Below are 72,089 nucleotides of genomic sequence, written 5' to 3' on the forward strand. Positions count from 1 at the left end.
TGTCTTCATCCTGTTTTGGAAGCTCAGCTTGCTGTTTTCAGAGGCCCTCCATTGGCGCCCTCTTCTGTGCTGCTCCCAGCACCTGTCGGCAAGCAGATCACGCCTCCTCCTAACACTGGGTCAGGTGCAGCTCTCCTCTGCTGTGGGCGGGCGGGTCGCTGCCCCTCCGGATGCCACAGTCAGATGTTGCAGACTGGCCGGGTAGGAGGGCGGGTCGTGCCCCCTCCCAGCACCTCGGTCAGGGGCTCTGTTCCTGCCCAAGAGGCGGGGGCCGCTCTCCCTCTACCTGCGCCACCGGTAGCTCCGCTGCTCTGTGCGGCTGCGCGCTCCGCCCTGGTCGGCGCTCTGCGGGTGGGCTTGGGGAAGACCAAGGGACAGCCTTGTCCCTGCTCCGAGCCAAAACCCAGCTCCTTGTTTGTCTTTGTGGAGCAAGTTCTCTGAGGCACCAGGATGAAAGGATCCTATCTGCCCCAGGCTGTAGGCCAGTCTCAGTCTGGCCTTTGAGGCTGCTAAGCCCTTCGGTGCGGATGCAGGTTTCGCTCCCGCCCCCGCCTGGGTGCTTAGTGCCGGAGGATATAGCGATATGGCGGCTGTGCCTGAGCCCCGCCTCTCTTCCCCCGAAAAGTTTCCACAGGTTTTCAGAGATGGGGGTATGCACCCTTCCCCCGAGAGCACATCAACCTTGCTGTTTTATGGAGGGCACAGGTTGTTCTGCCCTGTGCACCCACAGCCACGGTGGGCAGCCCCTTGCGTTCCCCCGGGGCTGCCTCAGTGCAGCCACTTCCGTCCTCCGCCCGGCTTGTGCAGCCTGGCCCTGCCTGCCGCTGCCGGCCCATCTCAGGCTGGGTGTCGGGGGGACGCTCTGTGCCCGTTTAACTTAGTTCTGTCAGTCTAGGGCTGCTCTGTACAGATCCGAGCCTCGGCGGATCCCCCTCCGTCCCGCTGGCCTCTCAGTTGGAGAGGGGAGACCCAGCGAGCGAGCGCCAGTCCTCTTTTGCCGCTCCCTCCCCACGGGACCCGTCCCGCGCTGCTTTGCTTTTTGCTCTTTCTTTTTTCCTTTTCTCCTGCCAGATTTTTGGTGTCTTTATCTTTTGAAGAGGCCGATGTTCTGTCAGAGTTCCGCAGGTTCTCTGGTTGGCTGAGTGGGTCCGTAGATGTGGGTCTTGTATCTGTGGGAGAGGGTGAGCCACGAGCGTCCCTCTACTCCTCCATCTTCTCCGTCCTCCGTCTCTTATTTTATAATTTAAGTGAAATCTAACATTTACTCCTGTTTGATGAAGAATTTGGTAGGTCTTTGGTCCCAGTTCCTGGATGGCAACCCCTAAAGCCTTGAAATTTCCCAAGATAGGAGTGTCTTTTCTATTCATGGTGGACCCTTGGATGGCTTGTGTTCATGAGATGACTCAGGATGGGGACTGGCCAGCCAGAGACACCAACCATGTGATTAGAGAAGTGGGGCTTTGAGCTTTGTGACAAATGAGTGACCACCAGGAGAGGAATGGGCTCAATGTTTAGGGCTAAGTAAAGCTTTGAGTTACAGTTAGGGTTTGGGTTAGCCATGTCGGTAGTGACCCAGTAAATCATGTCTTTGTAATAAGGCCTCCAGTAAAGACTTGGGGCAACAAAGCTCAGAGTTCCTGTGAGCTTCCTGGTTGGTAACACTCTTGGAGGACTGTCACACTCAGATGCCATGAGGGCAACCCTGAGCCCTTCCCACTGGATTGCTCTCCACAGCAGCTCACCTGATGAGATCTAAGGGCTGCTTCTTGTCTATGCTTCGAGGAGGAGCCCATTCCCTGTACAGAAGGCCCTGTTAGCTGGGGTAGCTGATGTCCTCTGATGGAGGCTGAAGTTGCACTGGGAAGCAGAAGCAAACAGGTGAGCATCACTGTCACCACGTTTTCACATGTTCTGTTATTAAAATGTGGTGCTAACACTTCGTGTTCATTTGTAAATAAGGGGCCCTCACTTGCCAGGAGGGATGGAGGTACCATATAATTTTTCATAATTCTCACCCAGGGTTAATACTAACCCCTTGAGGGTCATTTGCAAACGTGGGTGGAAAGGAACGCTTGGATGTTACAGTCCTGGGACCACCGTGGGTACCTGTTGAGAGCCTTGCAGATGCTTAATGTACTACAAGCGGGCCAGTCTTCCACAGCCAAAAAACTAGGCCACCCAAGTGCCCAAACTGCTGCAGTGGAGGGACACCTGACGGTGCAGCCCCCTCCTTGGACCCCCAGAGGTACCTGGACTCTGGCTGGTTAGGGGCAGGGTCAATTCTAAAACCCAGGCTTTTTTGTCCCCACAATTCAGTAATTATTCGGTGACAGCACATGGAATATAAACAAAGAAACTTGACATGATGATATGTATTTAGCTTACTCAAGAAACAAAATTTAAATCCAGTCATTCTCCTTCCCACCTGACCTACTTTCCTTTTTCCTGTACTAGAACCAGATTATTACCCACCCAGCCTTAACATGGGTCCTGACTCCACTTGCCTCCCTCCCAAACACCACATGAGATGATTCCTCAGCCTGGATCTGGGACCAGCAATTACTAGAGGCGTTAGTGGAAAAGAACTGGTTGTGCGAAGATGCCAACTAAACACTGTAGAATCCTGGTGTCCCACATTAGTAATCATGACAGCTGTTTGCCAGTGTCCCCAAAGTTCATTTCAGACTCTCACTGCTAATTTTGCAGGGACATAAATATAAAACAGGTGGACTGCTGGGCTGGACTGCTATATTGAGTCTCTGATCCAGGAAGCTCAGTGTCTGCTCCCTGCACCCAGCTCCCTGTTCTGTTCATGCATGTGCATAAAGCAGCTGTTTAGTGTCCATTTTAATATCTTAAACAGTGCATTTCAGTATTGTCTTCATCCACAAATACGTGTACCACACAGTAGTAACGATCAATCTCAGTCTTTGCTTTCTTTGGTCTTAGAGAGTCAGATAAATGGATAGCAAAGATAACAAAGTCATAGAGTGCTATAATATAATATTTCCTTTATTTCAATGACAGGATTTATTTAAAGAGCTTAGATATAACATCCTTGCATTTATGGCATCATTAAGCATCTGAGGCTGTTACATTTTAAAAACTCCATTTCATGCGAGATGTTATCAGTTAGAGAAGTGCTCCTGAATTTGAGGGGTTGCTGTCATCTCAGAGGAGTCCCTAAAAATTGTCAACACTCTGCAGTACTGCCATCATGACAAGAACCCAGACAGATGAAATTTGGAAAGCCCTGTGGCTTCCTAGTGCACAGACAGAAAATGGTATTTCAGAGGGAAAAAGCCTGAATTACAGAAAATGATAAATGAAATGATCTAACATGCATTTCCCTTACAAAGAACTAATACTTCTTTGGTTGATAATAACATCTGTCAATAATTATGAAAAGAGCTGACAGATGCATAGTACTTACTATTAGCCAGGGCTGTTCTAACATTGACACAGATTCATTAATCCCCATAGCAACTCTACGAGGTGGGTACTATTATTATCCCCATTTTATTGATGAGGAACTTGATAAACACAGAGGCTAAATGACTTTTACAAGGTCGACAGCGAGAAACCTGCACAGGTGTTCCAGCCTGAGTCTTCGCTCATGGCCACTTCTCTTTTTTTTTTTTTGGTGGTGGGGAGATAATAAGGTAATTCTGGTGGGGGGTGGGGAGGTAATTAGGGTTTTTGGTTTATTTTAGAGGAGGTGTTGGGGGCTGAACCCAGGACCTTATGCGTGCTAAGGATGCACCCCATCACTTGAGCTGTACCCTCCCTTCTCGAGTCTATGCTCTTAGCTGCTAATCCGCACTGCCCCACATGGTAACTCTGGGGGAACTACAGTTCATTCATTCACTCGTTAAACTCAGCCTTCCCAGTGCCTAGGATTCAGCAGTGAACAAAAGAACATGGTTCTTGCCCTAAGTGAGCGTCTCGCCTCCTGACATATTGTCTTCATTTTACCCAGGAAGAAACAAGGTCAAGAATATTAGCCTTTTCCTGTTAACACCGGAGGATATATGAGGTGCTTTATTTCATTTCTGCCATTTGACTTACACAATGGGGAAGGAAAGCTGCCTTGCAGATCCCAGAGCTCACAAGCCTGTTAATCCCGAAAATTTTTTTTAACACTATCCCTTACTTGATACTTGATCTGAGAAAGGATGAAGTAAACCTAAAAAGATTTTAAGAGAGTGTGTGGTTTATACAGGGTAACCAACCAGCCACCGTTTACTATCCTAACAGGAATCTGTAGGCATATTTCTTTTCTTTCCCTTTTTTTCCTTTTTATAGGCAGCTTTTAAAAACCAAACCAAAGCAACCAAGCCAAATCACTGATAATTCAACAGCAGGTACTAAATCACCCCCAAGACAGCAGCTAAACTCGGTTTAGACTTACAATGCAGCTTCTAGTGGCTGGATTGAAGAATGTATCTCTATCCTGAATATAAAAGTCATTCACGCAGCTCTTCTCAAATAGGGCAATGAAAAACTCTTGCTCCGGCTTGATGATACTTTCATCCACATGGAGGACTTTCATAAAACAGCTGAAATTATCAAAGGCTGAGGACCGGGTTTTCAGATCATTGGGCTTCAGAGGCAACTTTATGTGCAGTATCTCAGCATATGTACAGAGCACCTCCCACAGGGTGTGTACTTTTGCAAATACAAGCTTGTCATCCAAACCTATATTGGGAGAATGAAAAGACAAACAAGGAAACTAACTATTTTCACATTTTTAGTACACAGATTTTTCTTACGTTGCTGGAAGTTAAAGCACTTGTGCAAATACACACACATATGACACTGGTAAAAGTGAAGATATAATAAGAGTAGATTTGCAAACCATCATACATTTTTGCCTTAAAGATAATTTATTTGTTGAAATTACTGAAAAGTTATTTAAAATCCTTACAGTCCATTCAGAAAATAACCAATGTTTTTGGTGAAGAAAAGCAAACTTGTTAATTTTTAGTCCAAATTAGTAACTAAAAATAGAAACACCAAAATATTCTTTGCAGTGGTATTGTAATGACAATTTTTTAAATTTCTGAAACCTAGGACTAATTACATATCTGTTCAATATAGTGTTAAATGGACATTAAAAGGTATTTAAAAGAATTATGTTTATTGATATGGAATATATAATAAAAGGAAAAACCAAAAAAAATGAAATAATAATTTTCCTTTTTGGAAGGGAAAAATATCTACATTTGAACAAAAAAAGTTTAGAAGGATTTTAAGATTCTTTATGTATAATTAAGGTACAGATGATTTTTAATTCCACTGTTCTTTCATTTTCAATTTTGGTGGGTAAATTTTTATAATAAAAAATCTTTAAAAAGGTTCTTGCATAATTAATAGATATATTTATGAGTACATTCTCTGGCTATTAGAAAAGATCTCCTAGCTTTGGATCAGAAACATACATTCCATAATGCAGATCCTGACTGACTCGCCTCCCAGCCCACAGTGAAGGTACAGCTAGGGTGACATGTTTCAAGTACCATTCCAGGTAACACGCAGGCTCCCAGCCAATGGCTGCAAAGGGACTGACACTGATCTGGTTGCTCCCAGCTGCAGACCATCATAGATGAGGTTAGATTCATAGGCTCATGCTTTCTCTGTCAAAAGAAACCAGAAAATGTTAGGCTTTTACTTTCACCAAGGGAACAAGAAGTTGTTTGATTTTTTTAATGCAAAAATAACAACAAACCAATTTGAACCTGATGAAAAGACATTTGCTCAAAACAGCACAGTAGCAATGAAGGTGCTCTGGCAGGCAGAGATTTGTTGGATTCCTGTGAGTGCTGGACTCCTCACATGGAATTCCCTTGGCACTCCAGAAGGCCTGTGGTTGTCCCCATGTGTTTGTGGCCATATATGGCGCACAAAAGTCTCTGGCTTTGCCACAATTTCAAAGCTTTTTTGGCTTATGAAAAGTTTTGGACTCAAATGGAGTTTTCTTGAGTCCACTCACTGATGTCATTCACCAGAGTTATAGTCCAGATCTGACATTCTAGACTCTTAAAATCTTGCAGACATTCAAATGTTTCAGGTTTGGATGTGTATTTACCTCTGCAGGCCTGGACCAAATTCGATAAAGCCACCCGGACAAGTTCAGCAAAATGCAAAGAAATTTTTCTCTCTGCAAGTCTGAAATGTCTGTGAAGCTATAAAAACTTCTGCATCTACAAAAATAGAGACCGTATCTATCCATAATGCATGGCCATTTAAAAAAAAAACTGTATTAACTGCTATTAAATTCTATCTGGATTTTGCCAAATTGTGTCCTAAACTGTAAGGAAAGTATATAAATGTAGAGAATTTTTGACCTTTTAAGAGAAAAAGGAACCCTCCTACTCAGTTGTTGGGAATGTAAATTGGTGCAGCCACTATGGAGGACAGTATAGAGGTTCCTTAAAAAACTAAAAATAGATTTCCGTGTGATACAGCAGTCCCATTCATGGGTATATGTCTGGAGAAAAATATAATTCAGAAAGACACATGCACCCTAATGTTCACAGCAGCACTATTTACAATAGCCAAGACACTGAAACAACCCAAATGTTCACTGACAGATGACTGGATAATGAAGGTGTGGTATATTATATAAATATGTATATATACATACACACACACACACACACACACACACACACACACACAATGGAATACTGCTCACCCATAAAAGATAAAATAATGCCATTTGCAATAACATGGATGGACCTACAGGGTATTATGCTAAATGAAATAACTCAGAGAAAGAAAAACAATTATTCTATGTATTAACTTATATGTATATCTAAAAAATAAAACAAATTAATGAGTATAATAAAACAGAAATATACTCACAGGTACACAGAACAGACTGGTGGTTACCAATGGGGAGAAGGAGGACAGGGGAGGCAGGAAGGGAGTAGGGGATTGAGAGGTAAAAAGTAATATGTATAAAATGGATAGGTTACAGGGCTGCATCATACAGCACAGGGAAATATAGCCATTATTTTATGGTGACTTTAAATGGAATATAATCTATAAAAATGTTGAGCCTCTGTGTTGTACACCTGAAACTACTAGGATGTAAATCAACTACTCAATTACAAAATTTTTAATCAAAGTTTTCTTTTCATATTATTTGCAATAATTTACAAGCCAGCACTGTCAATAGAAACATAGTGGAAGTCACAATTTCCAATAATCCCATTTAGAAAATAAAAAGGAACAACTGAAATTAATTCCAGTAGTAATTATATTTATCTCAAAATAGCCAGTATACTATAATTTCAAAAGTGTGATTAACACTTTTAAAACTTATTAATAAATATTTTACATTATTTTTGTTGTATGAAGTCTTGAAAATCTATTATGTATTTTCCACTTATAAAACATCTCAATTCACAATAGCCACATGTGGCTGGTGGCTACCATACTAGACAGAGCAGATTACACCATTCACACTTCTGATAAATTACCTGCTCTTACTTATTTAAAAAACTTGCAGAAGAGGCTTTAGATATTCCCTATATCAAACAAAGCAACCTTGACAGGTGGGGAGTATCTTCATTATAAGGTGAAAAATAAAGGTAAGAGAGCCACGGTTACATGTATGTTAATTTAACAATAACTTCTTAATTCATTCAGGACTTTACAGTCTTTCTTCATATGCCAAGGATTCACTGTCACTGTGCAATGTTTTTCAGTATTATCATCTTTGGAATTGAGAGGATTCTGATGACCCTGCTTTGTGCATCTGTACATAAAAGAAAATAACAAAACAGAGAAAAAGACCTTATTAAAGATAATTTAGGGGGGAGGGTATAGCTCAAGTGAAAGATCATATTCTTAGCATGCACAAGGGCCTGGGTTCAATCCCCAGTACTTCTTCTAAAAATAAAATGAATTAAAAAAATCTAATTACCACCCCCCCTGCAAAAAATTAATTAATTACTTTAATTAAAAGTTAAAAAATGATAATTTAGTGCAGGCTTATCAGGCTACAAGATCTACAATGAATGCCCGTCCCCCCATTAATTTAGAAGAAGTCTCACAGTATTTCCCAACATTAATGCTAAAATATAATTCAGAATACTTTCTGATGGTCAGCATGATTTTAACTGAAAAGTAGATAATTACCTCCCTGGTGTCAAAGCTCTGTCAGAGATGGGCACAGAAAATTTAGTAAAAATGATTTTGCAATTACCTTTGAAAGAAATGCTGAGAAATGATCTTTTCTGTTGGATATTAGCCTGCTTTTATATTCTGCCGTAGGCATACGTGTTTACAAACCAGGCAGGAACTGGAACATATTTTACACATGCTTTAGAAACTGATTTGAATTTTGCTCTCTACCTGCAAGGCTATTTCTTAGGTAATAACATAAGCTGGCCACTGTACTAAATTTTGTTTCCGTTTGCTTAATCCTCACAACTCTGTAAGCTGCTATTATTACCCCCATATAACAGATAAAGAGCTTGGGGCAGAAAATAATTTGGGTAACTTGGTAAATGGTGGAGCTGGGTAAGACTGCAGCCAGCCTGACACTCAAGTCCATTCTTCTCACCAATGTCTGATACTGCTACCTACATTCAGCAATGACCGTTGATTTCATATTTAAGTGTGTCATTTCTAAAAGTGCAAAGCTATATTAGTACTCCTGTGTAAATTAGTCTTTTGAGATGTGATAGCCAAAAAAACAAAAAGATATAATATCAGGGTACCACTGAGGGGAGGGCAAACTGCATATGGACAGACACAAGGGGACTTTTTAGGACACAGTTGCACAACTCTAGAAATAGCTAAAATGGCTGACTTGAACAATTATAATGTGTGAATTTTATGGCCTGTAAATTACACCTTAATACAGCTATTAAATTAAGAAACTGGGATACCAAATTAAGACTAAAACACATATATATCACACAAAGAACAACAGGCAAATACCATTATTTACTGCGCCATTTTCCTTCATGCAGCTTCCTTTCCTCACTCGTTCCTGAAAGGATGATTCAGTTTTAAAATAGTCTTTTAATTTATTCAGCAAATAATTTTTGACTGCCTACTATACACCCAGGACTAGTCTAGGCACTTGGAATAGATCAATAAACAAAACAAAAGTCCTGTCCTCACGGAGCTTGGTTGGAGTCTAGCTGGGGTGGGGGGTGGAGATGACAATTCACACAACAGAGCAGCAGAGGAGGTGGTATGTTAGGAAAGAGGAACCATGGAAAAAAGAAAAAAAGGCAAGGTAAATAGGGTTGAGAGTATGGGATAAGGGTGATGTTGTAATAATACAAGAGCAGGCCACACTGAGGACTGAGGTTAGGACTAGGACTAGGAGGTGAGAAGTCCTAGGTGGAAGGAATAACCATCACCAAGGCCAGCTTGCACTTCGCATGTTCCAGGATGGGGGCACGGCTGGATCTGTGGAGAAGGGTCAGTACAGATCCTGTACGGCCTTGGAGGACGTTGTATTGACTGTGGCTTTTACCCGAAGTGAAATGTGGAGGCACTGCAGAAGGACGACACAATCTAACTTAGGTTTTCAAAGCTCACTTGAGTGCCGGGTGAGAATAGTCAAAATGGGTCAGAGATTAAAAGAGGGAAGACATTGAGAAGGGCTGTGCAGGAGGAGAGGACAGTGGCTCAGGGCAGGGAAGCAGCAGTGGAGGCAGGAGCCATGGTGAGAAGTGGCTGGGTTCTGGATATGTTTTAAAGGCAGTGTTAAACCAGATCTATTGACAGAATTCTTGTGGTATGTCAGTGAAAGTCAGAATAACTCCAAGATTTTTGACCCAAGCAGCTGGAAGGATTAAGTTTCCACTAACTGAATGGGGGAGGCTGCAGAAAGAACCAGTTTGGGGGGTAGGAGGACCAAGAGCTCAGTTTTTACACATGTTGGTTTTAAGATATCAGAGTTCCAAGTGAAGATGTCAAATCAGCAGAAGATTGAAAGAGTCCAGAGTTGGAGAGAAAAAGTCTAGCGGGAGACAGAAATGTGGGAATCATGGGTCACACAGGTGGAACAGGAAGACATGAAACCCAGGTACTCAAACATTAAGATAACCTGGCATTAACCATAGAAGTTATCCTTGAGGGCCTGCCTACTAGGTGTGGATATCAGTCCTATTTCTCGAACACTCGAGTTTTAAAACGGAACTTACGAATAAATTCGTGCAAGACACTGCCTCCAGTGGGTGGGTTCAGAGCTGGAGTGGGAGAATGGGATGGTGCACGCTACTCCCTACGGCAGAATGTGTGTGTGTGTGTGTGTGTGTACGTACGCATGTGTGTGTGTGTGCAGGGGGATGAGTTACACCTGGCTTAAGAAAAAGAGCTAGTAAGTCTAGAAGCCAAAAGATGAAAGAACATCCAGATCTGGTAGAGGGAACAGGGGAAACACTGTGTACTGTAAGACATATCCCCATAATGCCATTTCCCACCATCCTTTCATAAGCAACACAGTTGGAAAGGGGGGAATTATGTAGACACGTGTGATGTACACAAACTTTCTGACTATGTAACACTGAATATCTACATATGTAGCAAGTTAATGATATTTATATCTGCTTCAAGTTTAATAACAAGTTCACAACAGAGGGAAAATAAAATATTGAGGACTGGTAGAAGTATCATAGAAGGCCTTTCAATGCTCAGAATGGAAGCAAAAGCAGCTTCACAGCACAAATAATGTCATTAAGGGTCAAGAATGTTTATATTTCCTTAAGAAATTCAGAGTTACAACTTCCTGCTTTAAAGAATTAACTTTAATACAGATGCCATACTATAAGCAACGTCTATACTGGTGCTTTCTTAAAGCTATTTTTAGTTCCTGCTTGTTCTGATGTACACCAGAAACTCTGCAAAGAAAACCTTCTATTCAAAGGCTTAAAGGAATAAAAAAAGAAATAACACTGCATTCTTTTAAGTGTTCTCTGTACTGAGAGTCACTTGCAAATGCAGCACCCTGCCACAGGTCTACATTTTTAACAATAAATTCCTTTGCGCAATTTTTCAATCGCTATGTGACTTTGTGTCAGTCTCTCACTCAGAAGCAGAATGGAGTACCAGAAAATGACACGTCATGTCTAAAACTACAGATCTGGGAGATGAACGGACACCAGGAAACAGCTAAGTGGGAGGGTAAGGTTTACCTTTAAAGTTACCATAAATGCAGTTACACCTGCTGCCTGATTCCCCTATGAAGCGAAGAACTAGTCTTTTCCAGAAAAGCTCTCATTCTGAGAACTGTCTTCTTTAAAATATTTGGCTATTCTCTTTTAAGGTTCTTTCACTTTTAAGTCTTTCCCCAACTCTAATCCCATAACAAGTGTTAAAATTATCCAATAGCCTTTTGTTACAGAACATACTCTGAAAAGCTGAGGTTTCCCAGGGTTTGGATCCCAGAAATCTGCTACCAGATAATCCTAAAACCTTCCTTCCATAACTGACTCTTCTGCCAATTCCCAGCTGCGGGCAAATTTGGCTTCTCAGACCAGGTAACTTTCTAATTCTGCCTACGAACACTCTACTGCCAGTAAAGGAAATCTCAGACAGGAAGCAAACAAAGCCCCTAGTGAGGCTTGCCTCCTTCAAACAATCAAGATGTCATCACCAAGCAAATATTTAAACCTACTGCAAAACTTCTGAAGACATCTTACAAGCAATATAGTTTCTATAGATGCATAATATTTGCTCTGGAATAGTGATTTCCAATGGAGGGAACAAAGGACCACATGACCCAAGCAATTTTTTAAAACTGCACATAACCGTCCCTCTTCACGTGAGGATTCAGGCAAGCCCGTCTCACAGGTCTAGGTGTAACAGAATGACAGCACCTCTAGGAGTAGGGTGGAAAGCAGCGACGTAGACTTTTAGTGAAAGGGGGTGATGTAACAGGCCCCATCGCCCACTTACCTCCCACCACAGGACAATCATCTCAGATCGAGAACAAACACTTTGGGAAACAAAGGTTCATTATGTTTTTGTGGTTTTCTGGTAGAAATAATGCCCTGAGTCATGTGAAGTTGTGGCTGCAAAATTGAACAGGGGACCAGACATTTTCACATTCAGGACACAAATAGCCCACGGGTGGCCACTATATCTGCCCTCCCCTTTGCCTGTTCACCCCAAAAGCTGCAGGACTCTCCTGCTTGCAATGACACCTACCACTTCTCACAAATTCCTGCCAAGTTCACGTCAGCAGCCGGTTGTGTCAAAGTCACCATGTGTACTGCTCTGAAGTCCCTCCATTACTTTATATCCCTTCTATATTCTCTGTTGTCTCCCTAGCTACACCTGCATTCAGAAGCTGGTTACCGCACTAACATTGCCTCTGTAATCAGTCCAGGATATAGGAAGTAGAGATTCAACTGTAACCAGTCCCAGAATACTTGTCATGCCACTCTAGTTTTCCAACAAAATACTCTGGTATCCCTCAGCTCACCCAAAGAACCACCGCATTACTTAGAGGTTGTAAAAGTAGAGGGCTTTCTCTACTGGAAAACACTGTGGCCTGTGGTAGAGATGTGATTTCAGTTTTTACAACTACTTACAGGCAAAAAGACATGTTCCGCTAAGTTTCTTCAAGCGTTTGGAATTTAAACTTTCATTAGATACAGAGCCGGTGGACTAACCGTAATCTATGAACATATGGTCATATTACCAAATAATGTTCATGTCTGCCTTACAGACATGTAAGAACTTGAATTACACCTGCATCCTTTTGGCCTTTAGAATTGGATATGAAGCATCCTGTGAGAAAAAACCTATCCAGTCACAGAACACCTTACAGAAAACATCACATTAATGCCACTGAATACATTAGTATAGTCCATGTATGGTTAAGTTACATCTCCAATTTCTCAGAGCTGGATAGGAGATGTCTAGAAAAGCTGGAAAAGCCCAATTACCAAAACATCTCAAAAGTTAAAGCAGACTCCTTCACCTCCCAAAGTGGAGGGCGGAGAGGACATTGCCAACCACCCTGTCCTCCCCCAGGACGTGGCATGTGGGGAAGCAGGCAGCGGAGGTGGAGAGGTGATGAAAGCAAGAGTGGAACTGCTCTGGTCCTAGAACAACAGAGCTGTAAAAAGCTCGGCTTCAGTTCAACACGCTCCCTCTCCCACTTTCCCTCCCACCTACATGAAAAACAGAGCACAGTCTGGCACTTTCTGCCCATGACAGTGACTACTGGCAGGAAAGGGACCAGGATAAAAGCATGTCCTATAAAAAATCAGTCTGATTTTAAAGACTATGTTAAAAACAATGAACAGCACTGTCAGAGTCGGACACTTGTAAGGCGCTCAAATAGGGAGGAGGATGTTGAGGATCCATATCCCACACTTCCACGTCTTTTATCACTCCTATTTCTGACCTTTCCTTTGCCACTTTTTGTAGCACTGCCATCACTGGCAGGCAAAGGGGCAGCAATGTGACTTGGCCATTTATCCGATGGGGCTACATTTCCCAGCACTGGAATGAAAAGGCACTGGAAGAGGAGCAGCTGGAAGATGTGAACCGCGGTCCTGGCCTGTGCCAAACACTAAGCAGGCTACCCTGGGTTTGGCTCTTATTGTGTCTGGGCTTCCGGCTGTTTACTTATAAAAGAAGGTTTTGTCATTGCACAAATATATCCAATATGAAATGTAACGCAAAAGTCAAGCATAATGACATCTCACCTGCTTGCCTCAGGGAACTGTACAAGCACTGAACGCTATGTGAATGTAAACACAGAGTTAAGGAAACTGTTGAGGTAAAGCGCTAAACTGAACATGGAGATAAAGTTTTATGGATTTTCTTGGCTTTCTTTTTTAATTGCAACACTGAATTGATAGTTATTAGCTATACTCCACACCACCACCCCTGCGAATATATAAAGTAGGTAAGCACTGCCTGGATGCCTGCTATTGCCTGATGCTAAGCAGGGTGAAGGGTATAAAGGAGGCTGAACACGGGAGTCTTCTCCAGTTACCAGCTAAGTGAGGAGACACACTGGAGACCACCCGGGAGTGGTACCAAGTCAGTACTCAAAGCCAAGATTACAGGCTACCGATCATGAACAGTGCAGGAATACAAAGAGGAGCTAGAAGTATTTGGAGTAAATAGGGAAGACTCTATGAAGGGGATGGGGCTCCAACTAGTTCTCAGGGCAATTCTAAGCTGTTTTAACTTAGGACTGGATAGGAAAAGCCTGGTGACTCCTGGTTTTTAATAAGGCACAGGTTACCCTAGGAGGCTAGGTCGCATAATGATTGGAACACATAAGGGAAGGCCAAGATGATGGAGGGTCGTGACTAACTGGCTGAGATCTGGTTGTGGTAAGTCTTTGACTTGACTATAGATGTTGGAGGGTCAAAACTGTAGGTTGACTGAAAGGGGGTGAGAGAATATCCAAGAATTCAACAGAAGGAAAAATTCATGTATCAGGGATGAAAGCTGTTCATCAGAGCATCAGCAATCAGAATAGACACTTGAAATCAAAAACATACAGTTCCAGAAGCTGACAAAATGTGGAGGGTGGTGAGAGAAAGGTGAATCAAAGACCATTCCAAGCCTTTGGTTATTCAAGACCAGAAGAATGATTATCCCACTGAATAAGTGGAGACGCTGCAAGAAAAAAGATATGAAATCAGCTTTAGACATATTGAATCTGACATATGAGCTAAGAGTAGGTATTCTCTAAGAAGCTCAAAATTCAAAACTGAAGCACAGATCTAGAGTACAGGCTTAAGATGCAGATGGACAAGACATGATAAATCTCCTAAAAGAAAACATAGGCAAAACATTATCTGACATAAATCTTAGGAACATTCTCCTAGGGCAATCTACCCAGGCAATGGAAATAAGAGAAAAAAACAAACAAATGGGATGCAATTTAACTCATAAGTTTCTTCACAGCAAAGGCAACCATAAGTAAAACAAAACAACAACCTATGAATTGGAGAAAATATTTCCAAATGATACGACTAACAAAGGCTTAATTTTCAGAATATATAAACAGCTGATACAACTTAGTAACAAAAAAACAAACAACTTAATCCAAAAATAGGCAGAAGACCTAAACAAGCATTTCTCCAATGAAGACACAAATGGCCAATAGACACATGAAAAAATGGTCAGTATCACTAATAAACAGAGAAATGCAAATCAATTCTTCAATGAGGTATCAGCTCACACCAATCAGAATGGCCATAGCTCAGAAGTTTATGAATGATAAATGCTAGAGAGGCTGTAGAGGGAAGGGAACCCTCTTATACTGCTGGTGGGAATCCAGTTTGGTGTAGTCATTATGGAAAGCATGGAAATCCCTCAAAAAGTAAAAGTAGACTTATCCTATGACCCAGCAATCCCACTTCTGGGTATATAACTGGAAGGAACTCCAATGTGAAAAGATACCTGCACCCCAGTATTCATAGCACTACTGTATACAATAGCCGAGACATGGAGTCAAGCTAAATGTAGCAACAGATGACTGGATAAAGATGTTGTGGTATATTTATACACTGGAATACTACTCTACCATGAAAAGGACAAAATAAAACCATTTGCAGCAACATGGATGGAGCCAGAGATCTTCATTCTAAGTGAAAGCAGCCAGAAACATAAAAATACCAAATGATACCGACTCATATGTGCAATCTAAAAAAAGAGAGAAAAAGACACTGTGAACTCATCTACAAAACGGAAATAGACTTGCAGGCTTAGTAAACAATCTTAAGGTTACCAGGGAAAGGGGATGGGAAGGGCTAAATTTGGGAGTTTGAGATTTACAAATGTTAGCCACTATATATAAAAATAGATTTTAAATAAAGTTTCTTCTTTATAGCACAGAAGCCTATGTTCATTATCCAGCAATAACCTATAATGAAAAACCGGTACAGCCACCAACTGAGGAAGCAAGAGAAGAAAGGAGAGTTAGTTATGCTGTGCTAGAACCCACTTCTAAAATCCTTGTCAGCCACTGAGGCTGCCCCGAGTACACTGAGCCAGCCTTCCAGGGACAGGCTGACATGACATGTGTCCTGCAAACCTGGGGCAGCAGATGCCGTCCCCGGGTCTGGCCCTGGGGGAGATGGGAGCAAGTACACCTGGTCCCTCTGGGGCGGCACCCCTTCCCGCAGCCCCAGCCTCCTGACTGAACCACGCCTGCCTCTCAGGAACCCACTGACTTGAAAACAAGTGATCCACGAACCTGGGGCAGCGGCATGGAGAAGGGCAGCGACCTGGCAAGCTGGTCGATTTGCCCCCATCTCCCCCACGGCCTGCCCAGGGCTCGGCCTCTGCTGCTCCAGGCACGTTCCGCAGGTCAGCCTGCTCCCGGGAGTAAGGCGCGGTGTGGTCGTAGGCAGTGGCGGGTTATGAGGTCTGCCCATGGGAGCCCCGTGGATTTGCTTCAATCTCCCCAGCGCATAGCCTGAGCTTGGCCTCTGCTGCCCCAGTTTCACGGAACTCAGGTTACAGGTCCGCCTGCTCCTGGAAGGTGGGTGCTGTGCTGTCAGGGAATGGCGGCGGCTGCGATGGCGGGATTGGGGCTGCCCTGTGAGAGAGCGGGGTTTGCGACCATTTCCCACTGCTGCTGCAGCCATCCCAGCACACTGATCGCACCGCGCCCACCTCCCAGGAGCAGCCTGACCTGTAACCTCAGTACCACGAACCTGGGGCTTTAGAGGCCGCCCCCAAGGTCAGGCCGTGGGGAAGATGGGAGCAAATCCAGGGGCTCTCATGGGGCAGCCCCCATTCCATCCGAGGCCCCGTGCCCGAAACTGCACCCGCCTCCCAGGAGAAGGCCATGGTCTGAGGGCCAGGCGGAGATGCTCCGGAGCCGTCCGGCGCCCTCCCGCCTCCCGGGGCTGTGCCTGCTCTCCTAAACACGGGTATAAGCGGCGGCAAAAACGCGGGGTTCAGGAACTACTAATAGCGGAATTACCACGAACCACAGCGGCGGCTGGGACCCGCCTCAGGGTCCTAACGGGACGCGCGGCCGGGACCTCACCTCCGCACCCCTCCCTGGGCGCCTCCCCAGCCGCACAGCCCAGGCGTCACCCGCCGGCTCCCCGAGCAGCGCGCCCCCACCAGCGCCCCCTTAACTGCCCGGCAGCGGCAGCCGAGACGACGGCAAGCGGCGGCCCAGACCCCAGGCCGTGTTCCTCTTCCAGGAGCTGGTCCAGGAGCAACCGGCTGCCGCCAGCTTCCACGCATTCTGGGCGGGTTCCGGCGTCCGCGCGTCTGTCTGTCTGCGCGTGCACGCCCCTCCTCCTCCCTCCTGCAGCGCAAACTGCTCGGATGGGTCTCCTGCTTTACCGGCCCTGGCCACTGGGGCCGGGAGGATCCAGGTGGGGCCCCTCCTGCTTGTCCCGCCGGGTCTCCATCCCCAGAGCCTTCACCCCGCCACCGACTGGGTCCTGGCATTGAACTAGAACCACGACTGTCCTGGGCCAGGCCACACCCCGCCAGCCCCACTTCCCCTGATCACCTTCCCCTCCCTGTTACTACCCTCCCACCCCTGGCCAGGCCCAGTTTCCCAGCAGACCTTAAAGAAAGGGCTTCTTCTCCTCACACCGAGGTCCCTGCCCTGACACTCCATCCTGCTAGGTCCTAACCTATGGCCCCTACACCCACAAGCTTACCCCTCATGCCTCACCACAGGACCCCAACATCCTGAAATTTTCCCCCTCACCTCTCAGCCAGGTCAGTTCCACTCTGAGCTGGCCCCACACCCCTCAACCTGTACCCCCTCACCATGGGGTCCCCTTCACTCTGATTGCACCCCTACTCTGAGCTGACTACCTCAACCCTCACCCGGTGGTTGGGGTGGGGAAATCCGGGCTCCAGTAATGATGACTACTGCCACCAGTGGGGGATCCATACTAGTGTGCGCCTTCATAGTTAATGTCTGAGTCTACAGGGCGAGGCAGGCTGGGCTGAAGGCGGTTCCAATTCCCGCCCTGGCACCCTGATCCCCGCACCCTGTGCCTCAACTGACCCGATGGGTCAGGGTGATCCCAGGCTGCCAGCCACTGGCCTGTGGGCCTTGGGTGGTTGATGGTCCTGATTGTGGTCTGGACTCCTAGGGCGGAGGCACTGGGCACGCAGACCTTTGGGGTGGGGGAGTTCAGAGGGTGCACCTGAGCCCAGGGGTAGACAGCAGATGGTGGGCTGTGTGCATGGGGCTGTGTTCGTGGCCTGGGCTCAGCCCAGTTGGGTGCAGGGACCTTGTTCATTCACACCAGGCCAGAGGGAAGAGGGACGGGAGCTTTTAAAGCATCAAAGTTCTGAAGCCAAGGCTGGAGAGCAAAGTAGGAAGGTGCACTGGCCAGGCCACGATGGATCCCGCCACGACGCTGGTCCCTTGCATCAGGGGAGACTGGCAGTTGACTGGCCAATGAGACATCCCCTGCTTTGTTATAGTTTACAAGCAATTGAAGGGATTTTGACAGGTAATTTTTATTCAATAACTGTCACTTTCTCTGCGGGAGATCAGGTCCAAAGTCATGGTGAATCTGGCAGGGATCCTGCCTGAACCCCAGCCTGGGACAATGGAGGACCCACCCAGGAATCATCCTCAGCTCTCACCAAAAGGCACTGTAATAGAGAAGAACAAATCTGACTCCATATTGGTTCTGTTCCTTTTCCTTTAACCCTCTGCTCTGTTTTCTAGGCTTAGTCTTGCTAGCTCTGTACCTTTTGTAAAACAATGTTGCCTTTAGCCTGAAATAAACAGGAGAGCCTATTCTTAAAACTCTGACCTTTAAGGATATTAACACTTTTGCACTCCTATAAAGATAACAAGTTGCAGAATAGAAATTTGTTTTGTTGCAGGTTTTACAAGAACACCATGATCTGACCCACGTGTTCAGCTGCAAAGGATTCCAAGAACAAAGAAATCCTCCACCAAGAAGTTTGCAATAACCAACTGCAGCCCCTCCTCTTTTTAGTAGAAAAGGAGCCTGAAGTCTGACTTGGGGAAGATGGTTCTCCAAGATAGTAGTCTGCCATTATCTTGGTCTGCAGCTGTCTATGTAGACCAGGTCATAGTGCCTCTGTAAAACCTCTAACAGAACAAAAGTTTTTTTCTATTCTGCAACTTGTTGTCTTTATATAAGAGCAAAAGTTTTAATATCCTTAAAGATCAGAGCCTTGAAAATAGGCTCTCCTGTATATTTCAGGCTAAAAGCAACATTGTTTTACAAAAGGTGCAGAGCTAGCAAGACTAAGCCTAGAAAAGAGGGTACAGGGGTAAAGCCAAAAGAACAGATCTTCTATGGAGTCAGATTTTTTTCTTTTCTACTATAGTATATTCTATTTTTGTTTAAAGTTTATAAGAATAAAGTTTAGCCTTTTCCCATTTTAAATTGTGCAATTTTAAGGAGCATTAAGTGCATTCACAATGCTGTGAAACCAACACCACTTGCTTCAGACTATTTCCTTCCTCAAAGTAAAAGCTTGTATCCAAAGTGCTCCCCACATCCTACCTCCTCCAGCCCATGACAAGTCCTAATCCCCTTTCTCTCTCTATGTCTTTACCTATCCTGGAGGTTCCCTATCAATGAAATCATATAAAAGGTGGCTTTTTTTTTTTTTTTGTCTGCCGACATATCTTAAGTAGGGACCGGTGAATTTTTTGTTTGTTTGTTTGTTTTTACGTGAATTAGCATTTTTGTATTTTGAGAGGAAAATCCAGATGGATTAAAGATGAGATGTACCAAATGAAGCCCTTTTAGTAACTCTGTGCATAATCTCGGGGTAGGCACTGCTGTTCTAAGTGTGAAACCAGAGCCAAAAGTGAGATGTTTAGCTCTTCTTGTGACAAAATAAAACCAAACAAAAGCAGAAAACAAAGGCCAAGAAAGACAGCTGGAAAGACAAACCACAGCCTGGAAAAAGGTTTCCTCATGACCCAAGGTTGGAGAAAAGCTTCATATCCCTGTGATCCAAAAACATCTTGAAGCCCAGTGTTCTGAAAAGGAACAAAACACACACAGGCATTTCCAACGAGAGGCAGTGCAGGTGGCCGGTGTCTGCTAGAGATGCTCGACCTCTCAGGTGAGGACACAGGCAGACGGACAGACTGCAGAGACAGCATTGGCCACCATCACCCTGGCAGGTCTTTAGCTCGGTGACAACCAGCCCTGGTGACAACGTGAGCAGGCAGAGGCCCCAGAAGATCCCCTGGAGGGAAGAGCAAATGGACGCTCCTCTCTGGCAGAACAAGGTGCAGGATACATCAAAATGCCACAGGAACATCCCTTCCCTAGCAGTGCTGGTCCTTAGAGAAGATCCCACCAAAGTTCTTGCACAATTTTCAAAGATAATTTTTCTTCAGTAACATGAATTCAAAATAATCAATATGCCATCAAGGAATTTTGAGAAGAGACCTGCCCTGGGCCCAAACAATACACACACATAAATACACACATAAACACATAAATATATACACACATACATACAGGAAAAGAGACTTACAGAGTGAAACAAAGAAAAGCAGGGGGAGACAGAGAAACAGAGAGAGAGACAAGACAGAGAGGAGGAACACTGGAGCTGGTAATGAGTGAAACTCATGCACATTTTCACAAGTCAGTGTACATGTCAGAACCTGGTCCTAAAGTCCATCCACCCTCCAGGGGAGGGTATGCGAATCACACAAGGGCGTGGGAACAGAAGGCAAAAAATAGGAATCCATTGTGGTGCAGCCCACCACAGAGGCCAAGATGGGACCCTGAGCCTGTATGTCAACATGAGAGAATGACCTAGGAGGTTGCATGCCAGAGCAGACGATGTCAGAGTTGTATTTAATTTCAGTCTCATGACTGGGAGCTGGGAAGCAAGCAGCAAGGAAAGTGACTTTCTCCAGACCCCAGGGCAGACCCCAGCCTGTGTGGCATGTGCTTTGCGCTCCGCCAGCCCTCTGTGGGGTCCTTCCTTTGCTGAGTCTGTGCATGAGCTCCCTGTGATGCCAGCCTGTGGGGGTGACAGATGCAGTAGGTGTTTCTAGGTCTAGAGATAGGATGGCTTCTCTAGGAATCAGGGACCAGAATGATACCCACTGTGCCAATGGGGAACTGGGGAGACCCTGAGAATCACGTGGCTTTTCCATGGTGGTAAAACTGCTGAGTGGGGGGAGCCAGGTCTGAACCCAGCTGTGTCTTCAGAGCTGCGGCACTGGCTGCATCCAGGCCTCCCCAGGGCTATGGGGGGGGGCTGAGTTGATGTCACTGTGTGTGGACATGGCATGGAGTGAGAAATGAGAGATCGGCAGCCCAGAAAGGTCCTTGGGGAGCTTTGTGTCAGGAGGAAGTTTGGATAAGTGGACCCCAGGAAGTGACTTCACTTCCCTGGCAATAGAGCCCAAAAGAACTTGGAACCGAAGTCACCAGGCACCCACTCTGTAGAGAAGTCCCTACTCAGCTCACTTGATTGGAGACAGAGGCATGTTCTGCTGCATCACAATATCCCGAGGCCGCAGACCCTGGAAAGCCTGCAGCCAGGGGCTGTACCAACGCTGCTGGCGCTGGGTCAGTTCTCACCCAAGGCACCTCTGGCCTTTTGGCCCGAGAGACCCAAAGGTAACACAGGGAGGCCCAGGGCAGACCCGCCCAGGCCGGGGCACCACTCATATCCCACCAAGGTAGCCACACGGCCCTGTCCTGGCTGGTGGAGACAGAGTAGTCATGTTGGGGATGGGTTTCTTTCTCAAGCAAATGCAGGTCAGAGGCCTGGGGGGCCGGTCACATCCACAGCCCAGGTCAAAGGTGGCTGGCTGGGATGTGGAGAGCCGGGGAAGGGTTCTGCTGCCCGAGGTGGGGCCCATGCTCTCTGGGTATGTCTTTTCCCTCCCGGGAGTCTGAGCTGAACATGGTCCCAGTCTCATCTGGCAGCAGAGGTTCGAGTGGACAGAATCAGGAGTGTTCCTGGCCGGGCAGGGCTCTGAGACTTCCAGGCCGGGTCAGCTGCTGGTCACTGTCTTTGCAGAGCCAGATACCACATACTGAACAGAAGCTGATGAATAAGAACACCAACGCCCCCTCCCCAAGGGAAGGGCTGTTGTGCCACTCTTCTGAGGGCCAGCGGAGGCTCCAGGTGGGTCTGGATATGGAGGGGTCCCCACCACCATGGCCCAGTAATCAGTGGGGCAGGCCTCCGACCCAGACATCACCCAGGGCTCCCCCCAGGGACCTGCCCGGGGCTAACAGGTTGCTCAGCACACCCGGCTCTGACCTGGAGCACCGTGCCCACCTCGCTGCAAGCCAGGTGGAGGGCCAGGAGCCCCCGAAGCAAAGCCCGAAGGTCAGAAAGGTGGGGCTGGTGCATGTGTGTAGGTGAGGGAGGGGCGAGGGCTGGGCCACACAGGGAGGTGTCCCCAGAGGCTACTGTTGGGACCAGAGCAAACAATGGCCTCAGACCACCTGTCTGGAAAAATTCAGTCACAGAACACATCCTGTGGGCACTTTCTGGGTGGGAGCTGTCTGGAAAGCTCTGGGAAGGTTTCTGTCCTTGAAGAGGCACATGGAAAGGGAGGCAGGTGGGTAAAATTTTCCTCTCTCACAGCATGAGCTGTTCCACAAGACTTAAAACTCTCTCCACATCCAAAAGTTACAGAGCAGGCAGGGGGAGGGAAAGATGTCAGAGACCAAAAAAAGGACGATCTGGATCCAGCAGGAGACCCCGAGCTCCCTCCTGCCGCTCCTGCTGCTCCTCCTGAACCTGCATCTGCACCTGGACTGCTGGGCAACGGAGAACCAGTTCAGGCATCACCATCCCCTGGGGCAGAGCCCCCTCTGCACCCACCCACACCTTCTTCTCCAAAATCCCAGCATCAGTCCCCTCCCCCTCCCCCTCCCAAACTTGACGTCCCTTCTGCTGGAGATGTTTTTGTTTGGTTTTCTTTAGTTTCCTTTGTTTGTTTCACGTCATTTATGGCATCATTTATTTTGCTTTTTAGAGTTTCATTAATAAAATATAGACTTTTCCGCTTTTAAATTGTGCAATTCAGGAGCATTAAGGGCATTCACAATGTTGTGCGACCATCACTACCATCTAGTTTCACACTATTTCTTTCCTCAAATTGAAACCATGGATCCAGAGTGCACTCCCCTCCCTCCTCACCCAGCCCCTGACAACCCCAAGTCCTCTTTCTCTCTGTGTGTCTTTACCTCTCATGGGTTTCCCTGTCAATGAAACTTTAAAAAAGGTGTTTTTTTTGTCCCTGCCCACATGTTTTAAGCTGGGGCTGGTGATTTTTTGTTGTTTTCACTTGAAGCATCATTTTTATTATTTTAAGGGGATATCCAGGGGGATTAAAGATGTGATGTACAAAATGAAGCCCTTTTAGTAACTCTGTGCATAATCTCAGGGTAGACACTGCTGTTCCCCCTGTGACACCACAGCCAGAAGACAGAAGGGAGATACTTAGCTCTTCCTGTGGCCAAAAAACAAACAAACAAACAAACAAGCAAATCAAAAAAATTAGCAAAAGCCTTGAAAAACTGCTTGAAAGACAAACCACAACGTGGAAAAAGCTTTCCTCATAACCCAAGTTTGGAGGAAGATTTCCCATCCCTGTAGTCCAAAATCCTTTTGAAACCCAGTGTTCTAAACAGAAACAGAACAGACATAGGCAGTTCCAATGAGAGGCAATGCTGGTGGCCAGTGTGTGTTAGAGATGCTTGACCTCTCTGGTGAGAACACAGGCAGAAGGAAACACTGCAGAGACAGCACCGGTCACCACCACACTGTCGGGGCTTTAGTCAGGTGGCAACCAGCCCTGGTGACAATGTAAGCAGTCAGAGGCTCCGGCAGATACCCTGGAGGGAAGAGTGAAGGGACGCTACTCTTCAGGAGAACAGGGGGCAGGATGCATCAAAGGGCCACAAATGCAGCTCTTCCCCAGAAGTTCTGATCCTTAGAGTTCATCCCATTAAAATCCTTACACACTTATTCAAAAATGCCTTTTCAAGGGTGTTCATCTCAGCACTGGTTTAAACAGTCGGAATTAAAGCAAAACTAATGTTGATGGAGAGGGGATGGGTTCCACTCGTTCTGGTTCATGTGGATGAATGAATGCTGTGCAGTTGGAAAAGTGGGTGCCTGGTCTCAACCCAATGTCAAGGGAGGCCTCAGGGTGGAAGTATGTAGACCCACTGTCTGCATCTAGGGTCCCATCTGCACTACCACATATGTGTGAAATCAATATAGATGGAAATTGATCTGATTGTGAGTGTGTGAGAGACAGAGATGGAGAGAGACATATTGAGAGACCCAGAGACTGAGACATAAGCACCAAATCATTCATGACAGTCACCTCTGTGGGAGGGAATTACAAATCTCTTCTCTTTTAGGCAATATTTCAATTTTTTGTAATGTGTCTATATTACTCTACTAATTCTAGAAGGATTAAAATCCTATGTTAATGTTACCCATTCATTACTCATCTATGGAGTAATTAAATTACATTAATCCTATTTTTAAAAGAATTTAAAGCCTTCTCAGGACTCAGTTCCATGTCAGCTCCGTGGCAACAGAGGTTCTCCATGAGGTCGTGTCTCTTCTGAATCAGCATCCAATGGAGGTGAGGAAGAAGTCCCAGACTTGGACACTGAAGACTACAATAGATTAGAGATTCTGTTGAGAGAAATTAAGACCTACATTCACAGAGAATAATCCCATATTCATTGAGCAGAAGGCTTCATTCTACTAAGATGACTATAGTCCACGAATAGATCTAAGGATTCAAAAATGCCTACCCAAATCACAGGTGGTGTTTTGCAGGACTTCACAATCAATCTAAAATTCACGTGGAAAATCCAGGGGCTCAGAATACATGACTGAATCTTGAAAAAGAAGAACAAAGTTCGAGGAATGGAAAGTCAGATGGAACCCACAGTTAATACAAAAGCACTTTAAGCTGAAGATACCTGAGATTCAATAGATGTAGAAGAAAACCTGTCATGGACGCCAATTCTCTCCTCTCCCTTTGCCCTATTAAGTGATGTTGATAAAAAAGCCTTTAACTTTCACCATTTAACATGGTAGTTACTTTTCTGGTTGGCTCCTGCATGTGTATAAATAAACCGTTTCTCTCGTTCATCTCCTCTTTACTTCTGTGGGCTTTTTGGGAGGGACTCTGGGTGATGGGGACCTGCTCTTTTCTCACCTTCTTTAGTTATATCTCTTGTCCATGGTGAAGTGATTAAAAAAAAGAAAAGCTCATTGGTTTTGGGCCAGATTTGGAACATGTATACCTTTGGAGACCCCCTGGAGGAACAAGGGGGTTCAATACTGCTGGGAGTATTTACTCGTCCAAATGTCTAACAAGACCAATTTGCAAGGTGTTTTTTTTTTTTTTTTTTTTTAAGATTCTTACCCTAAAACAAATACCCTATCTAAACCTCTTGGATGATCAAATAGAAAGAAAAAAGGAGAATCATGTCTGGCCTAAGAACACTTCCTTAACAAAACGGAAGGACAAAATCAGACGCAGAGCAAAAATTAAAATCCATTTATACCATCAACCCTCCCACTCTTTTGTGCACTGTCCTCATGTTATCTGCCAGATGGCGCCCTGGAGAAGGCCCTTGGCCTGGAACTCGTGCTCATTTTCAGAGCTCGGCCAAGCGGGAGGTTGGTCCCCAGGGTCTGAGAGGGGCTATTTGTGAAATCTTCTCTGCTGAGACCCAGCGGACTGAAGGGAACTGTGTGCTCTGAGGGAGAGAGAGCACACCGAGCCTCTGTGGAGGCATCTCTGAGATCATCCCAAAGGCACACAGCTCTAACTCTGGACACGGGAATTTTTGATTGGCATCTTAGTTGGAAATCTCCTCCTGGATAGAAAGAAGCAGATTCAAGATGTTGCAATTGGATGGGCAGGTCGGCCTCTCGAATTTGTCAATGAGGAGGACACGGAATTCTCTGCAGAGGTAGGAACACCCATCCCTGCTCTGCTGACTTCATCTACAGAGAAACAGAGACGCGGCTCTACGGGGAAGTCAACACCCACCAACCCTTCTTACCGACGTCAACGGGCCCAATTTATTCTCCTGTCAGGTCTCTGCATAAAAACTGCGACTCAGCTCCAAATATCACATACCCATCACCCTGAAACACTCTGTGTCTGTGTCCAACTCGAGCATTAAGGCTTGTGACCGTTACTGTCAAATTGTGTTCCCTTTCAGCCCGTCTCCGCCATCATCCCAGCCCAACCTCGGTGTCTCTCTCCAGGTCAGCAGCACTCTTCCCAGTGCCTTCCCATCAGCTTACCTTGCCCTGCTTCCATTGCTTATTCCCCATACGTTACCCAGAACGGTCTTATTAAAGTATGAATCAGATCAAGTCCTTCTGCTTTGCAAAATACTCTCGTGATTTTCCATTGTATTCAGAAGGATATCCAGAGTCCCTACCAAGGCCCTGTGTGATCCGGTCCCTCACCCGCCTCTGCAGCCTCAGTTCTCACCGTTCTGCTCCAGCCCATCTTCACCGCCCAGATGGTCCCCACCAGGACAGCTGTGTTTGTAATTCCAAGTCTCGTACTTACACTTCTCCCGGCCTGGGAGGCTTTTCTTGCCTGTTACCTATGTGGCTTATTCTTTTGCTTCATTCAGGACTTTGTTCAAATTATTTTACCCTCAGAGAGGACTTATCTGACCACATTATTTAAAATAGCACGCACATATGTCCTATTCAATCATTTTCTCTCCTAATATGCTTTATGTTTCTTTGCGGCAATTATTAGTACCTGGCAGTACATCATATATTTATTTGCTTACTGGTTTATTGTCTGTCTTTCTTACTAGACCTATATTCACGGAATCTGAAATAAATGTTTTAAGCAGTAACTTTCAAACCACCTTTTAATGAATGATTTTATAAGATGAGAATTTCAGAGGTTTCCACTGGTTGCTTAGGGGAAATAAGTTCAAGGATTCAGGTTGAACTAGGTTATTAAGGACCTGAGAGTTGGTTATTTATTTTATACATAGTAGTGTGTATCTGTTAATCCCAAACTCCTAATCTAGCAAAAGACTGAGCTGATTACTATTTTTAAAAGACTTTTTTTTTTTTTTAAACTTGGGTTGTTTGAGATCTCTTTTCTTCTTTGTTCTTTTTCTTTTTTTAAAAAGAATTTTTCTTGTTACTTTTTTACATTGAGTTACTGCAAATTGAACCCAGCACGTACTCTAGCCTTTGAACTATGCCATCCCCTCCAATGACAATTATTTTTATACTTTGACAATACCATATTGATTTAAGATTTTTTGTTCCACTTTCCCTTCATAGAGTTTATAACTGAGGGAGAGAGTCAGAGGAAGCCCTGGGCCATCCCTTCCTTCTCAGTGGGTCACTACACAGCAGAAGAGCTTGGCTGTCTCCAGGCCCAGCTCACCTTTCTGCTCTGAGGGCCGACTCAGGCCACTTCTCTATACAGAGGAGTGTTAGAAGCAGCAGAAAGCCAACTAGCGAGCAACAATGACAAAACTGACCCACCAACATTTGGACATCATCTGCTCTGAAACAAACCTCTAAAATCTCTTCTTCCTATTAGTAGATGGTTTTCAAAAATATTCCCAAGGAGCTGAATCTCACTTCATTATTCTGGATTTCTTGGAACTTCTATGACTTTAACTGCAGGCTTGATTTTCTGCAGAACGTCTGCAGGGAAGCCAGGCAGAACACGTGAACAGACCCTGCAGGCCACAGCTGAGGCCTTCGGTCAAAACAACCTTGTTGTGCAGAGAATACGTTCATGGGACCATTTTCATGACTGCTGTAATTAGTTCTCATCCAAGTGTCCCACCGACAATGTTTCTAGGTAGAATGTGGCCTGACGCAGATGAGTAGTGGGGATGTGTGATGCAGATGGAAGACAGACTGGAAGGAGAGATGGGAAATATTTCTTCGGGCTTCAGTTTGGAAGATTTCTGATTATCATATAGACATTAAACTGGGTCAGGCTGAAGTGCCGTTTGCTCTAAGATGGGGTGATGTACACGTATCCCTACAACTTCTAAAAAATATGTTGAAGCTGGACGTGACAGCCTAGGGGACAGACAGCTTAGAGTGACACCTCCGTTCCAGGATGCCTATGATCTCGGGCTCACAAAGAGGAAAAGAATACACATATTTTGCCTGTGCAGTTCTGTGTGAAATTATTTTGACCCTTGCCGGATGGTGTAAGATCAGAGATCATGTAGTCTTTCTTACATTGCAAAGGCGACAATTCTTGATGAGTCAGCAGACTTTTTCCAATGGCCCGGGGTCTGTGCCAGACATTAGCTGTCTAGACAAGTACCACACAGCCCCCATCCCTCAAGGAGATCACAGTGTGTCGTGGAAGAGACAAATTTAAATAGGTTTTCAAAACAATGCGGTAAGAGTCACTTGGCATCATGTATACTGTATGTTCAGAGGGGCTCTTGCACTGCCTGGGGCAGGGTTCTAGAAGGTAGGGAAGGTGTCAGAGAGGAAATGCTTTCTGCACTGACATTTGAAGGATTCCAGCAAATCTCTAGGCCAGGAGAGTGCGTGGTGGGGACGGGATTCTCGGCAGCTTGCGTGTCTCGTGCAGAGGTCTGGTCGTGTCTAAGAGCACTTCGCACTTAGGGAAGGAAGGTCAGTGAGGCTAGAGGCTGTGGGGAACTAATGGAAGCTGAGGCTGAAAAAAAGCAGCAACTAGGTGATGAGAAGTTGTGACGTTAAATCAGGGAGCGTGGACTTCCTCACATACGCAGCGGGGAATTCTTTGGGGTTTTAAGGAGGAGAGTGACACAGATTAGTCATTAAAAGTGAGCAAAGTGGATTGTTCACTCTAAAGAACAACACTGGGGAGACTAGCAAGGGGTGTGAATTAATGCAGTGGGGAGCGAGGGGCGGGGACTTAGTTGGGGGGCATTAAGGAATAGAATTGTAGTACTGATGGGGGTGAGGGAGTGGAAAAGTAAAGGAAAACTCCCAGATGTATGGCTCGGAAATCAGATGGGATAGTGATGCCATTGTTTGAAGAAGTAAATCTAGTTGTGAGCGAGTGTAAATCCAAACATACAGAGCTTGAGATTTTATGGGCTAATCAGGTGGGAATGTCTACTTGTCAATTATAAGTATATTTCTGGGACTGAACTGAGATGTCCATGCTGGAAAAGATTTGACAGTTAATCAGTGGACTGAGAGCAGTCGAAGCCATGGGAATAAATGCCACCCACTGACAGTTTACCAAAGAAAAGGGAAGGAGGGCACTTCTGCTTCAGAAAATATGGCAGATCAGAAACTTGAAGACCCACTCACTGAAGACACATAAAAACATAGGACACAATGCCGCCAATCTTTTCCTGTATTTTTACAGGCACCTTTATTGTGGTATGATTACTGTACAGTAAAATACACATATTTCACATGTAGTATTTGATGAATTTGATAAATGTCTACACCCAGAAAACCATCACCACAATCAAGATAGCTAACATTTCCATCACTCCCCAAGAGGGGCATTTTTTGAATTCCCATATTTATCCCTTCCCATCCCCTTCTCTCCCTTGTAACCAAAAGTTTGTTTCTCTAACTCTGTGGGTCTGTTTCTCTTTTGTAGCTAAGTTCATTTGTGTCATTTTTAGATTCCACATTTAAGTGATATCATATGGCATTTTTCTCTTTTTCTGGCTTACTTCACTTAGAATGACTATCTCTACGTCCATCCATGCTGCTGCAAATGACATTTGGTTTTTTCATGGCTGCATAGTGTTCCATTGTATAAATATACTACTACTTCTTTATCCAGTCAGCTGTCGATGGACATTTGGGTTGTTGCCATGTCCTGGCTAATATAAATAGTGCTGCTGTGAGCATAGAAGTGCTTGTGACTTTTTGAATTAGAGTTTTCTTCTGACATATGCCTGGGAGTGGGAAGGCTGGATCATGAGTTAAGTCAATTTTCAGTTTTTAAAGGAACCTCCACACTGTCTTCTCTAGTGACAGTGCAGCCCATTTTGTGAAAGCAGAGCCATGCTCAGAAAGAAACGGGTATTTCTAGGGGCCAGACATGAAGTGCAGTGTGTGTGGCCTGTTCAAGAATCTGAGGGCAGTCTGCCAGGGCTGGAGGAGAGTTACAAGGGAAGTGTGGTACAGGTAGGATTCAGACCACGTGGGGACCTGACAGGCTGTGATAAGGAGCCTGGACTTACAGTCATCCCTTGGTAACCATGGGGCACTGGTTCCAGGACTCCCCCCCCCGATGTCAACATCCATGGATGCTGACGCCTCTTGTATAAAATGACATAGGACTTGCATGGAAATCATGTACATCCTCCCATGTACTTTTTTTTTAATATATATTCAAACTTTTTTTATTGAGTTATAGTCATTTTACAATGGTGTATCAAATTCCAGCATACAGCACAAGTTTTCAGTTATACATGAATATACACATATATTTGTTGTCACTTTCTCTTTCACTGTGTCCTCCTGTGTACTTTAAATTATCTCTAGATTACACATGGTATCTAATACAACATGAATGCTATGTAAGTAGTTGCCAGTGTATGGCAAATTCAAGTGTTGCTTTTTGAAACTTTCTGTTTTTTTCCCAAATATTTTCAATCCACAGTTAGTTGAATCTGCTGGATAGGGAGCCCCTAGATACGGAGAACCCCCAAGCTCCTCCTTCCCACCTCCTAAATTTCCACTGCAAACACTGAAGTGGTCCAAACATAGAAGAGCGCCATCTACCTGCTGGAAATCCTGAGGAATTCCTTCAGCTTATGTAGTGCAGGAGAGAAGGCTTAGGGCCACTAGTGGGAAAGGAGGGCCTGCCTGGAGAGGAAAGATGAAGGACCGCAGTGGAAGCCATCTTGTACCCTTACTGGAGCTAGCTGATAGCAGTGATGGACGATGAGGAACTGGGGACACGTCGCGTGGATGGCGATCCTGGCCGCCATGTGCAGGGTTCACATAGCTGGGACCCAGTTTGCAAGATCAAAATAACAAGGGGGGAGAGGGGCTGCCTCAGCCCCGGGATCCTGACAACGGCCACAGCGCCGTGACCCCAGCTAATGCGGCTCCCCTAGTAAGACAGAAAAATGAATCTATGAGCCAAGATATTGCAGATTCCACCACAGCCACACGGATAACTAGATCTCTAACCTGACAAAATGTAACCATCAAAAATAGGAATCTTTCCTTTTCTCTTCCTTTGGACCTTTGGACAGGGAGCCACACATCTCTGACGGGAACCACCTTTAATCCGATAGAGAGCTCACTTTTTCAGGAATAAGCATGGGGAAAAAGAGTGGGGTGATGGTTTAAAGTGGAAGTCAAAGCGGAAGCCCATCTGAGAAATGGTAAAAACATGCTTCTCAATGAATTCGAGATGTGGCAAAAAGAAGGAGGAAGGTTAAGGAAATCTGTATTAATATCCATTCACCATACAAGACTAGACAGCCATAAAAAGACAGCACCTCAAATTAAGAAATTTTTTCTTTTTTTTTTTTGCTAATGAAAAACAATGCCTTATTTTAAAACAAGGCTTGGGCCATCAACAACACGCTGAGGGTTGTTGATCAGGAGAACATAAATCTGCATATAGATATGTAAGTGTTCCAAGTCCACCGCTAGAAAAAAATTAGTCAATCATGTGTCCAGTTGATTGGGAAATCCCGATAAGTAAATAACTGAAAAGTGAGAAAGACATGGGATTAAATAGTGGTAGTGAGCAATGAAATCCAAGGTGTTTATACCTATATTTTCTTTGTTAATATAACAAATTTAAAACAACTGTCTAAAAAGTAGTAACTGGAGCACACACACACACACAATTTGGAACATCAGAGAGGTAAAATATGCTAAATTTATCATTATTGAGGAACAGGATCTAATAGATTATTTCACTTTTGAGACTTTTATAGGAATACTGGTTCAATTACATATAAAGTTATGAACTTAGAGATCATTTATAAAAATTTAGAGAGAATTTTCATTAAGAGGCAATATAGCTTCCAAATCACTGAAGAGAAAATTAACAATAAAAATATTAATCAATCCATGTAATATGGAGTAACAGAGACCGTATTTACCATCCTAAAATAAACCACAAAATGGATAAAATATATGAAGCAATGATTTTTAAGACACGTGAAAACGATCATCCACTAGGACCTTGTCCTGCCACTTCCATACCAAGACTGCTAGGCCTCCCACTGCCATCACCAAGGATGTCCACCTGGAGGTGACATTGCCTCCCTCTGCTCCTACTGCAGAGCCAGTCCTGAGCAGTCCTTTTCCAGGTTTCGGCAGGCAGCTCCCAGAAGTGCTCTCGTGGGCCTTTGTACATTTTAGCCACCAGCAAAGGGATCAAGGATGAGCAGTGAGCCTCCTTCCTCATCCAAGACCTAGGAAACTATCTGACTTCTTAGCAGCCCTTCACCCTTGTCTGCTGTCTGGTACTCTCCGCCCGGCTTCCCGAGTCCCCAGGTTGGGCAGCCTGCACGCTGGCCACAGCCCATCAGAGTCTGTTCCCCCGCCAAGAGGCCACGCGTGATCGTGAGCAGGGCTCCAGGCCTCTGGAGTAGCGTGGCTTGGACTGCGTCCTGGTCCTGGGCTCATGAGCTTCATGCCCTTGGTTGAGTCAGTTAACATCTCTAAGGTACAGTTTTCCCATCAGTAAAATGAAGACATAATCAATATGGAAAAAAATCAGAATCTGAGGGGGACTAAATTTCTGGTGATTGAGGATTATTTTAAATTTGAATTATACAGCAAAGGACATCATAAAATTTTTACTACTTCATAATTCTAAAGAACAGCTTCTACTATTAAAACTAATGCATGCACATACACACAAACACACGTGCAGACACACTGGCTCTTCTCCACATACATCCCCATGTGCACACACACATGGAGTCATGTACCACACACACACATACCATACACACAACCACACATGTCCTCAGGCGCGCACACACACATAACAAACAGAACCACATACATCCCCAGGCTCGCGTGCGCATGCACACACACAGTCACAGTCATGTACTGCACACGTCCCCAGGTGCGCATGTGTGCACACACACGCCATACACACTTTGGCGTTTTTCTAAAACAATTTACAATTGAGGGTCACAGTGTCCATTTTTTTATCCACTCAGAAGTTCCTGACTTTCGAGAGTGAAGCAGGAGCCCCTCCACTCTGGAGATAGTGTTTACCACTTACAGTCTCAGTAGAGCCAACATAACTGCTCTGGACCTTTGGAAGTGCAGAGCCAGAGCATACCTGGGAGCTCACATCCTATACATGTAAACATGTTAAGTGCAGTAGGTTCTAAACTCCTGCCTTTACAAATATACATTCATTATAAGGGGGAAGGCCAGGTTAAAATTTAGAATTCCCAGACTCAGGGGAGTCTGGCAAAGAAAGTGAGCGTGTGGGGAGAGCTGATTCCCAGTCTCTGATCACTAGCCTGACCATTTTCTTCCCAATGCTTGGTCCATCCCTTGCCACAAGGGGACTTGGATGTGCACAGGGGGACACTCAGACCTCACATCCGGGCTCTGCCCATACCCTCCATGCCAACAGCTGCCCGTTGGCCTCTCTGTGAGTCCTGGGAATCTGAACTCCAGGGAGAGCCGGTGCAGGCACTAGAAATGGGTCAGGGGCTGTTGAGATAGGGCATTTGGGGTCCTGGGTTTCTAGAGCACGGGATGGAGCCAATAACCTTGTCCCCTTGGCCCTGCTGACTCCACCCCATGGAGGGCGTGGCCAGAAAAGTGTCAGAGCCAGAGGGACCCTCTGTAGTGCAGGACCCAGGGCAGCAGGCCCCCTTGCTGGGGTCTAAGGGCAGAAACCCTAAGGAGAGGTCTGAGGAGGCTGTAAGGTATCTTCATTCCCATTATTTAAAAAAAAAAAATAAAAGCTTACCACAGGCGTGGGTGGAAAGGATTTTGTTAGAACAAGGGAAGGTACTTGCCAAGGTCTGGCCATAGAGGGCTGGTGGGTTTGCCAGGTTCATGAGGAACCAAGAGGCCGTTAGTCTCCACAGGGACTAAACACCTCCTGAATTCCTTCGGGTGAGACACGGAACCCTCTTAAGTTGTTAAAATCTTCATGGTGAGCCATTCAACTCTCTCCTCATTCTTGATACAAAAGCACGATAAACACAGGCCAGAAACTCATCAGCCTGTTGGTTGGTTCACTATCCGTCTGGCGTCCCCTCTTGTAGGAGCCCTTATCACATCACCAGGGCTGATCCGGCTCAGGATTATAGCTGATTTTCCGCAGGTGGCATCACTTGCTGGTGATACGAAGGAGGCATGTTAGCCACCTCCCAAACACTGAGGCTCCTCCTGGGAGGAGCCTGCAGACCCCCAGTCCAGCCTCTGCACAATGATGCTCCTCAGTGTCACTCCCGTCTTGCTGCCCTGGCCTCTAGGTCTGGCCAGACCCTCGCTGGATTGTCGATAAATGTCACCCATACACCACGTCTAAGCTTGGGGTCCAGATGTGACTATGTTTCTTATTTTATTCCCATTGATGGATTGTTTGATCTTTGTGTAATCGTGTCAGCAGGAAGGCCAGTACCGTCCTCTTGAGGCCTCCCCGAGCTGCCTCTGTCTGTAACTGTCCTAGTGCCCCAGGGGATCGGGTCTGAAGCCTGGCACTCAGACACAATGACAGCTGGAGAGACAGGAATCCACTTCTGCTGTGGCTTCTGCTGAGGCTCGATGTGGCCATAAAAAGGGAGCCCACAATCCCTGACGTCACTTGACTCGCTGCAGGGATGCTCCCACACTGCCCCGTTCCCCCCAGAGACAGAGGGCTTTCTGCTTGTTCCCGAAGGCCCCACCCCCGAGGGGGCACTGCGTCCAGTGGAGCATCCAGCCTGGTTCCCCGCCAGCCCTTAGGGCCTTGGTGGGGCCTGGAACATCAACTACCCTCCCCTTAGGGGCCCGTTTGTCCTTTCCAGCCAACAGACCTAGGTCATAAGCACTTTAACTCACCTGAGGGTGTTTTCCTCACTTCAGGGGCAGTGAGGATGGGGCTTCTTCACACTCCAAGTGCCCCAGGTCTGGATGCAGACAGTCTGGCTCTCCCCTCAGTCCTGCAGGTCCCGGCCACACCTGCTGCTGGTCACAGTCTGTGCTGTGTTCTCTTCCAGGACAAGGGGTGCACTCTGACCCCGCCCCGCCCCCACCAGTGGTGGCAGAGGCAGCGGACAGGCAGGTGAGCTGGGGCCTGAGACCGCGCCCGCAGATCAGTGCCCCAGAGGCCGCTGGTGACTAGAGGGACCACGGGGCGGAAGGCAGCATGGGATGGGAGGAGGAGGAAGGCTCAGGACAAGGAGATGAAAGGGGGAACGGATAGCACTGTGAGGACCTCGGCCATGAAAGGGAAGAGAAATCACAGTGACAGCTGAAGCGGTGTCGGCGTTAAAATCTGCAGGCTTTTTTTTAATTTTATTAATTACTATTACATATAGTGACATATTTTTATTTGATTGAAGATTATGTGCCATGTCATATAACAGGATATAGTATGTTATTATTTATTAAATAATACATAATAGTAGATATACTAGCATATTATGTTCTGTTTATTTATTATCAGATAGTATATAATACATATATAGGTATTTTTATACATAATATATAATTCATGCATCTATATAATATATAATACATAACAATGTAGGATTATGATTAATATATTTTATAACAAGATTTCATAACAATAATGATGTAATATTACCCATTGTATGTCTTGGTTCATGACACATTCTCACCTTAGGTGCCTGTCAGAGGTATATATGTATTAAAATTAATATTATAAGAAACAGTTGTGAACCTTTCACCCAGCATCAGAACAGGAGAATTGACAGTGACATACTGTGTCCTATCCTGCTCTTGGCCTCTTCTCACAGGAAGTAACCAGCATCCTGAATCCTGGCTTACCCTTCTCTTGTGTTACTTTCACACACACAACATTTAAGATCAGTTAAAACAAGTGAACTGCAGGTACATGCAACGAAGTGGATGAATCACACACTCTATGTTAAATTGAAAAAGTAAGCCCTAGAAGGTAGCCGATAGTGTGCTATGCTTTTAACTGTGTATATATATGTCAACTAACCTCACTGAATTAAGAACAACTACAGCTAGAGTCCAGGTGGGAGAGGAACAGATAAAAGGTGAGGTGAGCAGGTTTGCTGCAGGTGAGCGAGTTCCTTTCCAGTCACATGTCATTCTCTCTGAAGCAGGAGGCAAGGCCATCTGCTGGGAGTCAGGGAAGAGACAGAGGGAAGCTTCAAGGTGTGCAGAGAGCAGAGAATGTTGACACCACTGAGTGATAAGTGGGGAAATGTGCTCACTAGAGAAACCCTGGAGGATTGCCTGGCAGTGGCAACATGGTGGGCACTGATTTGCAGTCTTAGAAACCTGTGCTGGGAGAGCCTGCTGCCTGCAGGCTCAGAAAAAGTAGAGCTGGGTGAACCGAGATGGAAGTCGGCCTGGTGAGGAACTGAAAAGATCAAGGCTCAAGGGGGTTTTGTTTGTCATAAAGAGAGTGCTGACTGGATGCAGAGCTGGAAGGTGGGGAAGTGGAAGTAAGAGGAATGTGGATAGGCAGGAAAGCAGAGGAGTCAGTGCTTGATGCCCCAGTGAGGGTGAAGGAGGGCCAGGGAGGCTGGTGGAGAAGCAGCTGGATGGCTAGAGGTGGGCACTTAAAAGAGAGAGGTTGGACCTGGGGTGGAGACCCGCCCGGGTATGAGCTCAGGGGTAGGGTGAATGGGGGGTGGCTGGCTCAGGCTGCTGGAGAAGAAGACCCTACAATGACCATACTGGGTGGTGGAGGGAGAATCAACTTTGAGGTCTTGATGGTAGGAGGTGAGGCAATACAGAGCTGGTGGTCCAGGTGCTCCTGACTGAGGCAGATGAGCAGGGAGGCCAGGGTGGCAGGCACTGCTAGGAAAGGATCTGGGTTTTCCAGGTGCTCCCACGAGAGGAGGAGCAATCATCTGAAGGAGGAAACTGAGCACAAGGAGGCCAACCCAGGCTCCTGATCAAACGGGGTAAGTGAGGGGGCAAAACGTCAACTACAGAGATGGTGGCCCAGGAAGCAGGGACCACGGGTGAAGTGAGGGGACACTCAGAGAAGAGAGAGGGAAACGTCTTCTGGGTGTAGGGGGAAGAGAGGCCCCAGGACAAAGGAGCACAGAGGCACAGTGATGAGGATGGACTGGCTCTATTGTGACACTGCAGGGATGGCTGGATCTTTGTCCTGAGGGCTTAGTTTGGGTGGGATACTGGCCTCATGAGGACTCCCCTCTCAGCAGCCTGGACAGACGCTCCCGCTCCTGAGAGCTGTGTGGCCACCACTGTTCCCGGAGTGGCTCTACCTCCATCTTCTATCAGACTTTCCTGCCCAGACCCCCACCGCCAGCGAGGGAGCCTGGGCCTCGCGGCTGCTTCCCATGGAGGGACACAGGCTCCTCAGAGAAGCAGGCTGATCTTTCTTTTCTCCGTAACCCAGGGCCTAGCAAAGCGCCAGCCTATGGGTGGGCCATTCAGAGGCTTGGATACTTACTAAATTAACTCAAAGCAGTAGAATAGCAGGGCTGGAGGAAGTGACCACTGAGCTCACAGAGTTCACTGCCTACACCCCCATTCTACAGGTGAGGAAACAGAGACCAAGCAGTGAAGCAGCCTTGGCCAAGGTCATGCCGCTCTTTAATGGTGGCCTGTGTCGGGCATGCCAAATGATGAGCTGCCGTGAAGGGGCTGAGAAGGGGCTATGGGGCCAGACAGCTTGGGTTCAAGTCCCAGCTCTGCCATTTACTAGCTGTGTGACTAATGACTGTCCTTCCTGTAAAGTGCCACCTCATTGGGTTGTCGTGAACACAGAGTTCCTGGAACAGCAGGACAGAGTTCTGTAAGGGTTTGCTGTTGCTTTGGTTACTATTATTACCACCAAGTGAACCCTGAAATGAAGAACAAATGCAGCAAGAATTTTTATTTTAAAGGATTTTAAAATCCGATGATGAATGTTTGATTTCATCTATTCAAATTTGCATTTGACCCTTATTAACAGCTACACAATGGGTGACCTTTGAGGCAATGTTGCTTCATGTCTTTAATTCTCACTAACTACACAGGCTACTCAAAAGGAAGCAGTTTTTTTCAAGGAAGAGGGACAAAAAGTTAGCAATATCTCGGTACCTCTCGGTCCCCAGTGAGTTGGTTGTGACCGGTCAACCCAACTTTGGGGAAGTGCCCTCTCCTCCTGGGCTCGCTGCACTGCCCCGCGGCCTCCAGGGGGCGCTGTATCCCCACACAAACCCAGTCTCTTGGTTCATATCTTTGCTTCAGATCCCTCAAGGACTGCCCATGCCCCAGGGCCCCATCTGCCCCACCAGCCTCACCTGCTGGACTCCAGGACACCATCCTGTGTCTCAACCATCCTCTGCTCCTACGCCCGCCCCACTACTCTTCACTTTGTCCTTCAAGTGTGGGCTCCTGTGGCTCGCCACCCAGCAGGGGTCTCCCCGTCCTCCACCTCAGGTAACTGCATCGTCCTGCACGGTTTGTAGCGAACCCATGTGGAGTCAGGAAGAATCCAGAACAACAGGTGCTCAGAGGGGCTGCCTTTCCCACTGCAGGGGCCCTGGAGAGATTTCTCCCAGCTGGTTATTCACAGGCGCTGAAGCTGTGGAATCTCGATCTCACCACTTTAAATGGTATCATCACTAATTACAAAAGCAATCTATTTTTCAGTAGCAAAAGCAGAAAAGACTTTGTGCTCCACACCTCCAACTTTCTTCCTCTGCCTTCAGAGGTGATTCTCACTCTCTGGGCAAGGGTAGAAAGCAACACACAGAATATTACTTTTCAATGTTTTTTTCCCACTCTGAAGATTGCTTTCCCAGAACCGATGAAGGCTAGGATGGTTTGGCTTCCCTGGACTGAGGAATCAGAGGCGCAGGGGGGAGGGTGGTGGGGAGATAATTCAGCATTATTGAACAAAACAGAGATATTAAAAGTTTCTACTCTAAACAGAAAGGAAGCAGGATGCTATAGAAATGGGAAAACCATAGTTGGAAATGCAATAACGAGTTACAAGAGAATAAACATGAAGATGTAAAAAAGAAAAAGTACATCAAAATACAAAAAGGTGGGAATGGGAGATAGTAGCAAGAAAAGATAGATTTTTTCTCTTTCTTTTCTTTTTCTCATTATTCTTAGGATGTGTTGGAGCCTACGTGATTATCAGTCTAAAGGAAATAGATATAGTAATGGGTTGATATACTTGAAAAATAAGGTAACCCCAAATCGAAAGCATACAATAGAGTCGCATAAAACAAAACCCAAAAAGAAACAAACTCAAAGTGGCTTAAAGACTTAAACATTAGACAAGACGCTATAAACCTCTCAGAAGAAAACATAGGCAAAACATCATTTGACATACATCTCAGCAAGTTTTCCTAGGGCAATCCACCCAAGCAAGAGAAATAAAAGCCAAAATAAACAAATGGGACCTAAATACACCTATCAGCTTCTTCCACAGCAATAGAAACCGTAAACAAAACAAAAAGACAACCTATGGAATGGGAGAAAATATTTGCAAAAGATGAGTCTGAACATGGCTTAACTTCTAGACTATATAAATAGTTCATACAACTTAATAAAAAAATAAACATCCCAGTCCAAAAATGGGCAGAACAACTAAACAAGCAATTCTCCAATGAAGATATACAAATGGCCAATAGGCATATTAAAAAAAGGCTCAATATCGCTAATTATCATAGAAATGCAAGTCAAAACTATAATGTTATCATCTCACACTAGTCAGAATTGCCACCATTCAAAAATCCACAAACCATAAATGCTGGAGAGCCTGTGGAGAAAAGGGAACTCTCCTACATTTTTGGTGGGAAAGTAGTTTGGTGCAGCCACTGTGGAAAACAGTATGGAGATTCCTCAAAAGAGTAAAAAAAGACTTATCATTTGATCCAGCAATCCCACTCCTGGGCATATATCCAGAGGGATCCTTAATTCCAAAATATACCTGCACCCCAATGATCACAGCAGCATTGTTTAAAATGACCAAGACATAGAAGCAACCTAAACGCCCACTGACAGATGACTGGATAAAGATGTAGTATTTAGATATAAATGAATATTACTCAGTCGTAATAAAGAAGGAAATAATGCCATTTACATCAACATGGATGGACATGGAGATTATCACACTAAAGTGAAATAACTCAGACAGAGGAAGACAAGTATTATATGATATCACTTGTATGTGGAATTTTTAAAAATGGTACAAATGAACTTATTTACAAAACAAAAACACACTCACAGACTTAGAAAACAAACAGGAGTTTGAGACTAACAATTACAAACTACTATATGTAAAACAGACAAACAACAAGGATTCACTGTAGAACACAGGGGAAAATATTGTGTATCTTGCAACCTATAGTGGAAAAGAACCTGAAAAAGAATAGACTATGTATATGTGCAAATGAATCTCTATGCTGTATACCTGAAACTAACAAAACAGCTGTATATCTGAAACTAACAAAACATTGTAAATCAACCACATTTCAGTTAAAAAAGATAAGCTCTAAATAGCTTTATTCAAAGAAAATCTTCAACCCTTACCTCTTACAGAAAGTAAAATGGGAAGCTTGAGCAGGACCAAATTATACTGAATGAGAGGTTACATACCTTCTCCAGCACGTGGCCCATGCTACACACACATCGTGTTTTCCTTCAGGTAAGAGTGGCCCTTACTGCCCAGGGAGCAAGTCCTGCTGGGACAAGGCCTCTGTGGCAGTGGCCTCCTTGTCACCACTCCATCTCACCAGGAGGCCAGGGTTTTCAGAGGGGAGGGAACACAGAGCTCATACACTTCAGATCTATTTCCTGAGAAAAACTATGGAAAGACCAAATTCACCTGCAGTGTGGGAAACATGAGCAGGGCCCCTAAGCAGAATGACAAGCCTGAAGCAAGGCGGCCCGATGTTCACATCGGAACCAGAACAACAACCGTCTGGCCCCAGTTAAACGATCACCATCTCACCTGCAATGAACTGTTCGTACTCAGTGTCAGGGATGTTTCTGTTGAGACTTGAGAGATCAAAAAGTCAGACCAGGGAATCCGGACCTGGTGGATGTCCAGGCTCTGCCAATGGTAGAGGTGGCCCCAAGGGGGTAGCACCAGCACCGACTCCTCCATTTTCAGCAGGGTCTTCAGGAAGAAGGCGATGTGGATACAGACGGCCCTAAGGAGGCTGAAGCCCTCTGGAGGGTTGACGTCACACAGAAGGTACCTTGCAGGGAGCAAAGGAGATCGGGTCTTCAGGGCCAGGCCTCTGCACAGGAATCCAGGCTTAGATATAACAGATACAACGGGAATCCCTGCACAGCACATGGCCTAGACTCAAGGAACGTTCAGAAGCTTCTGGTTTGTATAGTGGAGGCACTGCCCACCCATCTCCATGTGGCCAATTACTTCGAGTCCAGGAGCACATGCAGAAGACATCTTGGCATCTGTCTAATAACTCTAAGCACCTGACTAGTACCTGAGCACCTGTTCTCCAGGGCCTCTCAAGCTTCTTGGTCTACAGACCCCTGTACACTCTTAATTATTGAGGACTCCAAAAGGCTGCTGTTTATGTGGGTTAAATCTATCAATAGTTCCTGTGTTAGACGTTAAATTAGAACTTTAAAAAATGCTATGAGTTCACTTAAAAATAATAACCTACTACATGTTACCATTAATATTCTTAAGCAAAAAATAAGTATATTTTTCTAAACAAAAATCATTAATGAGAAGAATAGCAGTGATTTTAATTTCTGCAAATCTCTTTTGGACTGGTGAGAGCTGAATTCTATCTGCCTTTATATTCCCTGTTTTGTGGTATCACAGACCAGGTTTTCCCTGAGAAACCCCACAGGAAACTCGGGAGTGCAAGAGTGTGCAAAAGGCAGGTGACATACCGGCGTTTCTACGAAAATAGTCTTGCATCTCAGGGGCCTCGGACACACTTTGATAACTGCTGCCCTACCCTAGGCGAGACCCTCCTACACAAGAGCCAGGCAAGTGTCCTGGCTTCTTTAATGAGTTACCGCACCCACACCCCTCCCTTCTCTGTGTTAATGTTTCCCACAACCTCCATTACTGCAGATGAGGATATAATCCTCAACTGGGGCCTCTAATCCCAGAAGACTGCCAACCTTGAGAGGGAGGGACCATCTAACATCCCTACACCCCGCACAGTCTATTTTGAGTCAAGCCCTAGGTAACTGCTAATCGGCACTGACCCTTGTCTTATTCCTGAAGTTTATCGAAGGAGCCAACATCGGGATGGAAATGAAATTTCCCTGCAGATAAACAAGGCTGATAAACCACCCGATTCCAACATATGATTCTGGGGCTTTTCAAAACCCATGTAAGTCCCCTCTTCATAAAAGACGGGTCCTCCGCCTGCCCTTCCCGGGGGTTCTGGGAGGCCACGGCCACCCAGGGCTACCCGGACTCGCGGTCCCAGCCCCAGCACCCGACGGGGAGGAAAGCCTGAGGCTGTGCCCCAGCCCTGTTCCCCCCGCCCCAACCCGCTTCCGGGACCACAGCCCTTCCCCGGACGCCACACTAACCCGGATCCCACCCCGGTCCATGTCTACTGGCCCCGCCAACGGCGCGGCCGTACGTTTACCGTCTGTGGGACGCCGCCCCAGACAGGATGTCGGCCGCCGACTGATCAGGCCAGAACTAGTCGCCCGGCGGAGCAAGCCGCCATCCGCAGCAGCAAGCACCGCCATGGTCCCTGGCAGCTGCACACTTCCGGAGCCCGCTGCCCGCCCCAGAAGCGCAGGCCGGCCTGCGCAGAGCGCGGCGCCTGTAGCCATGGCAACGCCGCGGGGCCCTCCCCTAGCGCCTGCGTCTGCGTCCTCCCGAGGCTAGACGTGGGAGGGCAGAACTTGCGGAGCCAATGGGAGCCAGGGCGCGGCCAGGACGGGGGCTGGGGGGAGGCTTATGGGGCAGCTGGGCGGGGCAGCGGGGCAGCGGGGCAGCGGGGCAGCGGGGCAGCGGGGCAGCGGGGCGGGGGCACCCTCAGCTGTCCGTATGCGGGGCTCAGCCTGGGCTCCGCGGCCTCCACTTGCACCGGACGTGGACCCAGGCTGCCGGTGGGCAAGATAGAGGACTGAGCCCAGGCATGCATGGCTGGCCAGATAGGGCACCTGAAGTGCAGATCCGCCAGGCCCGCTATCGGACTTGAAATCGCGCTGCTGGGCAGTTTCCAAGAAGACGGGATCTGTCCCAAGAGGGGATGTAGGGCAGGGGTGCCAGATGCCTGGTTGGGTGTGGTCTTACAGGAGAGCCACGGTGAGAGGGTGTAGAGCAGCCCCTTGTTGGCGGGGCTAGGAATTTGGGATATGAGGTGGGGATGGTGTGTGCCATGCTCTGTGGTCTCCCCAAGAACTCTCACCCCCAAGCAAAGACCCTGCTCCCTCCACCCTTCACTGCATCCCCTGCCTTCCCCAGCACCACTGCCCCTGCCCCGGAGTGTCCCATGACCTCTCTCCACACTGGGCACTGTCCCTGTTACAGGTGCTGAGCTCCTGGTGGTTCCAGCCCGAGGGTGGGGGCTTTATCTGACCTGTTAGGATGCCTGGAGCCTTTTTATGAAACCTCAGACCATAATGCAGGTGTGCACAAAGGCCCCTCAAACAGGATTCCCTGCATGGCCCTCCCCACCACACACCCACAGCGCAGCTGCCACACCAGGCCAAGCCTGCCTGAGGGCTGCTGGTCCCTCTCCTGTCCCTGGTCAAGAGTGCACCGCCCAAACTGCTGGGTATTTAGGGGGCCTTAGATGAGCAGCTGGTATTTTCATGGACAAATATTTGCTCTTTTGGGAAGATTTGAGTGTAAAGGGATGTAGGGTATGCTTTTTCTGTTGCCCTGGAACTGGTGACTAGGATGCAAACTTAAGTGAAAGCAGTTTTTAGAGAGAGCCTCAAAATATCTAACCCAAAGATAACTGTTCCCCAACAAGGCAACACCACCTGGCGGATGGGGGCCTGGACCCTCTTTCTGGAGGTTGGGGTTTGCACCTTCCAGCTGTGACAGAGCCCGAAACAGCTCTGAACACGCTCCAACAGGCTTTTCCAGCACAAACTGCCTTTATTTTGAATCTGGGTGAAGGAACCAGCTGAGAAACCTGGGTAAATCTTCCTGGGTGTAACCAGGCCGTTTATGCTGAATGAAAGAGCGGCTCTCCACATGCTAACATCTTAGAACTGAATGTGTGTCGAAGCCTTCATGCATGTAGCGTGTTGGGAACAGCGTTTCATGGTGAGGGGAACTATATAACTTACAGGTGTATGGGGAAGCCCTGAATCCAACAGGCTTTTCTTGCACAAACTGCCTTTATTTCGAAATTGGCTGTTGCTGAGAAATCTTGGTAAGCGTTCCTAGGTGTGACCATGCCCATTATGCTGAATGAAAGAGCGGCTCTACACCTGTTCACATCTCAGGAATGAATGTGTGTTGAAGCCGTCATTCACGTAGCGTGTTGGGAACACAGTTTCATGGTGAGAAGAACTATGTAAATTACATGTCTACGATGAAGCACTCGCTCGAACTGGGTATTCCAGCACATACTGCCTTTATTTCAAAACTGGCTTCTCAGAAGACCTGTGGTCTCCACTACAGGTCTGTCTCCAAGCCCAGGGCCAGCATTGTGACTCTGCTCCCCCTGTCTATTCTGGGAGGTCTAGGTGTCCTCCATGGCCCTTCCACCATTGTTTCTTTTGGAAACACCCCCCAGATGAAATGGGCCTTAGAACAGGAGAGCTGGTTGCCAGCAGCCACTGCCCAGTGTGTGGCTCCTGGGAGGGGCATCTCCTCTCCGTGGGCTATGATCTCCCCTCCCCTCTCCCTCAGCCCCACCCCTCTCCTTCTGCAGTTCTTGATTGATCCCTGGATAATTGTCCATACCAGGAATGACCTGGGAGAGGTTTTATGAGTCTTTAAGGGGAAAAAAAAAAGAAATCTTTAAACAAATTACTGAAAGTAACTTCCAGCTTTCCCGGGAAAGTCCTCTTTCCAATGTTTAAGCCTAGTTGACAGGGTGTCAAGTTGCCTAACCACTCACATCTGAGCAAGTGCTACCTCTCTCTCCAGCTCCCCGCAGCATCCACCTCTGGCAACTTGGCCACAAGAGGACAAGAAAGCTCTTTCCCCACGCCAGCACCAGCGTGGCCTTTGAGACAGTGGAGGCTGAGAGAAAGGGCTCCGCCCTGAGGTTTGGGGGGCCTGCAGCCCCAGCCAGAGGAGCCGGGGTTCTCAGAGTGGCCCAGCAGGGAAACCAGGCAAAGCCACCTGGCCCAAGTCTTCCCTGCCCAGAGAGCCCCATGAACTGCTTTGGGCCCCACTCCCCATTTGGGCCCCCTGCAAAAAGGTACCACGGGATCCACACCTGAGAAGGCAGAAGGATGGCCCTTTGGCCTGGGGTCCCTGCAGGTGTGTCCTGTGAGACCTGTGGCCACATATCTTCCTTGCTTCTCCAGGTCACTGAAGGGCCTGTGCTGGGCACCTAGGTGCTCAGAGACATTGGAACAACTCTAAACTCTGAAGAAGGACAGAGAGATTGCCTGGAAGCAAGGATTCCAGGGAGATGCCTTGCCCAGAACAGGGGGACTGTGTCCTGAGTAGAACCCTGGGAGGCAATGTGGGGCTTTGGGGTCCTCTTCAGAGAAGGGAGCAGGTGTGCTTTCCGGGGGTGGGGTCCTTCTTTGTCCAGTCATGTCCTTGTGTAAGACTCATTTACAAACACCTCCCAGTCCACCTAGGGGTGGCCCCAGTGGTGGGGGTAGAGGAGGAGAGTGAAGGGTGCAGACTTAGGGCCCCCTGACCCACACAGGGAGACAAGGGTCAGTGGGAACATCTTGGGAGTCTAGTGCAGGGGTGGAGTACGAGCACTAAAGACATGCCAAGTCATGCAATAAAGTGACCCGTGACCACGAGACACAGGAGACCGTACACCAAAGGAGGGAGATAGAAATTTAGACCCAGGCTCTGAGAATCTTGAGAGGGGCTGGAGGGTCCCAGGAGCCCTCTGGAACAGCTTTTCTAGGGGCACAGGCATCCCAATACACACATTTCTCATGGATGCTTTTTGGGGTGCAGAGTGAGTTACCAGGATCCTGAACTTAGTATGGAATCCCACCCCCATGTTCATTACGGTTCCTGTCAATAAATTGCTGTCATTTGTCCCTGGACATGCACAGGGGAGCTGACTGCTGTGGGGGTCACTGCAGGACTACAATTTTCTGGTGTGGGCTCTGTGACCACAGAAACCCAGGGGGATTTCTTAACGGGAGCACATGGAGACCATGCCTGCAAGGACCACCCTCATGGGATGGCCAAGGAGCCCGTGGTACCCAGGTCACCAAGTGACGAAGTTGCGAGGTTGCCTGGGGTAACCTGGGGGCATGTAGGTTTCTGTGGTCAGCATGTGGGCCCAGCACTGATGGATGGTCTGCACAAAGAGGGGCCTGCCCTCCTGATGATCGCTTCTAACACCTGTAGGGAAACTGCTCCCAGGGCTCCTGGAGGTCCATATTGAGAGTGTCCTGCCAGCCATGTGGGGTCACCTTCCCCTGATGCAGAGGCAGATCTCTCCCCCTTGAGTCCCAGGGGACACCTGGCTCAGGTCCCACCTGTGTACCCTGGACCCGCAGAGCCCCAGAGCTCTGGCACAACCTGGGGTGTGGTCGTGTCGGGGCAGAAAAGGCCCAGGGAAGGGGCTTATTCAGGGGCAGAGGCCACTCTGCAGGGATGCTGGATCTGGCAGCGATGCACTGCATCAGAACTCCCCTGGGCTGGGTTTCCTAGCTGTGGGATGGAAGGGCCTCTCCTTCCTGCAGTGCAGTGGGGAACTAGATCCATCGTCAATGTCAGCCCTGAAAATGGAAGTTGCGCTACCTCCATTCCTGGAAAGAAAAATCAGGCCCCTCCAGCCCAGGTGACTCAGAAAGTCATTCAGCAATGTTCGGGGTCCCCACTTTACGCTTTGAATTAGAGCTGAGCGGCTCAGGAGGCCAGATCCCTGTCCGTCGCTCCAGGAGTACTCTTTCTGCTGGGGGACAGGATCCTCACAAACACCTGTGTCTTTGTGGGACACTCCCCTCTGACCATCTGGGAGGCAGGGTGCAGTTGTGGGAAATCGTGTTTCCATGAGCACAGGGCCACCAAGTGGTGGGGGCACAGGAGACTGTGAGAATGAGTCCCACAGCCTTTCTGGAATCAAAAAACTAGCAAATGTGAAAAAGTGCATAATTTGTTTTATTGAACAAGCTGCTTATGTACGTTTGGAGGGCCAGGTTCAAGGACTCTGCATCCCTCCAAGACAATAGCCTCAAGAGAAGAACAGACAGAGCAGGAGGAGATCTGGGCTTTCTCCCAGGAATGAGGCAGAACAGGGATTTCTGCAGATTTGCAAGGCGTCCCGTACCACTGAGCACGGGGTTACAACCCCACGTAACCCCTGTCGTGTTTGGCTTGGGCTCTGGGTCTGGCCTGCTCATGTATTCTTCCAGCTGAGTTCCAGAAACTCAGAGGGTGGACTTAGAGGGGCTGCGTTTGGAACCTAGTGAGGAGGTGGAGGGTCCTTTATATTGAGTCCCTTCAGCCTAATATCCGTAGCTGAAGCCCAACACCCCCCAGGCCCCCAGGGTGGCCGTGGAGGGAGAGCAAGCCTGGCAGGCGACCTAGGGGTCCCACTGCTGTATCCCTCCCTTGTCTTCATTCCCTTTCACCACGGAAGGTGTGATTGTCTCGTGTCATGGTGGCCACCGCAGTGTCCCTCCCAGCAATCTCTCTTTTCCATCAGGTGGGGTTCCCACCCCCGCTCAGCCTTCTCTGTGCATGGATGCAGAAGGACCAGGCCAACATGAAGTTCTGAGCTTGAGCAGTAAGGTGGAAACAAAGAAACAAATGGAAACAAAGAAGCAAGTGATTGTGGCAAAGCTCCCCACCACAGAGAAGCTGCCCTGAGTGGAAGGGAGGGTGTGGGCATGCCCAGTTGTTTCCTGTCTCCCATGCTCTTAGCTTTCTTATTGCAGACCTGCATGGTTACAACAAAATGATCTGCAAAACTGAAAATAGTTCCTCTCTCGCTTTTACAGAAAAGGCTGGCCAGCCTCTGGTTCCGGTACCAGGCAAGTGATTGGAGTTCCTTTCCAGTTTGGAAACATCTGGGCAGGCCCAGGTTTGCAAAAGTATTTAAGAGTAGTTACGGAGTTTTGCTTCTAAAATTCTTTACAGCTGTATATACTTCTGAGATGCGGTTGTGCTGTGTAATTCTGAGCCGGGATTTTCTCAAACTGTTTCTCACTTCTTATACCAGACATTCCTAAATTCCAAGGGGAATTGCATATTAAGGAAGGCATGGAATTTAGGAAAAGGACACAGATCTCATTTCCTTTTAAGCATCGATGTACCTGCATCATGGCATTATTGGTTATGTGTTATTCATAGGGGAACTAAATAGTAACCAGATTAATAGAAAATAGGGGATTTAGGTACACAGGTTCATCTTTTCAACATTTTTTGTAATGTTTGCAGTTTAAGATGACCATTCCTGAGAAACAGGCAGCCTCTTAGAATGAAATAGCATTTCCTCTGAATCATACTTAATTTTTATTTCGTAAAGAGCAGGAAGGGTAATCACCCATCACACACTTGGGGACGTCAAAGATAAAATTTAACTTTCTGGAAGCGCACTCCCCCGTCTCCCCCTGCTCTTTTCACTGTCCCATTCTCCCTGGAAGACTCTTTCTTATCTTCTGCTCATGGCTCCAGTAACTCTTTCTTCCTCCTCGTCCCTCAGCTGGTAAGGTTACTTTTCTACTTTGAACAAGCCTACAAGCCAACAGAAGAGAAATTTCACAAGCAACTCCCAGCACATCCGCTTGCCTTCTGATGTCTGTGACCTTACTCTCTGTGCCCCACCACTTATTACAAGTGACATCGAAAGCCAATTCCTCCAAAAGTCCCCGGGGCCCCTTCCCTCCCATCTTCTCTGGGTTGTCACTCCCAAAACCATCCTCTCTTTCACTACCTCATCTATTTTGTTCTCCTGCTAGTTGGCTCCCATCAGTATATAAACGTCCATCCTCTTAAAAGAAACAAACAGCACTCCTTGACCCTAATTCACCCCCACCAATTGCCACCCTGTGTCTTTGCAGCAAATATTTAAGGAGTTGTTTAAACTCACTGTCTGCATCTTCTCCTGAACCATCCCCTTTTACACCCACTCTGGCTTTTCCCCTGATCCCTTGCTCTATGGAAACTGCCCTGTCAAGGCCATCAGTGACCCCACGTTGCTAAATATAGTGGTCACTTTTCAGTCCTCATCATGCGTGGTGCCTCAGCAGCATTTGACCCAGCTCTTCCATCCCTCCTCCTCCGTGTTCCTGCTTCACTCTACCTCTAGCCCATCGCTCTGTCTGCTTTTGGTCTACTGGCTGGTCCTTTGGCAATGTCTCCTCTTTTTTCCAAACATATACTGTGGGTGTGTCCCAGAGCTGGTTCCTAGGCCTCTCCTCTCTCTCTCTGCTATTCCTTTGGTGGAAGCAACCCAGCCTTGGAAATTGGCATGCCATCAATTTCTCGATTTCTCCAAAAATCCCTGATTTGCCCTTTCCATCTGGACCTTTATCCCTGAGACCCACATTCTTTTTCTTTCATTCATCTTGGTTTCACATTGACACATATGTTCTACTATGTAATTACTTTTCCAAATTTTGAATCAGTACATATATATCCTGTAAAATGCTTAAATCTGTATTATTTCCACTAAGATGCTTATTTTACCTGAGAACATTTCTGCATTTCTGTATTTATGTGAATAAAGCAGATAGTATTTCTACAAGCCTCAAAGTGAAACAGTGTGTTTCTTTCGGGCTGTTATGTAACATGAAATAATGATACATCAACATAGTCCTTTTTCATTTATTTTTATGTAACAGCGAGATGAGGTTTTTGCACTGAAAACTGGTTTTATTGAAATTTTACCTACGTTACGGACAGTCAGTTTATGTGAAAGCCCTCATTTCTCCCCTTTTCTGATATATTTTCCATTTGGCTATATATAACATATACCTTGTCATGAAACAAAATTCCCAAATCATTCACATAATACAATTAATACATTTAAATTATATTTTTTAAATGTTAAAAAGAAAAAGAAAACAGACTCCTCTACCTATTAGGCATTTCTGTGGCAATATGTAATATACCCCTTAACCATGACATTGAAGAACTGAGCTGATACCAGCCCCTTTCCACCTGCTCAGCCCCACCTTGTCCCATACCCTGTGGATGGAGAGGACATCCCTCCCATTGTCCAGGTCCAGATGTTGGAACCATGTCCTTTCTCTCTATTTCTCTTACACACACAGACAGAAAATCCAGCTTGTTAGAAAATTCTGGATACTCTGTTTTCATTAACCACCTGCTCCCTGCTCCCCGCCCTCCTAAGAGCCACCTTCAGCCCTTCCTGGACACCAATAGCCTCCTGTTTCCATCTTTGCTTTCCTACAATCTCTCATCCACACAGAGTCATAGGGAGCCTGTAAAAGCATACATTGAGGGGGTGGGTGCAGCTCAGTGGTAGGGCTCACGCTTAGCATACATGAGATCCTGGGTTCAATCCCCAGCACCTTTATTAAAATAAATAAATTACCTCCCCCAGAAAAACACAAACACAAAAGCATAAGTTGGACTACATCACCCCTCCCCTCAAAACTCACTAAACGGTTCACCATTTCATTAGGAGCCAAAGCCGTCACAAAGGCCTCAGGACCCGTCGTGCTCTGCCTCTCCACCCACACTCTCCCCCTCACTCTGGGGGCCTCTGGCTCCAGCTCTTCCTTCTTCCTCCGGATCTATTCTGCTTCAAGTTCATTACTCCGTGAGATCTGCCAGTATTGCCTTATTCCCTCCTGCCTGCCTCCCACCCCACCGCCATCACCCGAGTTTGCTCATATCACTCATTTTTTTAAAATTTTTCCAAGCTCTTGCTACCCCCAATATGCTGCCTGTTTCCTCTGCTAAAACTCTGAGCCCTCAGTGATGGGGAGTCATGTCTATTTTGTTGACTGATAAAGCCCGAGAGCCTTGGGAACGGGTCTAGTTAGGAGATTCCCGTACTTAGTAGGAGCTTATACACATTTGCTGAATGAATGTAGATTTCCTGGTCCAATCCGATGGAGCACTTCTGTGTCCTGCTCAAAGAATAACTCTCCTTTCCACCTAAGAGGGTGTGACAACTTCCTTGGTGATCAAAGGCAAGAATTTCTTGCTTTATGCTGTTAACCTTAGGTGGGGAGACTGGGGGATCTTCATATATATTTTTAAATTTGGTTCACTCTGCAGTTTGTCTTTGGTCTCTGTATAATTTTGAGAAACTCTTTATAAGTGATCATTCTTCCATCAGATTGAACAGGGTCCAGGTGGAAGGACCAAGCCTGTCCCAACGGTCATCCTATGTGTCATGTCCTGGGACCCAGTGGATGCTCAGCTCGTAAGTGAACTGAAAGGAGTGAGTGAAGAGATGGGAGCATCTCCTTATTGTTGTGGCGGCTCTCTGTCCGATGTCTTGAGATTTGGGGAAGGGTTTACGAGTGCAGAGGGGAGATGTCAGGTCCTCTGTGCTCTTCCTGAGTGCCCTGGCCTTACCCATACCCCCAGCCCCCTCTAGGCAACCAAGCCGAGGAGCTGGGCCACCGGGGGTTGTGCTGATCAATAATCCACCTTCACCCCAAGTCTGGGGGATAGGTACACCTGGTTGTAGACTCTGCAGTCAGGTCCTTGGAGGAATTCCTCACCGAACTATGTTTTGGACATTTTATTTTTCTCTATAACCTCCAGCTGAAGAAGAAGATTGTCTTTGACACATGAACGGTGAGGACGCCTACTCTCCCCTTGGAACCCAGGTGGGGCTGGGAGTCTGCTGTTTGTACAGCAGCCGGTGGGTTCGTGTTGCTTTGGGCATCCCTGTGCCTGAATTCCTGAAGTACACTCAGTGGTAAGGACAGGGGTGCCTGGCAGGGAGGGAAGCGGGTCGGGAGACTGCACAGCTGGGGCGATGTTAACCTGGGGTGAGCGGGAGCCTGCTGATGCATGGCATCTCAGTGCAGGGAACTCTCCACACTCAGAGGGGTTCCCACTCCCGCAGGGGCCGTTTGATCAGGGTGTTGGGCGGTCAGGGGACCGCAGGGGTCCCAGTGAGGATTACAGTGCCTTCAGGCAATGGGAAATGAGGGGCCCAGCGGCACTTGAATTAACTGTGCACCCAAACCCAGCCCCCACCTTTTTCAGCCTGTTTCCTAATCTGCAAAACTGGAATGATATTAACCATCCCGCGGGGTGGTTGATGGGCTGGGACAGACTAGACAGTCAGGAGCTGGAATTCCTCTGTCCCCTGATTGTTTTCCTTCTTTCTGACTATTTGCTCTCACAAGCTCAGTCTCTCTGTCTCTCTCTCTTTCACTTCTAACTTTCTCTCATGCTCTGGTTTCATTTGATTTCCAACCACCGCCCCTCCCCGTCGCCAATCCCCAGATGAGTGAACTTGATTTCTGTGTGTCAGTTCCAAATTCCCAGGAAAGATGCTGTGTCTCCCTCTGGATCTGTTGTCCAACCCATCAGTTGTGGCCAGAGGAGCGAGTCCCTCTGGGACCAGAGGAGGGTCTCCGCCCAGCCCCCCAGCCACCACTGTGGGAGCACATAGCTCTCCGAGGAGGAGGTGCTGGCTGTGACCTTGCGTCAGTCAGTATGAATTTATGCCTCCTCTTGCCCCAACTTCATCCTCCTAAACAAAGATGAAAATTAAACACTCCCGGGATTTGTGTCATGGATCACTCAGGGTGGGGGCTAAGGGGGCTGGAATCTCTGCTGCATGTAAGGGGCTACAGTGAATCCCCAATGAGAGCCTGCAAAGGGAACACCACTGGCCCCACCCGGCACTTAGGGTGCTGAGTCTGCGTGATGTTGTGCTAGGCTTCTGACCACAGCTCAGGGGTCTGGTCTGACCAGTTAGCCTTTGAAACCAACCAGCTTTGGATTCCTCAATCCCTCCCTGAGGTTTTACCTGAACCACCAGCTTCTGTATCTCTGAAGTCAGGTGATGAGGACCCTTCACGTAAGCCGTTCGCACAGCCCTTTGCAGGCCTTTGTGCTGCACGGTCTGCCCGGCGAGCTGACAGCGGTTGGTATTTTACTGATGTTAGAAATAGTCTGGTTTCCCGATGCACTGTTCCACTGAACAAGCAACAGAAACCACTTCTCAATGATAAAAGCAAAAAAGGGACTTAATGAAAAGATACTGGGAGGGTGTGTGGAGTGGCCAGGACTGGAGCCAACCCAGGAGCTGTAGGAAGTGTTAGGGAGCCCCAGGCACCAGGCCGGGCGGGTTGCTACCGGGCCCCCTACCACCCCAGAATGGACCCCCCCTCCACCCGACCCTCCACTGCACTCACTTCAGGTTCACATCCCGGCAGGGCCAGGTCACACTGAAGCCACCAGCACACACCTCAATGGGGGAGTTGGCCCCATCTCAGCTGAGGGCGTGCCTGGTTTGTGGAGAGGCCCAGTTAGAGGAAGGCGGTTCCCCTACTGTTCCGAGTTAAGGTGCAAGTTAGTGCCCATCACTCAGGAGAGCCAGGCTGGTCAGACCTCATTTTGGTGACTAGGCCGTCTGAGTTCACTTATTACTTTCTATGTTTGAAGGCCCTGGAGGGAGCAAAAGTGCAGGTCCTAATACTTATTTTGTGTTTCCCACATACCAGGTGTGGTAAGCAAGCCACTTCAGGCAAGGCCCAGAGCAACCACGTTAATAGGCCACGGAGTAAGTCGTGCAGTCAGGCCTCTGTGGTCCCGAAACTCATGTCCCCATTGGCTCCATAGTTCCCAGTCGAAACTGGGGGGATTTATTTTGACTGTGTGCTCCTGTAGGGGCTGGGATGTGTGTGTTTAAATCCACATCTTCAGAAACTCGGCCAGAAAAACAGCCACTGATTGCACGGAGGCAAAGTAATGGAGGCTTCCAGCCACGGGTCCAGCTTGTGAGGAGCTCAGAAGTTGCTCCTTCTGTCCTGAAAACAACACCAGGGCTGAGGGAGCTGCAAACCCACTGCTCTTCTTAGGTCCACAAGATAACTGAGGGGGAAAGCTGCTCCCAACCCAGAGAGGCAGCCGGGCATGCTTGGAGAGTCACAGCTCCCAGGGCAGAACCCGCTTTTGTAAGAACCCCGGGGGCAGGCAGATTTAACAGGTCCCTGAGGCCAGCGGGAGGCTCAGGATGGGGAAGTCTGAGTATGACAACTCCAGGGGGCCAGTCAGAGGGGCCCCCTGCTCTTTTTCATGCATTTTACCTCCAGGACCGTACCCTGTTCTCAGACTGAAAGTCAGAGAAAGACTCCTAATGCTTCCTGCCTGGAAAGCAGAAAATAACTCTATTGAAATACACCCAGAACATTCTGTTTCACTGGGGGAAGTTGTTTTTTATTTGTTTGTTTTTTTAATGAGAAATTATTTTACCCGAGCCTAACCAACCTGGGGGAAGGGAAATACCTTCTGCGTCACCCAAATTGGGGTGAGGGGAAAGAGACACAGTTGTGGAGGTCACAGCTCAGGACACAGGCTCAATGAGAACTAATCACAGGACTACAGATGCCCTGCTCTGTCCAGCTCCCCCAACCCCTTACCTCCATGTCAGTAGGGCCCCTGTGCAATGACAGGAATAAAACTAAAAGAAGTAAATGTCTCAGGAGTGTCTAGGGAAAACCCAAAGACAGCGGGGAGATGAAAACAAGGACACACAGGCTGTTTTAGCCTCTCACACCAATAGCTGTAGCAAACTACACATAGCCCAGCCCCAGTAGATAAACAGAAAACCTCACAGAAGAAAGTATTTATTTTGGTTCTCTTACCCAGTGCATTCCATGGTGCATCTTTGCCTAGAATTTAGTGGAAGCAAGTCCATCTCAAAAGGGGCATAACTGAAGAGGGATGGCTTTCCAGACTCTGAAGGGCAGAGAAAGCACCAGCCTGGGTTAGAGAAAGGTGAGGGGTGGGTTAGGGGGTGGGCTGCCTTCTTCCCCAAATAAGGAAACTTCCTGAGGCCAGCACAGTGGGAGGGAGGACCATGGGGCGGAAGCAGCCAGACTTCTTCCTGAGAACTGATGGGATGACTCCAAGGGACCATTCAGGTGCCCAAAATGGGCCCTGAGGGTGGGAGCCAGTCAGTCTGCCTCAGAGCCCAGGACTGAGGTGGGCGCACAGCAGGCAGGTCTTACTTGGCCAGATCCATTTCACATCCCCAAGCCCTGTGTAAACATGAAACGTGGACGGCCTGGTGAGCACAGCTCTGCCCTCAAGACCGGTTTCAACTCCTCTCTTCCCGGAAAACAGCATCTCTGAGCCCGTCCTGGGTGACCTCACAGAGATCAGCCTAGTGGCCCAGGCTAGTGACCGGGAACATGTACCTTCCTGCAGCCAACCCCAGACGTCCACTGATGCATCATATACTGGCAAAGATGTGAGTTCCTCTGCATTGGTCTAACAGCAGAGACTCTGCCACAGGCCCAAGAGGTGGTGTGTGGGACATGCAGGGGTGCAGGAGTGTAAGCAGTGCAAAAGTGTAAGTGGTGCCAGGGGTGCAGGGGCTGTGGAGGGCGCAGGCAGTTCAGGGGATGAGGGGGTGCAGGGGTGCAGAAGTGCAGGGAGTGCAGAAGTGCAGAGAGTGGCACGGGTGCAGAGGTGCAGGGAGTGTAGGGGTGCAGGGAGGTGCTCAGGCACGTGGCCAGGATCAGAAGGCAAGTGCACATCCTCGCAGTCAGCCTGACCCTGGGAGGCTGGTGCAATGGTCTGGGGCGGCGGCGGCGGCGGTGGCGTGTGGGAGGCTGCCTGGGCAAGCTGGTCTAATTCTTCTCTTCCCTGCAGCCTGGCCTGGGGGGGCCTTGGCCGCCGGAGATTCGCCAGATGTTGGACTTCAGGTAAGCTTGCTCCTGGGAGGTGGGGCGGTTAGGTCAAGGGGCGGCGGCAGCGGAAGGGGGGGCGGAGCGGGGCTGCCCCTGGCGAACTGGTGGAATAGCTGCCTTGTCCCGGCTGCCGGGCCTGGGAGCGGCCTCTGCTGCCTCAGGTCGCCAGACACACCTGTCCCACTCAGCTTGCTGAGTGCGGAGTTGGGGCGGTGCCATTAAGGTGCGGGGCCCACGAGGGTAGGGGGGCTGCCGCGTGGAAGCCTGTCATTTCACTCCGCTCTCCCCCGCGGCGGAGCCAGGGGTGGCTTCTGCTGCCCTAGAGGCGGGACGCCGGTCTCCAGGTGAGCTTGCTCCTGGGAGGCGGCAGCGGCGGCGGCAGGGGGAGGGGGTCCGTTCCAGGGAGAAGCTCCATTTCTTCTCTCCCCCGCGGCCTGGCCTGGGGGCGACCTCTGCCACCGGAGATTTGCCTGAGGTCCGACTCCTGGTGAGCTTGCTCCTGGGAGATTGGTGCTGTGCAGTCAGGGGGCTGGGAAGGTAGTGGCTGCGGGGATAGGGAGGCTGCCCTGGGGGAGCTTGTGGATTAGTTCCCATGTCTGTGCCTCTTGGCATGCAGGCGGCCTCTGCTGCGCCAGGTCCCGGGACACCCCTGTCCCACATTGCCTGCTGGGGGCGGGAGGCAGGGTAGTCAGGGCGCAGGGGTGGTTGGTTCAGGAGCCTGCAGCGGAGGAGCGGGCCCATTTCCTCCCATCTTCCCCGCGGCTTCTCCTGGGGGCGGTCTCTGTTGCCCTGGGTTGTGAGACACTTGTATCCTAGTCGGTCTGACCCCGGGAGGCAGGAGTGGTTCATTGGGGGTGGTGGCATCAGCGGCAGGTTTTCCTATGTAGTTGGTCCATTTGCTCCCATTTCCCCCCATGGTGCGCCCTGAGGGCGGACCCTGTTGTCCCTAGTTCGCCGGACTTCCATCTCCAGCTCAGCCTGCTCCCTAGAGGAGGCCACCGTGAGGTCAGGGGACAAGAATGGTGGCTGCTGCGAGGGTAGGGGGCTGCCTTGGGGAGCTGGTGGATTGGCTCCCGTCTCCCCGAAGGCCTGGTGTGGGAGTGGCCTCTCCAGCCCCGGATCACCAGACACACCTGTCCCATTGAGCCTGCTGGGGGAGGGGGCCCTCTGGGCGGTGCCTTTAAGGTGTGAGGGTGGCGACGGCGGGGGTAGAAGATCTGCAGCGCGGAGCCTGTCAATTTTCTCTCCTCTTCCCCGCGGCCAATCCTGGGGGCGTCCTCTGCTGCCCAAGAAGCCGGATGCCCGTCTCCAGGTCAGCTTGCTCCTGGGAGGAGGGCGCGATGCGGTCGAGGGGCAGAGGCAGCTGCGACGGCCGGCTGTCCCGCCTAATGGGGCCACTTCTTCTCCTCTCCCCTGACCTGGCCTGGGGATGGCCTCTCCCGACCAAGATTCGCCTGACACCCCACACCCGGTCAGTTTGCTCCTGGGAGGTGGGCGCGGTGAGATCAGGGGGTGGAGAGCAGAGGGGGCTGCCCCTGGTGAGCTGGAGGATAAGCTCCCATCTCTCTGGAGGCCTGATGTGGGGGAGGCTTCTGCTGCCCCTCGTTCCCAGGTCACCCTTCTCTGGGTCATATTGCCCCGGGGGAGTAGTAGGGTGCGGGGGTGGGGGGGTGTTGGCGGGGGTGTGGAGCCTGCCGCTTGGGAGCTAGTGGTTTAGCTCCCATCTCCTCTTCAGCTTGGCCTGGGGGCAGCCTCTGTTGCCCCAGGTGGCAAAGCAGTTTCCCTGACAGCTTAACCACCGGAAGTGGGCAGGGTGTGCTGAGGGGGCGGAGGCAGCCGCCAAGGCAGCGATGGAGGGGGCTGTCCCTGGCCAGCTGGTCAATTTGTTCCCATCTCAACCTTCGCTGCCCCAGTTTCGCAGGACGCCCTTCTCCAGTTTATCCTTCTCCTGGGAGGTGGGCGCAGTGCATGCATCCCAAGGTCTGGGCTCTCCCTTGGGGAGGGGCAGAACTCTCTTGTTCTTCTTTGTCTTTATTCTTCAGCGAAGTGGTTACTGGACCCAATTCTTAATCCTGAGAAAGTGTAGCCTGTGTTACGGAAGAGCTGCTGGACAGTGAGGTTTCTGGGTGGGTTTTCACATCAGCTGATGCCCCAGGCAGGCAGGAAAGCTATTGCTTAGAGCTTCTTAGTCTGGAGCTGGGGGTTGGCCCCGCCATCCTCACCATGTTTTTAAAAATGTGTTACTCCCCTCTATTTCCTAGGTGACATTTTAGGTTATTGGGTCACAGATTGCTGGCACACTCATCCCTGTTCTCAAACATCTTTTAACCTTGGGTGAAGTGATAAGTAGGGGAAGATGATTTACTGAAAGGTAAGAATACTTAAATTTGCATTAAAGCTACATTCTGTCAATCTTTCTCAAATGATTTTTCTCTGATTCTAAATCCACTACCTAGTGAATGTTGTACTCCTGTGTAAATCATTGATCTTCACATCACATTTGTTGAGTGGTCAACGAGATTTGTTAGATTATTCCTGAAAGGAAAAGCTCAGGCTTTTGAGAATTCCTTGTCTGATGTCACCCAGGCAGTCACAGTAGAAGACAGAACTGATATAAAAATCCCTCAGCTGCCTGAACTGCAAAGCTTCTGGGATTACTGATCCCCGAAATGCAGGTGACTCTTGATGATAATCTGGGGGATGGTTTACATGATCAGATTCTTCCAGTCCTGTAAATGGGTTCTGTGGCCCCAGCCCCGGGAGAGCTGGTCATAAGGGCCATATCGTGAGGTGTGGGATGGGAAGGCAAGGTGTAAGAGCTGGAATCCCTGAGATTCCACACTCGCTAAACACAGACTCCAGAGCCTAATTGTTGTCAGGTTCTGTTCTGGATTTGAGAGTGTATTCAGGCATGATTCTTGGAGGAGCCTGGGTGGAAGTAACCTTTACATAAATCTGGGGAGGATGGCAATTAAGTAGATGGGCTGTTATGGTTCTCAGTGTGCCCAGGCTCCCTCTTCCAGGCACTCGTGGGACTAACGAGAGTCATGTTATTCACTCATTCACTGATTTATTACCCTTGAATTGATCATTTGTCCCATAGTAAGTGAAACAAGGGATCAAGAACCTGAGCTTTGTCCCCTCTCCTATCACTGATTGTATCTGTCTGTCGGGTGCCCTGCGTATGCATTGTGAAATGGTGGTATTTCTTGCCCAATGGGGCAGCACTGTCAGTTCTGAGAATCAGGGGAGTCTCGTGGGTAGGACAGCACCCTGACACACATGGCAATCCCCCCACCCGTGAGACAGCATTGTCGATACTCAGGTGACCCGATGTAGACGGCAGTGTTAAACCTGAGCATGTTCAGTGACCTTGGCGGCTCTGAAAATACAGACTACCGGTCCCTAACTCTGGAGACGCTGAGTGTACCCCAGAATTCTGCATTTTAAGAAGTACTTTAACTAATTCTGATGAAGATGATCTGAGTGCCCCATTGAGAAACAGTGTTGTGCGCTACAGCAATATTGAGGATTCTCAGGGAACGATGTCTGTTTAGGATTGTCCAAGGGCCCTCACTTGTGACTTTTGCCTTGGGTTTAATTGTATGTGTTCAGAAGTGATGTCTCTCACTTCCAGTGCTTGTCAGCATTCTCTGTGCAGGGACTTGCACTCAGTAGATGGCAAAAACTATGATTCTTCAGGTCACCGAGCTACAGTGTGAGCGATCTTTTATTTTGGTTTTCTTTATGGCAATGCAGAGTATCCCGAGAAGAGATTTAGACTGAACAGCTTTGTGTCAGACTTTGGAAGACCTCTGGTGCCCAAGGGGTTCTCTGGCAGCACAATGACGAATCTAGGTCCCTCTTTCACTGCTACGTCAATGAAGTGGACCGCTTGGACAAGGCCAAAGCTGGTATCCCAACCATAGCCCTTGACAGTGATGTTCGGCTCCAGGAAGACATCAGATGCAGCAGGTGGCCAGAGAAGGAGCCGAGCAGGCTTATGAAATGTGACATCCCCAACTTCATCAACAGGACCAGAATTCTTCCTTTGGGGAAGATGATTTCCTGATTTTGGAACCACCAATTGTTCTAGAAGATAAGCCAGTTGCTCAGACCTCACACAAAGACTTGAATTGAGAAAACGTGCTTTGTCAAGTGTTTCTCTGAAGATGTGAAGTCTGTCTTTGTATGGCAGGAATTCCCCTTTCACGAAATTGTATGTGTTTGTGTCTGAGAGAGAGAAATGGAGACAGACAGAAAGACGGAGACAGAAGAGCACCCCCTCAGAAGAGAGCTAGTTAAAGTGAGTTTTTGTGCCTTTAAAAAACATTTGGGGTTTTGGGGGGAACAAAGTATTTACACTGTCTCATTCTCCTAGTTGGAAACCTTGGCCCCATACTCAGTGTCAGCATCCTTGAACGGGGGTTGGCACGGTGCGTTTCATCTGGTGCTGCCACTTCCAGGCTCTGCCTTTAGCACGTTGCTTTGCCTCTCAGGGCTGCCACCCTTTTAACTGTAAGGAGAGGAGTCTGGAGTAGGTGATCCATCCCAGCTCTGTTTTGCAAATTTCTGATTTTGTATTCGGATGAGGCTGGGATACACCCAGAGCTGTATAAACCAGGCCCTACCTCCTGTCTCTCGCTGGGGCATCCCTCAGGTCTGTGCCTTCTACTCAACCCTTTACTGAGCCCAGCTTTTGTCAGGAGCCCAAGTGCCTACCGAGATGACAGGGGACGTCTCTCTTGATCACGGTGGCCGACATTTCTATTGGTTGTGCTGAAACAGCTCTACTGAGATCCCCCGGCCACCCTTGCTCAAACCTGAGGACAACCCTGTTGTTTCTTTCCTAGGAGGAGGATCAATGCATGGTGCATTTTATGACAATCCTGTCCCCAGGAATGCATGGAAGGTTTTCAGCTGAGTAAGGGGAGGTGCCTCTGTGTCCCTGTGTCCCTGTATCTCTGTCTGCTCACAGTGCCCTGCCACTGGCTACTGGGCAAGAAAAGTGCTATTCACCATGATGTGTGTTTTGCAGACGTGTAGGTGATGATCGTGTGGCTCGTGTGTGGGCTTTGAGCTGGGATGTTGAAGAGCTTATAAATACCTCATCAACATGTATTCGAGGTGGCCTGGTGCCACACAGACTTGATTGATGAAGGCATCAAGCCTGCACACTGGTTTGGAAACAACTTGATTTTGATCAGTCACACTGCATGCATGAATCGCTGCTAATCTCTGGGTGGTTTTTTCATTTTAGATTTATTCACCCAGTGTCTTGCTTAAGCTGAAAAATACTTTTATTTCACCAGAATATTCTCTGATTCTTTGTTTTCACACATCCAGTTTTTTAATTCCTTTAAAAATTGTTCTGTGTTTATAATGCCTCCTTATTTCTATCATCTCTCGGTTCCCAGTGGCCTGAGCCATGCACCAGATTTTATGTAGGAACTGTACCACCAAAAGAAATCCCCTCGCCATAATAACTTTTGAGGAAAATATTATTCTCTAATACTCTAACACTAAATTGTAGAACAAAGCATGGAACATTTCTTGTAGTTAATACATGTTCATGCAAAAAGAAATTTGATATTTTCATTGAAAAATGTTGATTTTAATAACTTTTACTAATGTGAATATTATTATTCATAATTTAAATAACCAAATAAAACCACAGTTTTTATTATTAAGATTGATAACTATGTACACAGTCTCTCAATTAGAAGACTGAAGTGTATTTAAAAGATGGAAAAATACCCATGATGACATGATCAAGAACTGTGTAGGGTTAAGATTTGACCCCCTGCAAGCTGCCAGGTTAGCATGAGGTAGTGTGTGGATGCTGCCAGAAGACAGGACAGTCCCCCAGGATCAGAGACAAAGGACTTCCTGCCAGTACAGCAGGCAGCCTGTGCTTCATGTTCATGTTGGTTCCTGAGTGCCTTTCCTATTGCTGTTGTAACAAAGGACCACAGACTCAGTGGCTTAAAGTAACACACATCCATCGTCTCACTGTTCTAGGGTGCAGAAGTGCAAAGTCAATGTCAGTGCGCTAAAGCAACGTGTGGCAAAGTCTACATTCCACACCGAGGCTCTTGGGAGGGATTCATCTTCCTACCTTTCCCAGCTTGCAGAGGTGCTCACACTCCTTGGCCCAGGGCCCTGTGTCACTGTGACTTCTGCTGCCACTTCACATCTCTGTCTCTGACCAATCTGCCTCTCTCCTCTAAGGACCTCCGTGATGACGTTTGCTTTCCCACAGTGATCTGCCATCCCAAGGTCCTTGATAGTCACACCTGCAGAGTCCCTTTTGCCATGCACAGTGACATATTCCCAGGTTCTTGGGACCAGACCGTGGACATATTGGGGGCCATTATTCTACGAAGTTCTTCCCTTTGGTCCCACTTGTTCTTGTCCATCCCACATGCAAAATGCATCCACCTCATCCCAGCACCCTCCAGAGTCTCATTTACTACACCATCAACTCAAAGTCCAACATGTAGTCTAACTATTATCAGCTCAAAAGCCTGAATATTTTCATCCTCATCGCCTAAGTCAGGCATGATTGAGACCCTGGGTGTGATCTTCTCTGCTCAAAATCCTGCAATGGCTTCTCATTTCACTCAGTGAAGAAGTGAGAGTCCTTATGGTAACTTTACAGCTTTCCTCCCCCTCCCCAAGCTGAGCTCATCTCCGGTTTTCTCCCTGGCTCACTCCGCTCCAGCCACACTGGCCTCCCTGCTGGCCCTTGGGGACATCAGACATGCACCCACAGGCCTGTTACCCTGGCCGGTCTCTGTCCAAATCATATGCTGAAGTCCTAACCCCCAGGACTACAGAACATGACCCCATTTGGAAATAGGGTTGTTGCAGATGTCATTGGTTAAGAAGAGGTCATTAGGGTGGGCCCTAATACAGTATGACTTGTGTCCGGATAAAAAGGGGCAATGTGGACACAGAGACACGTGTACATGGGAGATGACGTGATGAGATGTGGAGAGAAGGTGGTCGTCTCCAAGCCAAGGAGAGAGGCCTGGACCAGCCTCTCCCTCCCAGCCATCAGGAGGAACCAGCCCTGCTGACCCCCTGCCTGCAGACTCCCCGCCCCCAGGGCTGTGAGACAGTGAGCCTCTGTGGTTCACGTCACCCAGTGTGCGGTGCTGTGTTAGAGGGAGCTCAGCAACTAGCACCCCCTTCTCAAGGTCCTCAGTGAGCCCAGCTCTGGCCATCTCATTTTAAACTGGAAACTGCCTTCCCCTTGTCTCTGCCCAAGAAACCTCCTCTCCCTGGTCATATTATTTCTATCACCTTCTAGAATACCATATATTTCACATGAGTGTCACGACTGTAGTCTATGTTCTGCTCCTCCTCAGTCCTACAGGGACAAGGATCCTTATTTGTTCACTGACAGACCTCAGGTGGCTTGACCAGGACCCGTGGCACAGCAGTCAATACAAATTTTCCGGATGTAAGGAGGGATCTTTCCTTACATTCACATGTGAGTGAACGAAGATTCCGGGGGACTGAGTGTTTTGCTCAGGCACAGAGCTGGTAAGTGTCAGGCCAAGGTGAGTTTCAGGTACCTATGAACCTGAGGGAGGCTTGAGTGATTCCCTTTCCATTGATTAGTATTTCTCAGGTGTCTCTTTTTCTGGCTCTAACTTTTGACCTCTTTCTGTTATTCTTCTAAGCTTTCAACCAGTTTTAAGTTTTAATTTTGCTTTGTCTCAGGTTAACAAATGAAATCGGTAAATCTTTTAACTCATTATTTATTTCATCTAAATACATTGTGATTAGTGATCATGTTTTATTTCTGGCATCTTGTTTTGTGAATTCTATTTGCTTTTCTCTGCTTTTCTCCTGCCTGTTATATACCTTGCGGTCATGGTTAAGAGCATGGCGTCTAGAGACAGCCTATCCGGGCTTGGTTCCCTCCCTCTCTAACCATGTAACCAGGATATGTAATCCCTTTGAGACTCACCTCCTTCATGTAAAAAAGTGGTACTATCCACCTCAAAGACTGTGAGCATTAAGTGATAAAATAGATGAAGAACTTAGAATAGTGACCGGCCTATTTTGCATTCTTCATTTTGACTTCTTTATTTTTATTCTCTTTTTAAACAATTACTTTAGAGATTACTGTTGAATTTTAATGAACACACTAGATATTGAAGATTAAAATGTTACTTAGCCCATATATTGAATTTTATATACCAAATGATATCTGTATTTTGTTTCCAGAAGTTCTGTTTAGTTCTTTAAAAAATTGATCTGTTTTCTTTTTCATGACGTCCTGATTGTTCATTATGTTATATAAGATTAATTTTACCTTTTAATGATTCAGTCATACTTATTTTATGCTCTCTCTTAGATTGTTTCATAATTTTAGGCTCTGGAATATTAATCATCCTGTGTTTTGCGGTTAGCTCTTTCTTCCCTGTGGCACTGCTTTCTTTCTGTTTTTAGTTGTGTGTCTGTGTGTGTGCAGAGTTGTGGGATCTTCTCTATAGTGAGTACAATTTTTTTCCTATGATTGTCCCTTACATCCTGGTTTTTAAAGTTTCCCTAGAGAACAATTTTGTGTTGCTTATCCTAAGGCTCCAGGTGATATGATGAACCTTGAATTATTATATTTTTTGGTTTGGGAATTCCGGAATCTTAAGTGGAGTATAAATTTGGATTCCACATTCATATAAAGCAGGGGCGTGGAGATTAGACTTTTTTAAGGGAGACTTTGTTTTTCCCTAGAGAACCAGTTGTTTCACCCCTTTCCTGTGTGCACATGTGGAGAACTGTGAGTCTCCCTTTCAGTGAAGAGGCAAGTCTTCCAATACGTCTTATGCAGAGGTTTCTATAAAGGAAGACTCTTCTACATCTGGTATGAACCCTTTTTCCTAAATGGACATTGTATCCCTATTTATGTGCAGATGAAAACCCCTTCCCTCCAGGGTGCGGTGGCATCAGCTCACAAGATTACCATTTTGGCGTTAAGTGTCCTCTTTTTATTGTCACCTGGGAACTTCTCTCTCCATAGTTAGCTCTGTGTTACTTTTGTTGTTGTATTTTATCCGGCATTACTGAAAGTTTTACTTAAAAGGGATCCTGATTAGCTCTGTTTACATGTTTCCAGAGCTGAAAGCTACAGTTCTAGAGTATCTGTTTGATTTTTCTTAAAAATACATTCCAGTATATTTCTCTGGTGAAAGTCTTGACCCTGTTATATATTCTCCCATCATTTCCTTATTTTCTTGAATATATTAAAAGTATTTCATAGCCTTTATTGGTAACTCTGATGTCTACATCACCCGGGGGTTTGCATCCATTGTCTAATGATTCTTATTCTCATTTTATCCATCATATAGTCTTGACATGTTACATGTCTAGAAATTCTTTATTACATGGCAGACATTGCAAATGAAAAATCCATATCTTATCTTCCATGAGAGGTTTTCCACCTTCCCGTTAGGCAGACAGAGTGAGGGACTGATCATCTCACTCCAATCAGGCCCTGAGTTGTGTCAGGACAGAAGCGCCTTTTTTCTTAAAACATCTTTGAGGTATACTTGGCAAAATAATTTTCACACATTTAAAGTGTACAACTTAATACGTTTTGACATAAGTATATCCCCAAGAAAACATGACCACATTCAAGACAGTGAACATACCCATCACCCACAAAACTCTTCTGCATTTTTTTGTCCCTCCCTCCCTCCCCATCTATTCCCCTGGAAACCATTGATCTTCTTTCTATCACAACATACTGGTTTGCATTTTCAAGATCGTTGTATGAATGGATTCATGCAGTGTCTACTCTATGTTGTCTGACTTCTTTCATTCAGTGTAATTATTCTGAGAGTCATCTGTGTTGCTGTATTAATAGCTTATTTTTCTTATAGCAGAGTATTGCTTAGTGCTGAGTTTTTCCTGAATAGTTTATTGTGAGCATTGTTTGGATAGACCATCCTTTGTTTCTCCATTTACTTCTTGATGGATGCATGGGTTATTTACAACTTGAGCTATTATAAATAATATTGCAGTGAATATTTGGTTACAAGTCTTTGTATGGACATATGCTTCTACTTTCTAAAGCATCAGATGAGGAATATCTGGGTTATATGGTAGATAGGTGTTTACCTTTTTTAAAGAAACTGTTAAAAAGTTTTCCAAAATGGTTGTGCTATTGTAAATTCCCCGTGGTGTGTATCAGTTCTGGTCGCTCTACTTCCTTGCCAGCACTTTGTAAGGTCGGTCTTTCTAATCGTATACATTCTAGTATGTATGTGTACTAGTATCTCACTGTGGTTTTTAAAAGCATTTCTCTAATGACTAATGGCATCTTTAATCAGCATCTTTTCATATGCTTATTATCCATCTGGATATCTTTACTGACGTGTGTTTTCTGGCCTCATTCGTTCATTCAGGTGTTTGCATTATTATTGAGTTTTGAAACCATTATATTCTGGATCAGACACAAAGAGAGACCTTTACCAGATATATGATCTGCAAATAGCTTCTGTCTATGGCTTGTCTTTTCATTTGCTTCACAGTGTTTAGAAGAGCTTTGAAGAGTCTTCATTTTTGTAAAGTTCACTCTATCAGTTACTTTTTAAAATAGATTATACTTTTCGTGTCATAGCAAAGAAATATTTGCCAAACCCAAGGTCATAAAGCTTAAGCCTATGCTTTTTCTCTTAGCTGTTTTATAGTTTTAGATTTCCTATTAAGATCTATGATCCACTTTGAGTTAATTTTTGTATATTTTGTGAGGTGTGGATCAAAGTTCATTTTTTTTTTTGCATATCACTATCTAAGAATTCCAGCACTACTTGTTGAAAAGATCCTTTCCTCCACTGCATCCTTTTTGAGAATCAATTGTCTATATAACTGTTGGCTTAGTTCTGAACTTTCTATTCTGTTCCATTATTCTATTTTCCTGTTTTACACCAACACCATACTTTCTGATTACTGTAGCTTTATTAAAAAAAGAAGTCTGAAAATCAGATAGTGTAAGTCTTCCAACTTTGTTTTTCTTGTTCAAAGTTGTTTTGGATATTTGGGATCCTTTGCATTTTTATATGAATTTTAGAATCAGTTTTTAAATTCCTTACATCCTGTTCTGCCAAAATTCCACCCGTGAATTTGGCCATCTCCAAAGCCACATTTTCTGAAGAAGTCTCTCTAGATCCCAGGTGAAAGGAATTTCTCTTTCATCTGTGCTCCATTCACATTTCATAATATTTGATTAAATTTATTCATATTTGGCTGTATGTACTTGTCTGATATTCCCTGCCATATAGTAAACCTCTCAAGATTAGGAATCTTGACTTGGTTCCCTATGTCTGCTGAGAAAACTAGTTCTGTGCTTTGCAGGGGTGACCCCTGCAGTAAGAGGTATCTGCAGCACACATCTAGCTCATTGCTTGCATATTGTCAAGGAATCCTGCAGATTTAGAATTGTTTATTGATTATTGTCTCCAAGACGGCTCAGTCTTTTTTATTTCTATTACTACTGCTGCAGTTTCAAATAACAATGGGCTAATTATTTTCCAAATATCAAAACATACTGTAATTGAGTTGTGATGCAAATTATGTGCTTCTGTGTCTTAAAAACCTGCTTAGTGTTCACAGGCTCCTTCACTCATGGAACTTTTGGGAGAATGACATATCCTTAGACATAGCACTGCTGACTTTGGCGACCTGAGCAGCAGTATCTGAACTCACTCCTCCTGTATTTCCAGTGTCCCCTCTTGCCCTCCTCAAGCCCCCCATGGGGGGACCTGCAGTTCTGCCCTCGAAAAGCCTGTTGCTTCTCAGGAAGACTTCCCTATGAAACATAATCATATCATTCTTGTGGGGACATTCAGTCCAGTGATCTGACAGCAGGGGAAAATGTTTAGTCTGCTCTTGGTAGAGCCTAAACTCTTCCATACTTGTTAGAAGCAAATCCAATGAGGAAACTGTGTTGGCATCTAACAAATCAGCATAAATGTCTGATGAGGAAGATCGGCTTCCCCGTCCCACTCAGGAGTCATGTTGATGTGACGCCCACCTTGGCTAAAATTTTCTCCTGTGAGCAACGTAAGGTTCAAGACGTTATGAATGGCTTTTTGTTTTTCTTCCTTGGTCTTTCCACATTCACTGTGTCTGGTGAGATTATATGAATCCTGCTTATTTTCAGCCCAGCACTTACCCTTTTTAAAGGATCACGTGTTTAAAAGGCTAGTGGACAATTTGTTAGAAGATAGAAATCGTTAGATTTTGGTCCTAGAGTTGAATCTTGGTTAGGGGTGAATGAAAATTCCCATTAAAATTTTAAATTCAGTGTTACAAAGTTTTAAAAATAGTTAAATATTAGTCAATTTCATTAAACACTTTAACAGTTATTTACGTTTAAGCCTGTTCTGGGGCAATTTTGCAATGATTCCCTCCCTTTATTGATTCCCTCTTTATCAGAATCCTTGAGAGGCCCCTGTCATCACTGTCAGTATCATTATCATCATTATCATGGAACTGATTCCTCTGGAAGATTCTAGGAAAATAAAGAGATGGGTGGGGTTATGTGTAGGTCAGTGTGTGCATATACAATAAGAACAGTTATTAGACATTAGATGCAAGATATCCATTTTACTTAGAGAAGAATGTGGTCATGAAATCCTGATGTGGTGAATGAAGGAAGCAGTGGGAACAGGATAGTCAGTGGAAAGGAGGAGGAAGTAAGCGAAGTGGGGAGCATAGATCCTTGGTTAGCCGATCATCAAATTGGTGTGAATGAGGGGAGTGTGGTGGCAGAATCATGTTCCTCCCGCGCCACAGGTTAGCCAACTGTGACATGTTACTGTACATGGCAAAAGGGATGACAGACATATTAGGAGAAAAATCTTAGAGGATTTCTGTCTTCTAAATTGTCTATTAGCCTTTTAAACCCATGATACATTATTAAAGATTAGTGGAGGGCCACAAATAAAAAATATTCATATAATCTCACCACACATACTGAAGGTAGAAAGACTAAGGAAGAAAAACAAAAAGTCATTCATAAGTGCCTTGAACCTTAATTTGCTCATGGGAGGAAATGTCACACAAGGTGAGTGTCACAGCCACATACATAATGCCTTAATGGGAGGGGAGAAGGGGATCCTGAGATGAGACAATATGGTGAGTTGCCTGGATTGTCCAGGTGGGCCCAATGTAATCACAGGGGTCCTTAAAATGGAGGACATAGCCCAGCTGAGTTTAAAATCAGAGGGAGGTGTAGCAATGGAGCAATGTTCAGAAAGGCTGCTGGCCATGAAAATGGAGGAAGTCGTGGGGCACAAGCTAAGGAAGGTGGGTGACCTCTGGAAACTCGGAAAAAAAAAAACAAAAACAAGGAAAAATTCTCTTCTAGATCCTCTAGAAGGAAGGAACCCTGCTGGTAACTTGAATTTAGCTCAGTGAGAACTGTGTTGGATCTCTGACCTCCACAGCCATAAGGTGATAAATCTGTGCTGGTTTAAGCTGTTAAGCTTATGGAAGTTTGTTACAGTGGTAATAGAAAAATAACATAGTGAGCGGTAGTGTAAGGGATTAAAGTTCTAGGCTGGGGTATGGAGAGGATTCTGACATTTACACCTAAAAAACAACTAGGTGAAGTGGGAATGTGTTTTAAGGAAGACCTACCTGGCAGGGCTGTTAATAAGACTGTTTGGTGTGAGGAGAGCATTGGAGTAGAGGAATCAATTAAATCTCTACCAGAAAAATAAGGAATAAAATATAACAGTGCTTCAGTGTTAGTGGATGCAGGAATGGAAATGGGCAGAGAGATATAAACATTACTTTGAAATTAGCTACAGGTTTGATGATTGCATGTTGGGGAGAGTTAGCCGATGTGTGGACTGAATGTTTGCATCCCCTCAAAATCCATATGTCAAAACCCCATCTCCCAGGGTGATGGTATTGGGAGGCGGGGCCTTTGGGAGGTGATTACTAGGATAAAATGAGGTCATGAGAGTGGAGCCCTCATGAATGGGATTAGTGCCGTTATAAAGGGCCCCAGATTGCTTGCTTCTCTCTGCTCTATGGCCCATGAAGATAGTGGGAAGACAGCCATCTTCGAGCTATGAAGGCTATCTTCTCCCAGATACATTGACAGCCTCCACAACTTAAGGAACATGCTGGTTGTTTAAGCCACCTGACCCATGGTAATATGTTACAGCATCCCAGACTGACGAAGACAGTGGAGAATGCCTCTGAGTTTGACACTGATTGCCTGGAGAATGCTGAAACCCAGGGAAGTGGGCAGCACAGACGTTTACTCATTTAATCCTGGTAACACTGTACGAGATATAGTCTACATATTCCTCGCTATTTAAAAGGGAAGGAAAAAGAGACACAAATAACAACAACAACAACAACAATAACAATTTTTCCAAGATTCACACAGAACCCCCTGGAGGCAGAGTGAGAATTTATACTCAGGCTGGCTGAACCCAGAGCCCCTGCTCATTACTACTAAGTCAGATCACCTTGATTATGTGGATCAATTTTTTTCAAGTGTGATATGAGGGTACTGTGTCCAGTAAGTTATAATTTCAAAATAACTCACTGTAAGGGAAACATTAGTCGCAGGCATTGCAAACCACAGAAAGCTAGACATACAAAAATAACTCGTTAGGGCAAGATAACAAATAATGTTTTTAAATATTATACTTGCTGAACCTTTGCAATAAAATATGTATTTATAATTCTGTCTGGCTACAGAGTAACTTCATAATCCTGAATGTGGCTGGTGGCTCCCATGTTGGACAGCACGGGCCTAGAGAATTTAAGTGAATTGTCCAGCCTCGCCCAGGAAGCTCGTGGTGGGATCAGAGCTATAGGTTGGGACTTTTCCTTCCTATCCAACAAGTCCCTCATGGAGGCTTAGAAGCTTCTCCTTTGGTGCCCAGCTGTCTATCCGTACTTATGACATCTTGTCAGGTGTCCCAGCCTGCTCCTGAACATCAGCCAGTAACCACTTCTGCTCTTTTCTGGCAACTTCCATTGACTTCTTGGCATCAGTTCTTACCTGGAAGGGTAGTGGCTAGAGATGCAAATGTGTCCACATGACAGGGTTTTCATAAACATAGCAGGAGTTTTCAAGAGAAGAAAATGTCAGGAAGAAGAGTGAAAGCAAGTCATTTAATATACCAAATGTTTACTTTCAATGTATGTTTGTGTTTCCAAGTCCAGACTTGTTCTGCTCGTGCATTACAGGCCAATAAATCGGGAGACCAGGTTTTGGGGCAAGAAATAGCGACTTTAATTTGGAAAGCCAGCTGAGAAGATGGAAGTCTAATGTCCTGGAAAACCATCTCCCAAAGTCAGAATTCAGGCTCTTTTTATATTAAAAAGGGGAAGCAGGAATGCTTGGTTGTTGCAAACTTGGTTTATGAATTCATTGTTGTTAGAATCTTTTGTTCTTGCCGCTCTTCACCTGGGTCAGATCTGTGTAAACCTCCAACAAACACATGTTATTTTCTATTCTGTAACTTGTTATCTTTATATGAATGGAAAAGTGTTAATATCCTTTAAAGTCAGAGCCTTGAGAATAGGTTCTCCTGTATATTTCAGGCTCTAGGCAACATTGTTTTACAAAAGGTGCAGAACAAACAAGACTAAACCTAGGAAACAGGGCACAGGGTTAAAGTCAGAAGAACAGATCTAATACGGAGTCATATTTGTTCTTTCCTATTTCTGTAGTGCCATGGAGAAGGCACTTTGGGCAGCTTGTTGTAGGATCCTGGAGGCTTTCTCTCTCAGCTTCTGGGCGCCTCTATTGTAAACCCTTCATAGCTGTCTGGCCTGCTGGAAAACCACTCCGACTCTTTTGCCTGGAAGATGTGTTCTGTTTATAAATCATCTCTACTCCTTGGAAAACAACTCAAGAAAAACTCAGTTGGTTTTCCGCCAACCCTGGGCAGGGGTGAGGGATAGCATGTTATTATTTTATAAAATAAAAATAAAAAAAAATAATAAAAATAATAAAAGAACTCTTAAAAGAGCACTGGGCACATAGGAGAGAGTCA

At 46.7% G+C, this 72,089-nt stretch overlaps 2 long non-coding RNA genes across 2 annotated transcripts; both read right to left on the reverse strand.

Annotated features, from left to right (window-relative positions):
• Positions 1-3,034: 3,034 nt before the first annotated feature.
• On the reverse strand, positions 3,035-17,181 carry LOC135319446 (uncharacterized). Its single transcript, XR_010378032.1, has 4 exons — positions 17,006-17,181; positions 8,956-9,007; positions 5,442-5,636; positions 3,035-4,698 (listed from the first exon to the last, which is right to left on the reverse strand). It is a non-coding gene; the product is annotated as an uncharacterized LOC135319446 (long non-coding RNA).
• A 23,422-nt stretch (positions 17,182-40,603) lies between these two features.
• On the reverse strand, positions 40,604-42,807 carry LOC135319447 (uncharacterized). Its single transcript, XR_010378033.1, has 2 exons — positions 42,705-42,807; positions 40,604-41,318 (listed from the first exon to the last, which is right to left on the reverse strand). It is a non-coding gene; the product is annotated as an uncharacterized LOC135319447 (long non-coding RNA).
• Positions 42,808-72,089: the final 29,282 nt, after the last annotated feature.

Source organism: Camelus dromedarius, chromosome 27, assembly GCF_036321535.1.
Source record: "Camelus dromedarius isolate mCamDro1 chromosome 27, mCamDro1.pat, whole genome shotgun sequence".
NCBI lineage: Eukaryota > Metazoa > Chordata > Mammalia > Artiodactyla > Camelidae > Camelus > Camelus dromedarius.